The 67,602-nt window shown below is 42.1% G+C and overlaps 6 protein-coding genes across 6 annotated transcripts in view; 4 read left to right on the top strand and 2 right to left on the bottom strand.

The window, feature by feature from the left end:
* Positions 1 to 8,835: 8,835 nt before the first annotated feature.
* On the top strand, positions 8,836 to 12,372 carry LOC131880246 (protein OS-9-like). Its single transcript, XM_059226826.1, has 6 exons — positions 8,836 to 9,567; positions 9,809 to 10,067; positions 10,140 to 10,300; positions 10,377 to 10,581; positions 10,638 to 11,932; positions 12,003 to 12,372. Exons 1-6 carry the CDS (start codon positions 9,358 to 9,360, stop codon positions 12,192 to 12,194), a joined length of 2,322 nt encoding a protein of 773 aa, XP_059082809.1. The 5' UTR covers positions 8,836 to 9,357; the 3' UTR covers positions 12,195 to 12,372.
* Positions 12,373 to 12,401: 29 nt separating this feature from the next.
* LOC131880251 (acyl-CoA-binding domain-containing protein 5-like) lies at positions 12,402 to 14,038 on the bottom strand. Its single transcript, XM_059226839.1, has 5 exons — positions 13,784 to 14,038; positions 13,527 to 13,720; positions 13,156 to 13,408; positions 12,748 to 13,019; positions 12,402 to 12,676 (listed from the first exon to the last, which is right to left on the bottom strand). The coding sequence occupies exons 1-5, from the start codon at positions 13,842 to 13,844 to the stop codon at positions 12,428 to 12,430; spliced, it is 1,029 nt and encodes a 342-aa protein (XP_059082822.1). The 5' UTR covers positions 13,845 to 14,038; the 3' UTR covers positions 12,402 to 12,427.
* A 255-nt stretch (positions 14,039 to 14,293) lies between these two features.
* On the bottom strand, positions 14,294 to 15,344 carry LOC131880343 (transmembrane protein 17-like). The gene is made up of 2 exons (XM_059226952.1): positions 14,920 to 15,344; positions 14,294 to 14,831 (listed from the first exon to the last, which is right to left on the bottom strand). The coding sequence occupies exons 1-2, from the start codon at positions 15,235 to 15,237 to the stop codon at positions 14,586 to 14,588; spliced, it is 564 nt and encodes a 187-aa protein (XP_059082935.1). The 5' UTR covers positions 15,238 to 15,344; the 3' UTR covers positions 14,294 to 14,585.
* A 50-nt stretch (positions 15,345 to 15,394) lies between these two features.
* LOC131880314 (leucine-rich repeat-containing protein 45-like) lies at positions 15,395 to 18,724 on the top strand. The gene is made up of 8 exons (XM_059226918.1): positions 15,395 to 15,609; positions 15,756 to 16,031; positions 16,111 to 16,421; positions 16,490 to 16,875; positions 16,943 to 17,389; positions 17,452 to 17,625; positions 17,690 to 17,940; positions 18,019 to 18,724. The coding sequence occupies exons 1-8, from the start codon at positions 15,527 to 15,529 to the stop codon at positions 18,086 to 18,088; spliced, it is 1,998 nt and encodes a 665-aa protein (XP_059082901.1). The 5' UTR covers positions 15,395 to 15,526; the 3' UTR covers positions 18,089 to 18,724.
* A 1,067-nt stretch (positions 18,725 to 19,791) lies between these two features.
* Positions 19,792 to 31,833, top strand: LOC131880323 (glutamate-gated chloride channel-like). The gene is made up of 11 exons (XM_059226930.1): positions 19,792 to 20,201; positions 24,008 to 24,189; positions 24,274 to 24,497; positions 25,338 to 25,411; positions 25,484 to 25,553; positions 25,678 to 25,831; positions 26,126 to 26,208; positions 26,289 to 26,423; positions 30,303 to 30,550; positions 30,696 to 31,100; positions 31,233 to 31,833. Exons 2-11 carry the CDS (start codon positions 24,098 to 24,100, stop codon positions 31,632 to 31,634), a joined length of 1,887 nt encoding a protein of 628 aa, XP_059082913.1. The 5' UTR covers positions 19,792 to 20,201; positions 24,008 to 24,097; the 3' UTR covers positions 31,635 to 31,833.
* A 5,918-nt stretch (positions 31,834 to 37,751) lies between these two features.
* LOC131880334 (glutamate-gated chloride channel-like) overlaps positions 37,752 to 67,602 on the top strand; it is a 40,152-nt gene continuing 10,301 nt past the window's right edge. Inside the window, exons 1-6 of the mRNA XM_059226940.1 lie at positions 37,752 to 38,624; positions 60,496 to 60,798; positions 61,427 to 61,554; positions 62,634 to 62,701; positions 62,817 to 62,904; positions 64,671 to 64,824. Coding sequence (XP_059082923.1) covers positions 60,629 to 60,798; positions 61,427 to 61,554; positions 62,634 to 62,701; positions 62,817 to 62,904; positions 64,671 to 64,824 — 608 coding nt within the window. The 5' untranslated portion in view covers positions 37,752 to 38,624; positions 60,496 to 60,628. The remainder of the gene's footprint in view (positions 38,625 to 60,495; positions 60,799 to 61,426; positions 61,555 to 62,633; positions 62,702 to 62,816; positions 62,905 to 64,670; positions 64,825 to 67,602) is intronic.

The raw sequence follows: 67,602 nt of genomic DNA, 5'->3' as shown, positions 1-67,602 counted from the left end.
CTCCCCCACAGTGAACTCCCCCACAGTGAACTCCCCCTTAGGCAAACTGCCCCAAAGGGATTTCCCCCAAGGGCAAACCCCCTTTTTCAGAGTCTCTACTTAAGGCTCTCCACCTACTCTCCATGATCCGGTTTTGGGCAGAGGTAATTGGCTTTAAGATCCCAAAACTTTTGAAACCAGCTCAGGCATGTGTTGAGTAGTCTAAACAAATGCTCTTAAAGTTCAAGTACACTAACGGCCATAAAACCTAAATGATTTATTTCAAAACAAGCACCAAATGTAGCAAAAATGATATAATGTCCATTCAAAGTGTTAGGATACCAATTTGGATCTACCATTTTACAGTGTTGATGAATGACAAGGAACTTGTTCTGGTCAGTAGTACAAAAAACTTGTTCTCATAGAGGGGAGTTTTCATCCATGTTTTCCCAAGTTGTCAGAATTAAAGGTTTTGAGTTCACAGTTATTCTGCCACCCAACACAAACCAAATCAGCTAAACATTTCTTGAGCAGCAACTAAGTGATGTGACTTCAAAGGACTCTTTGTTCACTGGATTTTTTTGCAAAATGTGTTTTACTGCAATTTGAAAGACTTAGAAAAAATCATTAGTAACTTATCCGAATAATCTTTCTAGTTCATCAAATGTTCTGAAAGTTCAAAGTGGATTTTTTTCCACTTGAAAGCGAAGTTTTTTAAGCAATATTTATTGAATTCCAAGTCATTCACTGAGTAACATGTTCATTGCAAATTAAAGGAAAATCTTTTCATAGGGTATTTTCACATCTTTGGGATTGGTCTGGCGGTCTCTCTCAAACTTTCTTTTGATGCCTTGACCAAGGAGTGTATTTAACAAGGGCTTTTTTCGGTTATTTTTCTCGGCAGATATTATTCGGCCCCAAATTATCGCAAATTTAGAGGGGATGAGGCCCATCTAAAGTTCTTCGAATTTCCCTTGCAAAGATGTTACATTCTACAAAATTACAATTTGGAGGTTGTCACCCCTGTTAGCCAATTCCCAACCCCACCCGTTAATCATCCAATAAGATTGCAGTCTAACCTTAAATGATACTAAACTTCAAGGAATTGGCCATGATCATACTTATGCGTTAAGTTGCTCAAATCAAAGAAGAAGAGTAAGAAGATCTGAATGTTGGGACAAAATGAGAATTGAAAGAAAACTGGACAGAATTACGTTATCGCTCAAGGCTGAAAATAAGGCAATTAGATTGTCACAAAAGAGTGACAGAATGAATAGGAAAAGGTTAATGAATCCTCTTTTTCTCATTGATTCTTTTAAAGGCTACTTTGGTGAAGATGAGCTCGACCTTTTTCAGATCCAAATTCGGCACAAGATATACAAGAAGAAAAAATATTCAGATCAGTTTAAAGCTTTTGCTCTCTCCGTTTACAATAAATCGCCAACATGCTACAGATTTCTTCTAAGAATTACCCGCTGTTTCAACCATTAGTAAGTGGAGTTCAGATCTACAATTTTGGGAGGGCTTTTGTCCCAATTTTGTAGAGCTCTTGGCTCTTAGAACGAAGCAATGTGATGGCCAGGACAAGGTCTGCTGTCTTCTCTTTCATTATTTATCCTTAAAGAAAGAAGTGCAGTATAATGCCAAGCAAGACAGACTACCTGGGCTACGAGAAAACATTCGAGGACCACTTGAGTTATCTGGAAGAGCGATGGTTTTCATGGTAACTGGCCTAAGGAAGCACTGGTGACAGGACTTTGCACACTTCTTCGTGAAGACATCTATGCCCGCCAAAACTCTTCGAACTTTCGTGTATCAAGCCATAGATATTCTCAATGGTATGAATCTTCACTGGAGGTTGTCGTGAGCGACCAGGGACCAAACTTCACAGCCTTCACGGCGGAATAAAAGGGCTCAGAAAATCAAGCTTCCTTCAAGCATGGAGGAAAACGGATAATCACAATGAGTGACATGCCTCATCTATTGAAATTAACCCGAAACTGCTGACTAACAAACACAATTTCAAGAAGTACAGGTTAGGTGGCTTTGAGCGATATCACTGCGTTGTACGATCTCGACAAACAGAAACAAATTAGGTTATGCCCCACGTTGAAGGAGCGTTTGTCACTTTCAAATGAAAGCTTTTGGAAATGAATTGAAAATACCCTCCCGATTATTCATAAGTAACATTAGATATTGCATGTTATTTATTGGGCATTGATTTGATCACTTTTCAACAGAACATTTGATGCACCAGAAAGATTGTTGAGATAAGTTACTAATGATTTTTATAAGTCTTGCAAATTGCAGTAAAATACATTTTGCAAAAAAATCCAGTGAACAATAAGTCCTTTGAAGTCACATCACTTAGTTGCTGCTCAATATATGTTTACATATATTGGGTTGAAAAGGACATTATATCATTTTTGCTATGTTTGGTGCTTGTTTTAAAATGTATCATTTAGGTTTTGTGGCCGTTAGCGTACTTGAACTTTATGAGCATTTGTGCGGACTACTTAACACATGCCTGAGCTGGTTTCAATAGTTTTTGGATCTTAAGATACAGGACAACAAAGCCAAATAAGAATAAACTACTTCACATCAAACTAAAGATATAATTCTAAGATGGAGATAGCAAACATGAAGTAAGTGACAGAGAAAAGCAAGGAATCAAGAACATATGTAAACTAGGAAAACAACACAAAAACACAGAAATAAACTCAATAAGCTGATATGAAACATCTAAAAGCCACTAATGAACAATAAGTTCTAACCGTCAAGGACCAACACAATCAAACTAAAGAACTACACATAGCGATTTGGAACTAGAAATACTACACTACAAATCAGAGAGAAAGTGCTAAACATAAGCATAAATGAGCAATAAACTTATTAGGTTTTAAAGTAATAACGTCTTACCAAAGAGCCGTGAAAAACCAAATCTAATTGAGTGAGTGAATGAATGAGTTTGAGTTGTTTAAAATGAAAAAAAAATAGTTTCCCCTAACATAACTTGTCTAAAGAATTGGGCAAAAGCAAAATTAGTCACCCTTGGAATCATCTTCAAAGATACCGAGCCCCTAAAGATCGAACAAATTTCAAATTCAAGGTTGCCAAAAAAACGTGCAAAGTGAAGGCACCCATTGTAAGGCAAGAAGTAAAGGCTAAAATCGCTAATCATTAAATGGAGTTGTAAAGCAACCAAGGTTGGACGGAAGAAAAATCAGGGTTATGGTGCATCTACACGAGAAACATTCTGNGGCCGTTGCGAAAGTCAGAAAAGTTCTATTTTTCTCTCTCCTCGTCAGCTGTTATGGTTCGCTTGTGAAAGCGGGAAATATAAACTGTATAACGGGCGTCATGGGTTGCGTGATAACTCAAATCAATCAGTTTGACAAATATTTTGATTCAGATTGCTAATCAGATGAACTTGCAAGTGATCGTATAATTTACTAAAGGGTCTTCCATTCAATATTTATGTTATTCACGGTGAACAAGATGATTATTATAATGAACATAGGGAAACTGAGGAATTCCATTTGAAAAAAACACCGGTGGGCACTTTCATGATGAGAATGTTTTGCTTTCCAAAAAGTTCCCGTATTTTGCCAATTTCAATCCGTGCGGTCATATTTTGGCTGAAACCGATTACTACTTGAAGGCGTGTTTTGCCCCGTTCTATGAACTATACCATAAGCCGCCTGTAATTCACTTTTAATAACATTTTTGCTTTTCGAAAGGTTTTCGACATTCATTTTGAATATAAATCATAAACCAATTGTTTGGAAACGAAAACCCGACTAATTTTCCAACTCATTATAATTGTGAATAAATGGACAATAGTTCTCCAAGAGTATCATAAACTATTTAATAGCCGAGTACGGGTCAAAATATGACAACGATATATAGTCCAAAGGTCATGTCAGAAACGTACACACAAATATAATAAGAACATTAAACATGATAAAGACAATTTGGATATTTATGTACAGTTAACATTACAGATGGCACTGACTAAAAAGAGTTCAGTTTTATAGAACAAATAAGGACCCACCCACAAGAACAGACGTATAGAATACAGCAAGACCGGGGCTATTGGAAGATAGTAAGCAGGAATTGTTTCACTGTTCATTTTTGGGCTTAATTCATGTTTGAAAAGCTACTATTTTCCAATGGAAGACAGACTTTCTCAAGTTGTCCCTATTCAGCTTATTTTTCAGACGCGCCATTTGAAACATCCTCCAAGATGTACTTTTAAGTGGCAAATGAAATAAGTTGACATCAGTTATTTGATAGGCATATTGCCTGGAAATGTAACTTGAATCCATAATATTTTGATCACCATGGGTTGCAAGATGATTTATTATTTACATCATTTCTGGCTCAGTCACAATTGTGAAAGTTATTTTTGACCTCAATGTACACAAAGCGGCATAACTGGACGACCATGCTACTTTTTTAAACTTAACCTAACCTTACCTAACCCAACCTAACCTAACACGATATTAATAGCCTTTAAGGTCTCTCTCCAAACCTTTCTAACATTAACAGTTTGTCACAAATTTAAAAATGAGCACCGCCAACTAATCGGTGGAGAATAAGGTTTACCATGGAGATCGAATAACAACAATCTGAATTATCTCTCCCTAATGGCTAGTTTTACATAGGGCCCTATTTTTAGTCTTATTTGACCCAGGTGATATTCTGCAGCCAGTTCTCTACAACCTTTTTCTTGAGTTAGACACCGTTTACCGGTCTTCAGCACCTGATTACTCAAAAAAAGAGGTCCAATGGCGAAGAGTTTGGAATGTTTTCACAGACGCTAAAGTTCACTGAATATTCATGGTGTATTGGCCCAGAACAATCGTTGATGACCAATCCCTCAAGACCAAGAAGTTATCAAGTCAACTTTACTGAAGGAATGTGCTTGATGTTCAAATTTTGTGAATATATTGTTCTTTTCTGTGAATTTTAGCGAGCAAGCCATTATATGGAGTGATGAATGTTCATCTTACTGTTAGTTCTTGTTTTTCATTGTGTCAAGTCTTATCCCTGAAAGTGACGATTGGATAGCTCACCGTTTCCAGATTTTCAGTAAAGAAAGACATCTATTCGAGTTAGTTATCATTAATGTTGAACTCTGTTCTTGCCATCTACCAGTGTAAAAACGCTGTATGTAAAATCTGAGATAATGAAGAAATTGGTCCAACAGAAAGCCGTGACACGCAAAGAAATTAACATTTATTGAATCAGCAGCAGTAAAACTTAGGTATGCAAGAAAAGAGAAAGTTATATATTTTTTTAAATTTTCCAATACACGCCAAAGCAAACTACACTGAAACCTTGTTTGAGGTTGGGCACTTGAATAGTGAGCTAACTTTTACAATTCGCAGAGTTGTAGAGCTGAGGTTGTAACATATTACGTAGTATCTTCATCATTAAATGGAGATGGTAATTGGCTAAATGATGCGCAGATGTATGAAGCAGGCTGATAATTTTTCATGAGGGATATGTGTTCAACAACAATATCCAGTTGTAAGGTCCTTGACAACAAGAATTGACCTATAACAAAAGAATGGTCATTGTCCAAAAAAGGTTGAGTTCTTATTTGACTCTCTTGCTCTCAGAACCATCAATGTGAGAGCCTGAAAAGTAATGCTCAATAAATAAGTAATAAATAGTACAGATTCAATGATGGAGGATTCTCAGTTATATCACATAACTTTTGATCAAAGGCAAAAAAATTGATCCAAGTCTGAATGAAAAACATGATCATATATTGGCAATCCAACCATGAATTGGTTGTATCAGGGAGCACTGGATAAACTTCAGTCACATATGTGTGTAACTAAGTATCACATGGGAATGTATAATACTTTTAAACTGAAGGTCTTGGTCATAATAGACGGATGGGCTATGGTCGTTACATGTCTTCCATTTTTGGGTCAGCTGCCACTCTCGCGACATGTAGCTGCTTTAAGTAAAAACGTTGCCAAAATGCGTTTCAACCATTTTCAACTGTCCCAAACATATAGTGGGCATGACCCTGGGCAGATTTTGATTGGCGTGAGTTCGAATCTCGCTGCCCGGAATCTTTTTTTTTTTTTATTGCAGCTGCCACTCTCGCGACATGTAGCTGCTTTAAGTAAAAACGTTGCCAAAATGCGTTTCAACCATTTTCAACTGTCACAAACATATAGTGGGCATGACCCTGGGCAGATTTTGATTGGCGTGAGTTCGAATCTCGCTGCACGGAATCTTTTTTTTTTTTATTGCAGAATTAAGCTCTAATCTGCCGCTGTTTCCGAGGCCCTTGCAACCGAGCTGCCGCAGGCTTGCGCCGCGGCCTAGGCGCCCCCAGGCCCTTGCAACCGAAAGGTTAAGTTAGGTCAGGTTAGGTTAGGTTAGGTTAGGTTTTATTCTCTTCTCGAAGGACCAAAATATCAGCTGACCCAAAAACGGAAGATGTGTAACGGCCATAGTGGTTTTCTCTGTTGGTAAATGNGTTGATTGTTGTTCCTCGATCTCCAAGGTCTTCCAGTTATGCCTCTTCAGTTATACATTCACCGTGGTAGATAACTAGCCTTAGTGGCAACCTCCTGTGATATTTAATTTGATCCCAGTCAGTACTCTGTAGCCGTTCCCTTCCTCGTGTCACTTAGGTCAAAATATAAAAATGACCTTTGAAACTGACAAAAAGGTGTCCAGATTTGTCATCAGTAGTGTTCTCAAACTTACCCAGATAACATTTACTTGCATCCTGGGCCCTTCAATTAATTTTTTGCATCTTGAACCTTTATTTGCATCATTTGCAGCTTTGGTACGTTTTCACATTTTTAAGCATTTCAAGCTTTTTTTGTCTGATTTTGTTTAGGGCAAAAATTTGTATTTTCGTTATTTTGATGAGAAATTGGCACCCCTGACGTATGTTAGCACTTGCCAATTCAGGGGTCCCACATGCCATCTCTTACACAAACAATTGCACAACATACTCAGTGCTGCCAGATGAAATGGATCGATTATCATCAAACTTTTGCCAAAAATAACCAGTTTTATCACCAGATTTTTGGGGCTGCAAAGAAAAATAGCCAAGTTTTAAAATGTGCATGAGCTTGGTTGTTATTTATTGGGCCGGCCAAAATTTGCAGATACACATGGTGCTTATTGGCAGCAAAATTGCTTAAAAATTGACCAAATTTGCTCAAAAATTCGCAAGTAAACTTTCCAAAACATAGGCACAAACACGTTCTGGAGGTTGTAAGGGCTGCTTTTGCCTTCCCCATCAAGCAACATATAGATGAAAAGGAAAATTACATTGTGACATCTTTCAGCAAAAAATGACAGAGTGTAGTAAGTGCATTGCAGAACAATTTTGCTAAAAAAGTAAGTTTTTGAAGTTTCATAAAAGTAATTGTAAATCAATTTTTCCGAAATTAACTATCCACCTCATGACCATTTACCCAAAAATCATGAAAACACGCAAAGATGTGCCTGATTTTTATAGAAGAAGGTCATAACTCAATCAAAGCAAAGTTTGAAATACAGTTTCTTTAAAAATTGCAATGGTAAAAGAACTATGTCACATTGATGAAAAACATAAGCAGGTGGTTGGTAATATGTTTGCAATCTATTTCATACTGATGCGTGCTTTTCTTCAAAAGAAATGGAGAAAAATCAGGATTTCNTAAGTGCATTGCAGAACAATTTTGCTAAAAAAGTAAGTTTTTGAAGTTTCATAAAAGTAATTGTAAATCAATTTTTCCGAAATTAACTATCCACCAGATCGGAAGCAGGTGGTTGGTAATATGTTTGCAATCTATTTCATACTGATGCGTGCTTTTCTTCAAAAGAAATGGAGAAAAATCAGGATTTCACATGTTGCCTTAAAATTAACCAAAACCATGATTTTTCACAAATATTTGTATTTTTTGCTGAAATGGCTGAAATTGCATAATGAATTGCAGAAAAATTTGTTTAGTTCACTTTGTTTGTTCACTTTTAAAATCTTATGTTTGGTTCATCACATCTGGCAGTACTGTTACACATTGGAAAATGTTGAATGAGGATATTTTTTCAAACAAAACCCTATTAACAGCAACCCACTGAGGACTTTCCAAGAATGGCATTGGTTGAAGTCGATTTCTAATAACAACAGCAAGTAGGTTTCCTTTGGTATAAAACTGGTGCTCTCTGGAAGAGACTTGAATAACCTAGGGGGGGGGGCAAGTCAAAGCTGTTGTATATTGATAACACCTGTGATTGTTATGGAAGTTAAGTCTTAGATCATTGTTCAGATAATGATCCATTGGAATCAGAGCATAATGTTAGAAAATATGTGTTAAGCTTAACAAATTGCTTAAAATGTCTTGGTATGCCAAAACGATACAGAGCATCTTTGAAGTTTATTTGCATCCTTATTTGCATCCGCTTGTTTTTTCATCGTAATTTGCATTTTGAAGTCCCTTTTTATGCACAGTTTTGATAACCTTAGTCATCAGTCAGATAGCTGCCTCGAATGTTATGATAAGCAGCAGCACGATGATGTCAGGTCAAATTTTTGGAGGTCACAAGGGGTACTTCTCTGAACAGAAGAGGAACAAAAAAACAACATACAGGTCTCAATATTAGACCAAAAGCGTTTCGAAAAGATTACTGTAGCAACAGAAAATTCTAATGAACAAAAAATATGACCCAAAAAAAGCTTTTTTCTGATAAAAAGTAGTGTCTACGCATGTTAAAGAGTAAAACTGTGACAGTTTATTTAATGCCATGCTGCATGAACCATGGCTGTATCAATTAAAAGAACTGAAACTCTCGTTTAATTCTTAAACAATAAATTTCACCCCTCAAAGGTACGAGTGAGCTCTCAAAATTTGAAGATAACGTCATCTACCTTTCCCGCTTCAATGTCCCAATATCCAAATTGTTCTTTCAACTAGCTTGCTTTTGTGTTGCTTTGTGATACAATGATAATGATGATGGCTCTAAAGAATGCTATAGCACTCTTGATCCTCAAACATGCATTATCTTGACATTAAAAAAAACATCTATTTTTTATATGTGTGATCATATTTTGGCAACCCTGGTTTTACTCTATGGTCTCTCCAAAAAAAGTCAGCTTTTTTTTCTGCCGCAACTGTTTTGATCGATCGATCGATCGTTCCTTCGTTCCTTCGTCCTTTGGTCTTGCGTCTCTTATCTGTGTTTGGGTCGTTTGTGTCGTTTGTGCCTACGGTGTCTACCTCCAGATCCTTCAAATCTGGGCTGGTCCCTCCCTCCACCTACTGAGAAGGGAGACTAAAGCAGGGCACTCACGTATTCCGCACCGGTCAGCCTGTTTCCAGAGGCGTGGTACTTGGCCAGATAATCAGGACCAGGATGGCCACCGTCGGGAGCTTGTGGACTGGCTTGTGGGGCGTTCTAATAACCGCAGCCGTTAGCGGCGCTCACGAGGCCCCCACAGCCGGCGACTGGCCCAGTTTGGGTTGGCTGAATCGATACGAGTTGGAAAACATTCACTACCACATCGATATCCAAGGCACGCCCATATCCGAACAATCCAGTGGCTCCAACGTTCCGGAGAGTCAAGTATGTGAACCCTGTCTTGATCCATTCCCGATTTGGAAGAACGTTGACATGTGGGCTAAGCCGTCTGTCTGTCTGTCTGTCTGTCGGTCGGTCGGTCGGACTTGACTGATTAAACGATGAGTTCCCTGGACATTTGAACCGCAGTCAGGGCTGGACAGGAGGGGCACGGGGCACTAGGCTCGACCGTACATACGTTCATACACCCTCACTTGTCTTGATGGAAAGATACCATGTCTTTCAGGCTCAAGAAGATATCGTGCCCATTATCAATAAATTCGGCCAACGATACCATTGTCGGGTGCCGATGATGGAAACCCCCACCACCCATCAGAACACAGGCTTAGAGAGTGGGCCCAATGGACCCGTGGTCGAGATCCCGCCCCAGGATATCCATCAGCTCTTGACCCCCTTGGCCAAAGCTCCGTGTTTGTTGCGGACAAAAGACTGGTGGACCTATGAGTTCTGTTACGGCAAGAGTGTCCGACAGTTCCACATGGAAGGTAAGCATGCTCCGGTTCGCCAGGTTTGGTGGGTGGGTGAGTTTGGGATCCATGAGACGATCTTGATTGCAGACAATCGGCCATCGGGCAAAATCATGTCATTGGGGCAATACGATCACGATTATGAATGGAAAGAAGGCGAAGGGGTGGCTGGGCTGAAGCATCACAGTCAGTTCTATTTGAATGGCTCGGCTTGCGATTTGACAGGGTCATTGCGACAAACTGAAGTTCGGGTAAGGGGTCGTCATCATCATCATCATCCATCGAGCATGATTATTAAACCAGCGCCCTATCATTTATTCTGATTAGTTCATCTGCAATTCGGATGCTATCGTGGATGCGATTGTGCAAGTGGATGAGCCCGTGTCGTGTGAATACGTGCTGACTGTCGCCACCAGCAAGATCTGCTCGTTTCCCCAATTGAAACCTCCGCCCGTGATCGAGCCGCAACCCATTGTATGCTCGCCCGTTTTAACCGAGCGTGAATACGAAAAGTACTTGAAATTCGAAGAAGGTATGTCCAACAGGCTAATATGGGAACAACTGATAAAGATATTTTTCCATTATTAGCTCAACAGAAACTGCAGAAGAAGAAAGCCTTGGCCAATGCGGCCAAACAGAAAAAGAAGATGTTGGAAGTGCTGAAAGACGAAGATCTGTCCGGTTTCGATGTCGATAGTGAGGAGGGCTTCGCGATCATGGAGGAAATGGTACAAATGAGAATGGCCGACAAGTTGGCCTCTGAGCTGAAAAGCATGTTGACCTCTCCTTCATCCGGCTCGTCATTTGAGACCTTGGGCCAAAATGGATTCACCTTCAAGCGGATCTTTGCCGATGATCTGTTTGATACGAGTTCCAAAAGAGTCCTAGTGAATAAAGAAAACTATTTGGCTTTGATGAAATCTGTCTTGGCAGAGAAAAAATCCAAACGAATTTTCAAAGACCTGAACCCAGAAGATGCCAGTGACTCCCCGGCTAAAATGAAATTTCTTACTCAATCACAAGATGAGCACGACCAAGACCAGGAGTATCTGGATATGGAGAGGAAAATCCGCAGTGATTTCACTACTCCAGAAGAGATGCACCAGGAGTTGGATAAGGTCATCTCAACCTTGGATCCCGAAGAGCAAAATAAAATTCGCGCCTTTACCAACAGTGAGGAATTCAAAAAGGAGATCGAAGCTTCATTCAAGGATATAGTCGAAGAAACTGAGCAAGAGATTGGTCTGAAGTTGAATTCAGAGCCCAATCCCGTGATTGAAGAGTATTTGTCAACGGTCAAGGACCTGATGAGTAAATTAGACCAGACCTCGAACAAAATCAATGACATGACTGAAGAAATCACCTCTCTAGACGAGGAGGTTGATGAAAAAGAAGACGAGATTGATAGCTTGAAAGTTGAGGATCTGGATGACCTTGAGATGGAAACATTCATGCAAGAAAGCCTTAAGCGCGACAACAAGCGATCAGTTAAAAAGGATTTGAGTCGTCAATTCGGGGAAGAACCGGAAGACGATGCACTTGTTCCTCAAGAAGGTGAAGAAGAACGAGTGGACCTTGGAGATGAGGAACCAGAGCCCGTGAAAAACATTCAAATCAAAGTGACGGATATCAATCCAAAGCAAGTATCTGGATTGAAGGGATCGCCCAGTAGTGAGAAAGTCGCAAAACGTCTGGAATCTGCCATCAAAGACAAGTTGGTCAAAGCTGGATTCGACTCTGGAGGTCGACAAATTGAGGTCAAACTCGTGACTTCGGCACATATACTTGATGACTTTTCCGACGAGTCCGATTCTAGCCAGAATAATGTCCCGGAAGATCCAGAGAGTCAACAACAGTTTCAAAATATGCTTTACAACCTCATGGTAATTTTTTTTGATGGATTCTTCACCAAAAACAACCACCATTTTTCTAATAGTTCTTGCCATGTTCCAGATTGGTAACCATGCGGGCTATGACGACATTGATAGTCAGCGCAAGTCCGAGAAGAACTATAAATTCGCGTGGAATGACGCAGAGTTTATGAGCACTATAGAAGAGCCCGTGGATGACCTTATCTCGTCGGACACTTCTATGGCTTCCTCTTCCTCATCTTCAATCTCGTCCAGCGATTCGCCTTCAGATTAGTATCGACCAATTGTTTAACTTAAGAAATTCAATCCGTTTCTTAACTACCTGTGATATTTCACCTTGTTCCCCCGCCAACACCCACCATATCTGTTTATGCCAAGGGATTGTTGGTAAAGACCAGTGATCATTCCGGCTAGCATTTTTTCAATGTCTAATACACGCTATTACATGTTTATTCCTTCCGAAAGTTATTCTTCCGATGTATGTTTTTTTTTTCTCATTCAAACCATTTATTTTCTCCATGAATGGGCTAAAGATATCAGACCATGAGCCACAAATGGCCATGTGACAACAAACATCAGAGTAGGTTTTGACAAATCTTGGCAAGGCCAACAACACTCACTCGAGGAGCGACTTTTCTGCTCAATCTGAACCATTTCGTCTAGATGAATTAACCGGAGCTGAACGTTTTCCAAATCTTTCCGTAGCATTTCTACTGAGTGGTTCAATGAATTGGTCACTTCACACATGATGTAGGGCTATAATCGAAAATGAGATGGGTTATTTCAAATGGGTGAAGACTTCATCTCAAACGAATGACTATAGCTACCTCTGGAATGGATTTGTTCGTAACCATTTGACTCATATGCTTTGGATCGCTGATTGCCTCATGGAAGACATCTTCTTCGTCAGTGTTATCGCTGGCATTTGCATCATCACAATTGTTCCGATGAATGGCAATTTGCGTCGGCAAATTTGAGACGTCCGATAGATGAATTTCGCCTTTAGGATCTGTGCGTTGTGATCGAATGGTTTCTTGAAGTAATTCGAGATCGTCCGCTAGTTCTCCCATTCCTATCGCCAATGAATCCTCATCCGACCCTAATATACAGTTCGATTCAAATGTGAAGAAAACAAATATCCCCGAAAGAGTAATCGTAGAAATGAACCTGCATTTTGAAAGAGTTTGAACTGTGCCTTGGGTTTTTACATTAAATAAAACAAGGCTAATAATTACCATTGTCCGGACCCTCGTCAAATTTTCCCAGTGCTTGATTTATCATATGGTCGTAGCTCTGATCTGGTCCATGATTTAGTGGTTCATTTTGATATTTTAGCGAGGGGGATTGGATGCCCTTGGTTAATGCCTTGTCTTTGTTTCTATTGGTTTCTTCATCGTCGACTTCATCTTGGCTCATGTATTCGTAAAATGGTCCGAGAACCTCCGTAAAAGTCGCCACATCACAATCAAATGACATGACCTCGACAATCTGTAACAAAAACGAAATCGATTGCCTTTTGGGAGATCACGGTTTCTGACTAGTATAAAATACAATCGAGCCCGGTGATCAAGCATCCAAGGTATTTCTGGATCATTGGAGAGCCTACCTTTTTCAACTCCTCGACATAGAGCTTCATGGCTTCTTCTTTGGCCATATTTCCTAATTTATTCCAACCATCAAATTTGGCCCGCTTTACGACATCCCAGAATCCGGGTTTGGAAATGTGGCAAGGACCTTCGGTGGCTTGTTTGTAGTAGGAGTAGAATTTGAGCATCATTTCATTCGAAGGTTGAAAGGGCCCTGATTGGGAAAGCGATTTATCAAACCTGTATATCCAATCAAAACAGTTCAATTTTCTTTTACCATTTTTGGGTAGACCCTGAATAACCGCCACTGCGGCCTTAAATTGGTCCTCCACCGACATTTGGCCAAGACTTTGAAAGCTAAGGGCAAAATACCAGAACCTCCGCAAGGGCAATGTGTTTTAACGACGATGTTGCTTGAGATAAGATAACACTGATTGAAGTGGACAAGTCTTATTTTCTTGAACTTGTTATCATCTGCTGACAAATATGACTGTCAATAAGTACAGTCCAAATGATCTACCCGGACTGACTTTGGCATCAGCTGTTCGATGATGATCCACTTCGCTTTCATCGTGACGCACCAGTCCATCGCAGCGAAGGAGAAAGCCCTTCTTTTCCACGAGTTTCATCGTGAACAATACCAGTTGGAGGAAATATTTACACTGAGTGGTTTTTTTTTGATGGTCAATTCCTTTTTTATTTATGACTATTCGAATTCAAAAATAGCCTCTTGTCTCAATTGGAGGAGATGGAACTTCTTGGCTTGATGTNTTTAACGTCGATGTTGCTTGAGATAAGATAACACTGATTGAAGTGGACAAGTCTTATTTTCTTGAACTTGTTATCATCTGCTGACAAAAATGACTGTCAATAAGTACAGTCCAAATGATCTACCCGGACTGACTTTGGCATCAGCTGTTCCATGATGATCCACTTCGCTTTCATCGTGACGCACCAGTCCATCGCAGCGAAGGAGAAAGCCCTTCTTTTCCACGAGTTTCATCTTGAACAATACCAGTTGGAGGAAATATATACACTGAGTGGTTATTTTTGATGGTCAATTCCTTTTTTATTTATGACTATTCGAATTCAAAAATAGCCTCTTGTCTCAATTGGAGGAGATGGAACTTCTTGGCTTGATGTTTGGTGATCTTTCGAAGAGCAATGAACCCGGTAATGAGCTCGGCCAGGACTAATCCCACCATTACAAAATTAGCAGCCCTTTCGAGTGGCAAAATGACTAGATCTTCATTGAAGAAGAGGAAGGCTTGGAGTGGAAATTGGAGCAACACCGAGAGGAGCCAAAAGCCAGCCAATTCTGGGACCTAGGTAGTAGCCAGGGAAAGTGCAAGGGAAAAAAAGAAAAAGTGGTTACATTAGAATCCAAGGCACAAGCTGAGCATAAACAAATACCCTTTCCATGAGATTGCCCAAGTAGCCCAAGTAGAGTCTGACAATTTCGATGGCAATGGTGGCGGCTAACACCGTGACCAGGATGAATTTGTAGAGATAGTTGAGATGTTCGTATTTGAGAGATGTGATCAGAATAGAAATGATCAACCAGAACGGGAAATAGCACACATTGAAGAACAAGCACATCTGAAGCGAGAGGTTAGTAACGATCTCGTGGCCTAGGCGAATCTCCGGGGGTTTACTATGCAGGCTGTGCGTGATGCCCGGGAACATGGACTCGGAAACTTGTTTGAACGTTTCCTTGGCCATTTCACTCATGTCTAATCACTTCGAAATCGAACACAACGACGAACAGTGACGACTCTTCATACCTGGATAGAGAGAGCCATCGCAGATTCTTTTCAAAGCATTTATAACAGGTATGGTCTGGCGAACAGAGCGAACAAGAGAGTGAGTGTTCCTTGTTCCGACTAGTCAACAGAAAATGTTCCATTCAAACATACATTATGTTCTGACGAACCATCGGCACAAAGCCTTGTCGTTCCAGACGACTTCAATGTCACGAGAATGACATATTTTGGTAAAGAATTGTTGAGCTTCCCAGACCATGGAGGAAACCCTCAATAAAAATGGTACCATGACTACTTTTCCTTCCCAAGCGCCTTTGATGCCAGTCCTCGATGAAATGAGGTAAGATCGATGGGTTGGAGAGTTTCTATGAACTGAAGCATTCCAGATTAGGTCTGCCTTTGAATATATTTCAAATGTCAAAAGAAGACTTGTCATACAAAGCCTTGTCAATCCATACATTTCTTTTTGTTTTGTCCGACTTTTAGGATCAATCGAGACGGAGTCGTGGTTTTCCACTTAAGTTCGCGCAACCTCAATTCCAATGAATGTTCCGAATTGGCCAAGCGAATTGGAACCGATTCTGATCTTTTCGAGTTCGACTTAACCGATTCGTATTTGGATCAAAAGAATCTATCGATCCTTTTGAAAGGACTGGCATGCAATCAATCCATTCAAGTCGTAAATCTTAAGGGCAATAATCTGAGCGGGGACAATATCGCGTTACTTGGACTCGTTCTGAAGCAAACCACCGTTATCCAAAGGTAACTTGTGGGAGAACTAATTAAAATGGCACTGGGCATTTTCTGATACCGTGCACCCTTCTCTTTCAATAATCTCTAGACTCTGCTTGTCTTGGAACGACCTCGGATTAGAAGCCGATTACTTTGGAGCCTTTTGTTCAGGGCTTCGCGAAAATGACTCCTTAGTCGCATTGAACTTGAGTAATAATTGTCTGACTCATAAACATGCTCAACAACTGGCCAACTCTCTCCAGATGGGCGTTTCAACTCTAAAGAACTTGGATCTACGATGGAACAACATTGGATCGCTTGGAGGTCAAGCTTTTCTTGATGCTTTGAAGACGAATCGGAAGCTTTTGTCTATTCAATTGGAAGGAAATCAAATCCCCAGCGAAATACTTTCGGCCATATGTATGTTACAAATTAGCTCAATGTCGATTGTTTCCCCATGATTTGATCTGAATTTACCTCTCGCCTAGGTCACATGTTACACCAAAACTCAGAGACGGAAATCATTTTGCAAGCACAAAAACACCAGACCCTAACTCTGGAAGAGAAATTATCCAATTTTCAATCTCAATTGAAGCACCACGAAGAAGTCAAAACACACGAATTGCGTGACATGGAACACGATTTTAAGGATAGAAACGATTCGCTCCATTTTGAGATTGGAAAATTGAAGTCTGCTCTCGACCAAAAGATTTTGAATGAAGGCACCTTGCAAGAAAAGCTCAAGTTCACTCAACAAGCACTCAACTTGGCCGAAGATCAGGTGAAGGATCTTCTTCGGAGGGATCAGAGTCGAGAAAATCACCTGAGAAAGATCCATGACAATTGTAACTCGTTTGAGAAAGATATACGCCAGGTAAGCAGCCGCAATCAACTTCGTTCCCACAAGCACTTTCAACGTTTTCTGTACAACCGTTTCCCAGGAATGGATCGCGAAAGAGGAATCATACATGCGACAGATTGAAGATTTGGACGCCAAAGTGGCATCCATGAGATCTCGTGAGGCAGAACTGAAGAATGAATGTGTAGCATTGCAAGGGGCGAAAGATCAAGCCCTAAGGGAGCTGGAACATGAGTTGCAAGCCAAGAGCCGGGATAAAGACCATTGGGAACTTCAAATGGACAGCCTCAAAAATGCTCACCAGGACAATATTGGAAAACTGAATGATGTCTATGAGCGAGACAAGATCCGATTGATCGAGGCGAATGCTCAAGAACGAGAAAGGTGGGAACAACTCAAAGCTCGGCAAGAAAACGCTATCCAAAAAATGAAAACCCAAATTGAAGATCTGAAAGTTCAAATCGCAGCGGGAATGAGCCAACACAAAAGTCAAATCGAAGCCATGGAGCGAGAATATCAGGACAGAAAAGTAGAGCTGATCTTTAAGTTTTATTCCAAATTGAAATGAACTTCTACAGTATGCAATCATAGGGTGACTACATTCTCCATAGCGAATCCAAAACAGCCTTGATGAGAAAGGAAATCTCCGAAGTCCAATTGGAGCTGAAAGTGCTGCATCAAAAATTGGAATCTAAGCAAGAGCAAGTTTCAAATCTTGAGGGACAAATCCTAGACAAGACTGCGGAAATAGCTCAATTGGAAAAGGTGAGGAAGGCCCAGGTGAGTTATGGAGTATTGGTGCTTTAGTACACATTTCATCCATTTTAAGGTTATCGGAGGGTTTCAAAAATCCAAGGAAGCCTTGAGAGACACCATTAGCAAGGAGTTTCAGGCCAGACTGGAAGACGCGGAAGAAAAATCGAAACAAATCCCGGTATTGCTAACAAAGATGGAAGCTGCAGAAAAGGAAATCGCGATAGTTGTTGCCAAGAGGGGCCAAGAAGTTCAAAAGAGAGATGATGAGATTTTGGATCTTAAAGGAGAGCTGAAAAAGCAACATGACGTCATCACCCACCTACGGTAACAGTACTGTCAAAGAGAGACTAAAGATAGACAATACTTTATTGTCAATAAACCTCATTCTTTTGAATATTACAGGAACAATGAGGAAAAACGAAAAGCCCAATTGTCCTCTGCCTTACAAGGTTTGATGAAAGCCGAGATGTAAGCTCTTCTCTTTGGGAGAAGATAGTTATTCAAGGTGACTAAAGTTGGAGAGGAGTCTTCGCCGTAGGAGACATTTAAAGGAACAATGACGACAGAACAAATTGAATTTGAAAGGTTTTTGTCTTCGTGACAAGCAAGTGACTCAAATGACTATCCAAGGCTTTCAAAGACCTTGTCATCCCTGGAAGGGGGCCTTTCCGGTTTCTCCTCCAGGAAATCGGACTTAATTACCCAGGAGACATCGTGTGGGAACTTAAGCAGCTGGAACTTCGCTATTGGACATATTGCTTTCCAACCCTTGAAGTGGGGGGTCTTTATATTCGTGACATGACATGAGAGAGAAAACAAGATCCCTCCCAGACTTGCAAAATTGATATTTCTTAACCATCAATCTTGAAGCGATGAAGCAGATGTGATTCAACTAATAATAAACTACCCTGCCAACCATACGGGACTACGAGGTAACAAACAAGCCGGTTAACCAGTCAAAGTTCCCAACATGAACTGTTGTTGTACGAGGCGTTTATTCAAGCATGAAATTTGGAACAAACATCGTTCGTTGATCGTTTATCAAACATCGGATAAATTGAAGGCCGCCGCTACTTCCAATCTCCCCCTCAAGACCAAAAGTTATCTGGGGGTCCTGACAAATGAGTTTTCGCGAACCAATGAGGGAAAAGTAAACGAATTGTAGTAGATGAACTTGAAAGTTGGGGATTAACGTTTAGAATAGAGTCAGAGGGGGTTTCTATAAGAAAAGGGGATGACGTGCCATGGTCTCATTACCATATTGGTCGAACATTCACCCTCCATACCTACAATACTATTCCACATGAGAATGATCTATTTGAAGAGAACAACAAGTACCAGTCCCACCCGAGGAGATTAAAAAAGGTCGTTACATTGTTTCCTCAGGTTCTCAGGAATGTCAAGCACTTTTGGCTACCAAACCTAACCAAGGCCGTAGAAGGTGCCCAAATGGCAGCCCTCTTCTTGGGGAGCTCCAAGTAAGTAGTGTACTGTACACTGTTCGGATATGTAATTGCGTTTTGCTCTTTCTCTCCCGAGAGCCGTTCAGTTAATTGAATGCTTATCTTGATGGGCGAGGAGAGACAAACATGGGTCATATTCCTACGAATATGCGTGTGCGTATACATACAAGGATTCAGTGGTACCCGAAACTCAATAAACAAAATAACACAAATACAAACAAAATCCCACCATCGCTAAAAAGCCGTCCGTTGTGGAGAAAGATAAAGAGTTACCGAAGCGATATTTGTTCCATGCTGTGAAGAAATCATCCGCGTATTTATTTAGAAAGTCGTCATCAATGCGTATATGGCGGCGACCCGTGGTTAGGGGAAGTGCTCGTTCATTCAGACCGCCCTCCAATGTTGAACTGCCTTGACTCGTACGCGTGATTGCGATTTTGGCAACTCGCCTCAGGTCTTAGGCCGCTAATAGGATCTAATCTCAATTAGCCAACCATCCCGTTCCAGTCACTTTCACTTGGACAAGGTCCGTCACCACGACGAACGAGCTGACTGCAAGCCTCCTCAACCATTTGGAGACGGCCAGCTCAGTTTCAACTCAAGTCTGGCTTCGCGAGAAGTCTAGCAAGTTGGAACCCATATTCGGTGATAAAACTCATGAGCGGGAACAGGTCCGTCCGCGTTCCACTCGCGGCTCTTCAGAGAATGTCTTGTTCCCTCGTACTGTCCAAAGACTGAGCAGCATTTAGTATTAGTGGAGGAGTATTGAAGTAGTCCTTGTGGTGGTGGTGGTGGTGATGGTGGTGGTGGTGTTGTTCTAGTTAGTAGCGCTAGTGCATTATTCCTCGTTCTCCTCATCAGCAATGTGCGAACCGCGAAAGGAACACGGAACACTGACGGCTCTTCTTGGACTTCAAGCTCAAGCCAAGCAAAAAGTGAACTCAAAGCCACTGATACCTGAGAATTAGAAGATCTTATGAGGAGTGTGTTTAATCGGAAGGCTTGTCAGTAAATTGGCCCACTACTGTAGTTACCAATTGAAAGCCGTCAACCAAGACAAGATAGGCCTTATGGCCCAGTTGCCGCTAGATATCGGTGGTTTTTTTTTCGGCCGGCAAACCGGTAAGAGAATCTTAACACATGTAGACATGCGAGCCATGTCGTCAAATAAATGAAGGACGACATTTTTTCTCGACCTCGAAAACTGACCCACTTGTATTTGACAGTAGCGTCCGCATAAACTTCGGGAAAGGCTCTCTCTCTTCCGCACCCCAAATTTTACGATCACAGAAACATGCCATGAAGAGAGTTTTTGATTGAGCAAGTGATTTACAAGAGGTTAGAGATTGTCAATTGAAGTGTGCTCACCCACTCTCGAACCAAGACCAACGCACAACGACCAATAAAACTTTACGATATTTTTACTGTTTTTGCCCTGGCAAAAATTGAGCGAACCACCGCGCTTTGTCAAAAGGGGAATGGGAGACTTCTTCCTTATTTTTGGCTGTAAAAGTAATCTTTGGAAACAAATTCAGGTCTGACTTCGCCTTGAAAGGACTTAGTTGATGATAAGTTATAAAGTCGGGTTTTCATTGCTACAGTTTGCTTGACGAATGGTTTTAATGTTCCTCGTTTGTGCACATTCAAACCATACAGTATACTACCCACATATTTGCTGGGTTGAATGCAAACCGTACTACACAAGGTTAAACGGTTATCAGCTTTAGAATCCAGGTCAGTCCACATAAGGGGAGCCAAAAAAAGGCATTTTTTTTTCAAGCAAATCTGCTTCTTTTTTCTAACTTCTATACTTTGCACAAGACTCAGAGGCCATTCGAGTCAAGAGAAATCAACATTTCGAAATCAGAAACCCGAGTGAACTGAAGAAGTGAATCAATTAGCTATTGTAAGAAAAGTGACAAATCAGTAAACAAACCTGATCTAGAAGATTGCGAAACCAGATAGAAGTCATTTTGTAAAACATATAATGACTATATACACTTTTGACGGAGTGAGTCTCATGCGCGTGAATTTTTTTGCTCAATATGCTTATCGATTTCTCCCCAAAAGGATCGAGCTCTTTTACGGGGAAAATGATTCGGTTGACCGTATTCAAAGAAATACTCGATTCGCACATTATTCTCGGAAAGGTCAAAAATGGCCCAATGCAATTGGAACTTGAAAGCCCTCGAGGAACTCGTCTCTCTGCACCTGAAAAGGGGAAACAAATTGAACAGCGAAAAAAGTTACAAGAGTCGCGATCTTGCTTCCTGTTCTTCGCATTTAATTCTGGTCAATTTATATGACAAATGATGACGGACGAGCCCAAAGCTGTTTTTTTGGCCAGTGGGCCACCAGACCAATTCATGAAGTCCCACTCTAGTTTTCTACCACGAAAAAGTCTCGCTAGGAACATGAATAACGAAAACTCGACCTTCATACGAGCGCACCTACCTACTGTACCTAGGTACATTCGTCGTATCTGCATTCTTTTGAGCGATTCCCGTACTTTCATAAGATCCACGAAAATGGAGAAACTTTCGACTCTAATTTGTGCCCTTCGCTCTCAAATTATTCCCTTTGGAAAATCTGCGAGCGAGAAACGAGTGATTCTCGACGCATATGGCCAATTGTTTTTTGACGGAGTGGTGTTGCTGTCTAAGCAAGGGCAAAAAAACGTGTGGATAACTGATTCGGGGTCTCGTGCAAAAAAGGAGACAACAGCAAATCGGGACAATAAGTTATTTGCTTTTGGTTCCTAGTTTTCTGCCTTTCAACGTGCAAACTCCCGTTTTTTCAATTTTCAAAAAGGGTGAGATCACCAAAACACACATAATGCACGTTTGAGAGCAATGGCCTCACATCTTCGAAATTGCCAATCGGTTTGAGCCTTGAACTTCGTGTAAGATTCGCTATAATTGACTCGTTCCAATGACACTAGATTGTTCGAACTCCAACTAAGCAACTACGTACAGCACATGAGGTAGGTACAAGTGGATAGATTTATGGTTCAGCAGCCTTGATCAGCATTTGGGTTGGACATATTTCATCCAACCGTGAATGACTTTTATCGCTAAACTTGTTCCTCATCCTGATTCCCCCCTCAGTCCCATCAAAAGAGAGAGATGAGTGGACATTACCAAAAAGCCAAGCTGCAAGTTTGCTACTTTCCCTGTAGGCTGTAGTCGCCACCATTACTCTTGGTCAAATCTTCAATAATCAAGCAATATGGAGCGAGGGGAACAACTTCTGAACAAGTCCCAAGCACCTTTTGGTTGGGATCTCTGATTTATTGAAACGGCCAAACTTGTCGCGTAAATGGCAAATCAGGCGGTGCCTTTTCTGTCTGTTAGTTCTCGGTGGCTGGCTCACTGGGCGGGGTCATGAGCCTCAAACACCGCCTCATGTTCTTCTGTTAGGTTCATGAGGCTGTTAGTATAGGTTCGAGTCAACATCAGTGTTTGAGAGGCTGATTGAGCCTTGTTTGTATGAAAGACCAGGGTTGTTTGTATGAAAGACCACGGGGCAAGATTTCCTACCGTCGAGTGGTCAGTGGTCAATCCATAAAAAGCGTCCTTTTAAGGAACAAAGGGTTTCAAGGACATGGGAGGGAGGGGGGGGAGAGAGGAAGGAATCTCTTTTGGATACTGGAACTCAGTTCATTCATGAAAAATTGGACAAGGGTCTGAGGACAAGAAAGAGCTTGACGATGTGAAATGCTATCTGAATGGCATGAGAAAGTTCCCACCTGTTCTATTGGTTATTCCTTAATGAAGCAAGGCAGGGTTTGTTCAAATGTCTTTTTGCCTTGCTAATACGCACTGCGAGACCCACAATTGGTCGTGGCAAAAGATAGAATAAAGACAGTTGTACGACACATTGACAAATCTTAGTTTATTAACGAGTCGGCCAATCTTCTTCTTTGAATCCAAAAGACTTCCCTCCTCCCTACTCGACCTCTTATTTGTAGTTAGTCCCTTTTCCTCCTACTGCATTCTGCCTTTGAACCTTCTTCCGTCCTTTGACTACAAAAAGGCCGTTCTCTTTTTTCGACAAAGAGACAGGAAGTAACCGTTCAAAAACATGCGAAATTGTACCAGGATCCCCACTGGGCCAATTAGCTGGATGAAAATATCTCGCCTTTGATAATTTAGATTCTCGAACAACACATATTGTACAAGCGGTTTGCTTTTGGCTTTATGCTGATTCTAAAGAGTGTCGAGTGTCAAAAGAGTCCCAGGTAATCTAGTCTGGGAATCCTTTTTGGGCGTATCATCGACGAATATAACTTTGGAAATAGTGACGTTTGACATGCATCGAAAAACACTTCAAGATATGATGGATCTTCAGACGACGAACAATAAATCGGCCTTTTTACTGTGATTGAATGCATTAGTTGTCCAGGCTCATTTGAAGCCTTATTTGGAGCCTTAAAGTACGGTGTTAAGAATGAATCGAAAAGGAACTAAAAATAAATACGAAATCCGAACATGTCTGCACCAATAACACAACAAGCTGAAGTGGCAGCCTACAGTCGTCTGAAGGGCCTCACAAAAAGCTATGCCACTCCTCAAATTGACTTGTCTTTTATTAAATGCAAAAAATGATTGTCAGTGAAAATCTGAAAATCAGATCTCTTTTGCTTGCTCGGTGTTCCTCTAAATCAAATATGATCCAACAAAAATCGCACATACAAATTGCATCAGGAACTCGGGCCTTGAACAGGTAAATAAGAGCCTCTTCTCTTGAGGGCTGGTTTCCTGATTCTTTTTCACAATACCAATTTTGTTTTTTATTAAATCCCAGTCAGCTTATTTGATATCATAACAAGCCGTGTCATTACTATCAGTACCATGCTGCAAACAGCCAACACTGTTAGCATGATGGCAGGCTATACATTGTAGTTGTATCTATGCATTTTTTTCCAGCAGTAAGGCGTGCTTCACAATGTTTCGCAAACGCGTAATCATTCCATCCTTGTGACCAATTCCTGCTTACGGCTCTCCCAGAAAGATCAGATGATTGAATCTTTCCTTCCGTCTTGGAGCATGGTGCCATTGCTCTTGTATCGGAAAGTTCTCTTAATTCTACTTCTTCTCCATCAGAATGGGTAATAATCCTCTTAACTCAGCTGCCTCACTTATGTATGTACGAGAGGGCCCTTGAAGTAGTGTACCAACTAGACTTGTTTCAGATTCGCAGAGTTGGGTCATCATTCATCATCGATAACCATGGCCAACTTCACATCCAGATACGCGCCCGATCGTCGTTTAAAGGACGTCTTTCCCAAATTACTCGCCAAGGAGAGAAATCGAAGGTCCGTCAATTTCAGACAAAAGGAGAAGCAGATCTTGGACTCTGTTCTTGGCGTGGGCATTTACGATCGGCGGATCCGACCTGGAGGGGTGAATAGCACGGGTAATTATGGACCTTTCAGTACGTACAAACGTGGATACGAAATCGATCCCAATGAAACGCCTCTGTCGAACCTCAATTGATCTATGAGTATGCACGGTAAAAGGAGCTTTCAAATGTGTGATTTGGGGCTCGAAATCATTTGAGCCAATAGTCTAACGGGGGAGGGAGGGCAGAGAAAGAGAAAGGAGACTCAATACAAGAGAGATCCCCTCGAGTGGAAAAGGCAACATGACAAATGGCCAACGTTATTGGGTTACGCTTGCAGATATATTGTAGCATAATGCTTCATCATAGTATCAATCTTCTTGATTTGTTACCCTATATCAGCTTGTCAGCAATAAATACATGCTTTGACGAGGAGGATTTCAGTTACCTTCGTTATCTAGTTTACACACTGCTACACATCATCTATTGCTAGGTATTTGGTATTAATGTACGTAGTATGTGAAATGTGCTTTCTCCCCAAGGGTGGGCCGTCCTTTCGACCATGATTGCCAACAGTCAATGGCAACTTCGAAATGTCGAATGAAAACAGAGCAGTCCCAATTATTGGCTCAAATCCCATTTTTTGGTAACTAATCACCGTAATAGGTGGTGGGTGCACATCCCATTATTATTATTACCGCTTGTCATGACAGCCTTCAATGAAGACCATTAACGGGACCCCCCTCAAGTTCGGATTGGCAATGGCTTTTCGTGAAGAACAGGAAGGATTCAATTGAGATTTCGATCGTTATATTCATGACAGCATAATTAGATCTACAGGAATGGCCTTTGACAAGCGCCGAAGAAGACGAAGAAGACGAAGAAGCTCTTGACCTTGTTCCACTCTTTTTCTAGATGGGAAATCTTCCACTCTGGTTATGGTCAATATTTACCTGAGGTCCATCAATGACATTGATGATTACAAAATGGTAAGTCAGATAGAGAAACTTTACGAAAGAAAATGGTGTAACCGCAAACTCTCGGTCTCTCTTGTTTTCCAGGAATTTTCCGTTCAAATCACATTTAGGGAGCAATGGAACGACGAAAGGCTCAAATTTGACGATCTGGGAGGTAACGAACCAAAAACAAACTTGTTTTTTGCCTTCCAATTAAAGTTGGCTATGATATTGGGGTTCTTTTGTACGAATTGAGATTCGACCTCATTCGTATTCTTGATTTGTTTTCCCCATTTCAGGGCGATTCCGGTACTTGACCCTGACCGATCCCAAAAAGGTTTGGATGCCGGACACCTTTTTCCGCAATGAAAAGACCGGCCATTTCCATGCCATCCTGGTCAATAATGTATACGTCAGAGTGTTTCCCAATGGAGACGTACTCTTCAGTATCAGGTCAGCACTTGGAAGTATCAAAGAGCATATTATTTGGGTTGGAACTCAAGTCCACATTTAAGAAACATGCGCCGTTAGGCCGGCTTCAATTTTTTCTTGATTCGTAGGATATAGCATGGATATAGTTAGTGATGACTCAATTGTTAGACTAGGGTGGATAGATTACTTCTAGCTAAATCAACCCGTTCCTTTGTTGCGAAAGCTGCTGTGGATCGATCTAGCTGACCATACATATCATTACAAATTCACCATAGCTTAAAATTTACCCTAATCCGATTCATCCTTCTCTTGCAGGATTTCAATGACCCTGGCATGTCCCATGAATTTGAAACTCTATCCCATGGATCGTCAAACGTGTTCCATGAAAATAGCTAGTTGTAAGTGACATAATTGACATGTTAGCTCACTTGCAGAGTTCAGTATGTATTCAATCGAGTATGAATGTCACTCTTTTTAGACGGATATACAACTGATGACATCACGTATCTTTGGAAAGAAACCGACCCAGTTCAGATTGCCAAAGGCCTAAGTCTTCCCCGATTCAGTATTGAGAAATACTCCAGCAGCTATTGTAATGTCAAAACCAACACAGGTGGGTGGGGTCATTAGATCGGAAGAGCACACGTCAGGTTTGGCACATCCGTATTGAAGCCTTTGTGTGCACGAAACAACTCATTTTGTATGTAAAATTTACTCGGGGAAAATTCGGAGAAGAGAAAGTCCAATCATACAGTTCATATTGAAGGCCAGAAGAGATACTTCAGTTGTTATTCTCGGAATAGGTGATATTTTAAACACGCAACCTTGATAAATTAAGCGGCAAAAATCAAGCTTTGATGATTTATTTTGATTTGATAAGAGAAATATTTTTTGAGCGTTTAGGTGTGCTCTGCTTTCGATGGCTTTGGATAATTTTGGTCTCTAGGAAGAGGAACATCATGTTACGTCCAACCTATAGTAGTTTTTGGAACGTTTTGAACTAGAACAAATTTTGGAACAAGTCATGCTATGCCTCAAAAGGTTGAAGTTTTACTAAAGTATAGATCATAACAACATTGGCTTTTGAAGCGCTTAGCCTCGATTTACTCTTTGTCTCATTCGCTGACATTGTCCACAATGCGACCTTTATCAACGGCCTTCTTAAGATGAAGACGAACACCAAGGACTTGCTGATGTTGAATCTAATTCGTACAATATCAATCTGTTGAATAGCGGCTGGTCTTTTGTCGCAACTTAAAACATCCATTAACATAATTGACAGTTCTATCCTATGCAATGAACCTGGTGCAATTTGACGAGTACATCCCCTATCTTAATTCAAATCTTCAGCAAAGCGACCCTGAAAAGTGTCTTGTCTTTTAATAGTTTTGCCTGCTTGCAATTAAAAACTAATCTATTTTCGATATCAATTTTGCAATGAACGAGTGTTTGTTTTCTAGCAGGAGAAACATATTGAAATTATTTCGCTACTCGTTTTTGTTCAAGACTCAGCATGGTAAATGTCATTCAGTTTTTTGTTAAACTGTACATACAAGAAGTATTTCTAAAGACTTTTCAAAGACGAATCATTTTGTTCTTTACAATAATCGGGAAAGAATTGATGTAAAATCACTGTAGGCAAGAGAAGTGACTAGAAGTAATCCCTGTATGTACTACATAGAAAAGAAGTGCATGGCTCTTCAAGTGAGAAACCCACCTCCTCGGGAATGAAGTCGTGGAAAGAAAAATCATGGTAGCAAGTGAGCAAAGGATGGAGTTCACTCGTGTGTACCTCGTGTCATCCCAGACCAAAAGGTTGAACGTTTTCATACAAAATCACTAGAAACGATTTCTTGGAGTTCTGTTAACGTATGTGAGAGACTAGGGAGTTAATCACGGATTGTGAATTTAGCATTTCATTTAGTGTATGCTGGAAAATAGTAACGAAATCACAAGTAACGAAGTTACAATGAGCCACTCGTTTTCATCAAAAAGGGAATTGTCTCAACGTCTCAAAATGAGGATATGTACGTATATTGATCTAAAAAAATCCAATGCTGTTACTACAGTAGTGTAGTTACTCGTTCCTTTTTTCGACGTCCAAAGAGACTTTTTTCGGTTTTCTATCACCAGATGAAGGAATCTCGAAGCTTTTGAAGGAATCTTCCCAGAATTTGGCGAATGCCGAAACATTGGAATGACTGACAATGGGAATGGACATTTTATCTTAACGTATTCTGAATGGGAAAAGGTCAGGTGCCATTTGGGTTTAGCTCTTTTCAACATTGAACGCAAACGTGCCTTGAATGCAGTTTTTGCCACGCTTCATAGTTTGCCCGTCTCTATGGATAAAGTCTCCGCAATTGAATACAATTGGGCTCAAAGACCTGAAATGGAGCTAAGTTGTCAACAAGTGTGTGTTGACAGGGAATCATTTTTTGGCTTGTGTATGTTGCCAAATCTCAACATTTCCATAATTCACACCATATGCACAAGTGAATGGGCGGGAAGGTTTAAAAGTTTGACAATTCATAATATAAATGTTCAATCATAACTTTTTATGTTGTTGATATATACCATCAGCAGTCAGTAATTATCATGCTTCTGCAAAGTGCTGGACCTTCTTAGATTCTATTTTAGAGCGCAACTTCTTTCGCTAATTTGAGAGCGTTTGACTTTTTGCAAATATTTGCCCCATGGGTTACATTCCACTATGGTGCTATATTTTTTGACATATGTTGCAAAAATATTTATCGTAATATCCAGACATGCAGTAGCAAGGCCATGATGAGGCAATTGTCCCGAAATATTGGCCATTTAGATATTTGGTAATGTTTCTGTAGTGAATAACAACATTATATTTTGTACAAAGAATCGTTTTGTGATCAATTACTCACTTTGCACAAAGTAAAGACGGTGGTTATATTTTCTGGTTAAGTGTTTGATCAAATGCCAAGACATCTAGATATGTTTTTCTTTGTCAAAGAAGCAAAAGTAACAACTTTTGTGAAATACACATGTTTAAAAGTAACTCAGATAAGTGTGTTAAATCACTTAAAGCCCATTAAAATGCATCATTGTCAAAAACGTAGTCAATCAATATCAAACGTACTCTTATTTATGTATTGACCTAAAATTTCATAAACTTCTATTAAGCACATGCTTACTTATTATAACTCAAAAGGTTGCGTTTTACGCCTTAAAAGATCGAAAAATGGCCTAATTATCTTTCCAGTTGTTCCTAAGGAATATGATTGTCTTTTTCAATGACACGGCAAGAAATAATATTTCTGTATTTTGTTTCAGGCTTTTTTGAAAGCAAAAAGTAGCAAAAAATATCGCTTAAAACTTACAAAACATGCAAAACTGCCTTTCAATTTACTTAAGTGCTAAAAGATGCACTATCCTATCATGTTCCTAAAATGTTTCAACGATACCTGTGACAGTTTTATTTTCCAAATTGTCACTTTTTACAATAATTAATTTCTACGTACGAGCGATGTTTTTATTCATCGTTAGTAGAATTTTGTCAAAATTCAAGATTAAGCTTAATTAAAGTTGCGATTGACAAGTATGGCATCACAATTGTGAAATATTAACATTAAGTAAGTTTTAACCTATATTGCAAACTATATTCGGGTTTTTCTACCTTCTTCAGAAAAGTGAAATATTTCCATCTACATTTTAGGCATAGAAAAAGCTTATTATATTTCTTGGCAATTGCTTGAAGATATAACCGGAGCAATTTGTAGTCAAATTTGATGAAAATGCAATTTTTGAATACGAGATAGCTTATCGTTTGCTCCATGGATTTGAATAAAATTCTAGTTGGAAATGCAACTGCGGTTACTTCCAACATCTATTGATTACGTTCTTAAAATTGTTATCTCTTTTTAGGTTTTAAGTGGATTAATATTCTAATCTGAGCTAGAATCCAAGATGATTTTTTTTTCAAAGTTGTTCCTTATGTTTCAATAGCAACAAAAATTATCATTAGAAGTCTTGGCATTTCCAAAAAAACTTTTATCGGTATTGTGAGTAACATAAAGGGAACTGTAATCCGTTCCTGCGTACGTCACAACATGTCAAAACCACAAAGAAAAAACAGAAAGTGCCACATTACTGTAGAAAGAAACATGAGACTAAAATTTGTTCGCCATGACCAATTCAAGTGACTGGCCGCATAATGAGTGACCTAACAATCATTTTGAGAAGACAGGCAGCAAAGACTTTGACAAGGAAAAAGGCCAAGTTTTTGCGAGCAGTAAATCTACAAATGTCAAGCTCACGACTGAGAGAAAATTGGTTGGTACTCTTTGGAACTTCTAGTATGTTATTCCCAACGTGGCAATTAACCACTTGTTACAAAAAGAGATTAGACATCTGATCCAGGTCAGACCAAACCTGACGATGCCAAACCCAACGAATTTTACAACTTATGGGGACATTCAACATTGCTGAAAACTTACAAAACAATTTCCGTGTTTCATAGGCGAGTACAGCTGTCTGTCGGTGGATCTCGTGTTCAAACGCCAATTCAGTTATTATCTTATCACGATCTATGTGCCGGGCTGCATGCTGGTCATCGTGTCCTGGGTCAGCTTCTGGTTGGATCCACACGCCGTGCCTGCTCGAGTAGCTTTAGGCGTGACCACCCTTATGACCATGTCTACTCAAACCGCCTCGATCAACTCCGCTCTTCCTCCAGTGGCTTATACCAAAGCGATAGATGTGTGGCAAGTACGTATGCTCTTGTGTTATCCTATTCCGTATTTCATTAGACTCAGTTAGTATAAGAGCAAATTCATATTTAATGGATTATATGAGCTACCACTCTTTTGGCTTGAAACTACTCGTATGTTCCTCCGTCCTTTGCTTCCCTTAGGGTGTTTGTGTAACCTTCGTGTTTAGTGCCTTACTCGAGTATGCCCTTGTCAATTATGCCTTGAGAGCCTCTCGCAACTTTCGGCATCATCAAAGGATGCGACGCCATGGTTACCACTACTCGGACGATGACGACGGTGGCGGAGGAGGTGGTGGAAGAGGAGGAGGAGGATGTGATGGATATGACAATGACGAATATTACGGCCACGAGGATTCCAATCATGATCAAGATGGGAACGGGTACATGTTTGACCCACTTCAGGGGAATCGGTACGCCGGTCCAATTCAGCGCCAACGAAGGAACCAATCTCAATACGGCGGCAGAGGAGGAGGAGGAGGAGGAGGAGGTGTATTCAGTCCACACTCGTCAAGCTGTGCCTTACACAAAGAAACCAATCTGCTATTGGTAAGTTTGAGGAGCCACGAGACGAGCTTCGCAGGAACGCCGAAATTTGAGTGGTAGCCTTCGACCAGTTCTCAGATGCGCTTTGATTGATTGATTGATTGATTGGTTGAATGATTAATTAATTATTTTCAGGCCAATGCGGGGAGTTTCTCGTTTGGCAGTTCTGGCGGAAGCTTTTTTCCCAACTCGCTCAACCATGTGGCCAATAGCAGCAGCAACAATCCATCATCCTCACCTTCAACCAGTCAGAGTGGAAGTGCGCCAGTTGGACCCACGGGCAATGGGACCACGGGTAATGGAGCAACGGTTCCAAAAACTGTAGACGAAACCGCTCTTTGGGGGAGTCTCTCGAGGATTGTGACCTTGCCATTTGCCAAACCAAGGCAAATGGAGAAGGCCAAACGAATTGACGTGATCTCGAGATTTCTATTCCCAATGGTGTTTGCCATTTTCAATCTTGCTTATTGGATCAATTATTTGATCCAAGCTCGAGCCGAATACGATCTCACACAAGTGATCAAAGGTGGAGGATAATGAAGAAGCAAATATTGCAAAAGTTGTCCCCAGCTTGTGTGCTTTACTTTCATTTTATCCCAGAAACTGCAATCCCACCCTGAATGTACAATCCTTGTTCTTTACTCACTCCCAAGACCAAACCGAGTACCCATATCATTCACGTTTTCAATATCTCTAAATCAAAGGTCTCAATAAACTTTCGTTAGTTGCACGCAAACTTCAGGTTTTTTGCCCAAACAAATGTTTTCCATTTCCAAATGACAGTGTACGCATTCAAGTAAAGGTACTCGTAATAATCAAATCATGTGACGTATCAAATGGTGGTGAATTAAATGAGGGTACTTGAAGTGTTCACAGTCTTTCATTAATGCAATGAATGGTCCTTTGGAATCATCACAACTATATCGATACTTGTAAAACAAATCAAGTTTGGATATTTGTTAGATCGAAAAGTAACATCCTTCTGTTGATACTAGGAAGTAACTTCATTACTTTGCCCAATCGAATAGGGTAATCCAAGGATACCTTTAACAAATAATCAAAAGTCTCACTGGATAATCTCATGTTGATGTTGCACTGAATTGCTCATTCCTAATTCAAAGTTCTCATATGGGGAAATTCTAGACGGGCCATTCCAAGTTTGAAACTGAACATATTCATTTGGTTTTTGATGATTTAATATTCCTTCTGTTCTGACTTACGTCGCCCACATTTGATTTAAAGAATAGCTATCTTATGGGGGACATAAGTCGCTCCTCAGTTACTTTCGGTCGATTTCTCTCATAGCAAACATTGCGAAGATGTTTGCAAACATCATGAAGTCCAAACTTGTAGAATTTCTTAAAGTCCAGGAAGTCATTCCATTCCCTTTTGTCAGCGCGAGTTTCGAGTGCACTTTAGTACTGTTACCCAATTGATTAGGCACACAGAGTAGGTCTTTAAGGGACTAGAGAGTGATGAGTTAATCGATGTAGTCTATCTTGACTTTGCCATGGCCTTTTAGTTTACAGGCTCCACGAGATGGGATCCAAGGCAAGGTCCTCAATTGGTTAAAAAGTTTCATTTGTGGTAGGAAGCAATTCGTCAAGGTCGAGGGATTTTTAGTGTCATACATGGTGTCAAGTTGGCTGTTCCACAGGGATCCATTTTAGGGCTTTTTACAAAAAATGAGGCAGTGCTAGGCAACGTCAGTAATTACAAATGATATATGCGCAAACCAATAGGTCGCTTAGAATTGACCCAGAGATTGCTGTCAATTTCTTAACCTCAAATTGTGAGGTCAATCCTTGGGAAATGAATGTAGCGACATCTAACTCTCTTAAAGTCTGGTGATTTTTAGGATCACGATAGACAAAGATGCACAAGCACTGATATCAAACTTCGAAATTATCAGAATTCAAGAACAACTCCAACATTCAACTTACACTTGAAGTTGCTTTACAAGCAACGTTAGCTTTTTTGTACAAGCCCGGAAACAAACGGACACTAAAGAGTTCCTTTAATTTCATAAAGAACCAGGACAGGCTCTTAAGACGAAAAATTTGCTTTTGGCTTTTTTTCGCCGAAGTTTGCAGAATTCGAAAGGATGTTTTTTTTCGATTCTCAAGTTTATTCCCCTCTTATTGTTATGCCAGAGCCTTCTAGGGAGTCATGGCTCTTTTATTTTGTACGTTTTTTGTATGTTGCTTAAAAAAGAGTGATATAAAGGCAATGAAAAGTTCAATTCAAAGTTTGCGACCTTAATGGCTAGCAAGCTCCAAAATCTTTATTAAAATATATATCATTTTGAAATGGAAGCTTAACAAGCACACCCCTAGATACCTTGGTTATTACATGAATAATGCTAAACATGCAATTATGGTATCCCATAAGATTTTCAGCTGAAACAGCTCATGCCTGTGTGGCTGTTTCAGATCATTTCAACTCTAAGATCCGCTCTTATCAGTCCGTAGAAGAGGGGAAAAATGACGATCAAGAGGGGTCTCAATACTTTGGCAGTCCTCCATATGGTTGTCCAGCCCATTAAAGCTTGACTGAAGGTTTCTTCGCTTGAATGTTCTGGAATTAACGATGAGATTCGAGCGGAATGGGTCATTGATATGTTCACATAAAATTGCTTCCGCACAACGGGTTGCCAAAAGATGGGTGGGAGATCTAGACGTTGACTCGTCGATCTTCCATAAATTCACTTACAAATCGAAAGCCATGCCCAGCAGTCAAGACCCACAACTGTGCAATCTTTCAAGAAACCAACCTAAAAGAGAGAATCATGAACTAGTTTCATCGAAATATGGGCAGAGGGAGGAAGCGAGCTAAGACGCAGAGACTGAAGGATCACGTACACGTGCGTAGCATATAGAAATGAATATTGGTCGGACGTAGTTCAGACCAAAATGATCCCTGGTAACTGCTACTCCTTTTTTTGGCATTGTGTGCAATCCATCGACAAATGTATGTGGGGTTTTATGGATTATTGGAAAAGAGAATGGCCTGATCTGCAGATGGAAGAAAGATGTCGAAAACGAAGACGAAGAAGAAGACGAAGGAGGACTTGGGGACTTCCCAGGTGGTGAGGTGGGTTCCTTTTCGAACCACCGTCGCTCCCCAACGCCTTGAAACCAAACTGATAACCAATAAATCGAGAACATTCTAACAATGGCAAGTTTGTAAGGATGAACCACCACGTTGAGGCTCTACATCAGAATTGCTAACATAAGACCCAACAGACAAATATCATTGACAACTAAAATTGAAACCTAAGCCATGGGAGACAATCTATTTTTTCTACTCATTTGAAACATCCTTTTATGCGATTCATACAATATAAAATTATAGAACTGTCTTTCAGATCAATAGTAAAAGAACGGAAAGTTGACGGGTAGAAGTGACTGGATGTGGGCATGTGGTGAAACAAATCCCATCGATATTCAAGATCCTTCTTCCCTTTTTCTTCCACTCTTAGAACAAATATCTGAGTTGTTCTCGTTCGTTCTTCTTCCATTACCCACTGGTCGGCCAAATAGAGCCTTAGTATTCCAATCAAGCGAGAACTTAGTCCACTGCCCACCGGTCACATCATTGAAGTCCCAAAGCCCGATAGATTGCTCCTGGGTCGTTATTGTAATACCGGGAACTTTTTTGGAAGGTGACCAGGTACTTAAGACCTTATCTGGTAGTTATCCACATCTGGTCCGTCCTTCCCCGAGTGTGGGCTCATGCCTGGTCGATGACTTTCTCTGTTCCACTGACCATCCAAGAGATCTTCGTCTTCTTTCCCTTCGTGACTGGCCGTGCATGGTGACCCGAGAAATACCAAGAGAAAGAGCCACCACCCCAAATCGTGCCAGACTCCGGGTAATTTTTTCTCACACGCAAAAACTCCGTGAAAACTCGGATGACACGATAACCGTTTTTCCCCAATAACGCTAAGGTTCACATCTAAACTTTGAAACTGGAAGGCATCAACGTTGATTCGACCCAGTTCGATAACTTAGGAGCAAAGGACTAGGATTTCATTTCAGTAGAAGAGAGTGACGGCTAGTAATTATGGACTACCATCCTAAGGATTTCTGAGGTTTTCACATTACTCATTCTGCACTGAACTCATCAGGGGCATCATATCTCATCAATCCTCAAAGCTAATAGGCAGTGATCAATTCAGCTCATCTCCGATACGCAAGTTCACATCCTCACGGGCAAGTAGATCAATAGACAGATCGACCACGTGTTTTGAGGAGGGATCAAGCTGGTCCCCCTCCTCCTTTTACATTTGCGGTTGAGAGATCTCGGCGGAATGACGGGTGGTACTTAGCTTTTGTTGGGTGCCTACTTACATACGTGCACTTGCTAGAGGATGTCCATTTTCGCCTTGGGACCATCAAAGATCCTATGAAGGTTCCTTCACTTATTACCTCGAATATGATCGAACATCAGATACATCTCGTATTCATCATCCACATCATCAAAAAAGTACATTTTTGACGGCGATGTGAATGTCAAAGAAAGTGAGTAGTAGTAACCTTTGAGAACTCAGCAATCTGACCAGCTAATGGCCAACAATGTTGATCATGGGTAGACTCTGACTGGTTGATGTTGAACAGTTTTATTCGACAAACTTTTTCCTGTCCCCTTCTCGCACTTTCAAATGACACGAAATGTCCCTCCAAAATGAATTACCATACTTTCACTATCACTTGGAGCTTACAGGAAACGGCTGACGAGAGAGCAAAGCATAAAAAGAAACCGGAGCACCGACCGACAACTGACCCTTAATTTCATTGGCACGCTGCGTGTAGGCGTACATGCTTGCTTGCTGGCGTCTCTTTAAATGTATGAAGCTTTCGAGGTGGAATGGTTCAAAGACATGCAAATTTAAAGGGAATAATTACTTGAGGGATTTCTAACACAACAGCAGATACTCGTGGGTCTGGCTGGCTCTCAGTCTCGACTTGGCCAATGAATCTCTTTTTACACAGAGAATATGCAAATTTCTCACTGAATAATCCATTCAATGTCAGCCTTGAAGCCGCATTCTTCGTAGACATCTTTTGTCTTGTATTTCATTCGGCTAAAGGCTTCTGAGAAATAGTAAAGGTTTGATTTGGAATGCCATTTGGGAGAAGGTCTTATCTGGTGGAATAAAACGCAGCATGGAAGTAGTCTTGGGGGGATTCGACTTTGAGTGCGTCTACCCATCTTAATCTTGGCACAATGTGGCAGGAGTCTCGAAGTTGACCTGATATCAAAATCTGAATTCCTCGGCATGTTCCATGCCCGGCTTATGTATAGGAGGAATGAAGTTTCTCTTTGCTCGTCTTCTCGTAACATCTTGCCCGGACACCCATCCAGAACTGGAACAGAGAACCCCAAATAAAAGAGGCATTCTTGGGAGCCCAGCTTGAGAAGGTGAAAGAAGGCGCCAATCCCTCCAAAACTTGTACTCACTCGTCGGGTCCTTTTGGTGTGATGGCCTCGTCTTCGTCTTCGTCTCCCTCGTTCTCGTTCGCCTCCTCCTTTTTACTCCTTGTGCGGCGGCTTTGGTAGCTGTCGTGACACATGGCAGGAGCCTTGGCCTTTATTTTGCGCGCACTTATTTCCACAAGAGAAGCCCATCGCCCTTCAAAATCGAGTGGAGTAAATTTACCGGTCTTCTAAGAAGATCTGAGAAGAGCGAGAAGGAGAGGCTGCTACTGAGACTTCGTCTCAAGAATCTATATTTTTCTCCGAGTCTAACTTTGCTCATAAGGGCCATCTGACTGACTGGTGCGGGCTGTGATGATAGTACGAGTAGGACCAGAAGTGGCGTCGGACCAAACCCGCTATGCTTAGAAAGGGGTCGCCAACGGATCAGCTGGTTAGATGTCCCTTTCTGCTTACTCCTCCTTTTCCTCCTCTTCCTCCTCCTCGTCCTCCTCTTCCACTCTGGTTTGTCAGCCAAGGCCTCTTTCTCTACCCCCTCCCCTCTCCTTGTTCCTTCATCTTTCTCCTCATTTCAACTGCTCGTCTCCCAACCATTTTAGTGGCCTTTGCTCACTCTTGTTCTTTGGGTCCAAGCCCTTGGCAGAAGTTGTACCAACAACAAATACCAAAGGCCGAAGTCTTCCGGCGAGGAGGAAACAGTGGTAGGTCCATCTTAGGGCCCTCGGCCTTCAAGAGGCGACCCACTCTTTGGGGTGCCCACCACCGTGCCCGCTTTTTCTCCTTCCACCCGCACGTGCATTAGACGTACGTAGCACGCACCAGCAGCCTATGTCCGTGTATTCCCGCCTGACTTCGGTGTCCTTCTTTCATATTGGCCCTCGGGACTTGGATTGTGCCCGCTCTCTCTCTCGCGTTCCGCGCTTGCTCTCCCACTCACTTTCAGCTTTTCCTGCCCAAGATGAGGAGAATTTTCTGCTGAGATCTGTTAAGAAAACAGAACCTGCTTAGCTCAAGTCCCTCTCCAGTTCTGTCTCCTCTATCCCAAGTTCCACCCGAGGAGTCGTTCGTAGTCGACGACGCCGGCTTCTTCTACTACAGGAACTAAACTACTACTACTTCTTCTTCTTCTTCTTCTTCTTCTTCTTCTACTACTACTACTACTACTACTACTACTACTACTCGTTTCCACAGTCCCCAAGTCTCACTGTTGGTCTTCACCAGTTGTAACCGTACGTTGGCACGCGGCGTTCGCAGAAGGTTCCTTCTCACTGGTATGTCTTGTTTACTTGCGTTGGAACTTGAAACAATTCTGTGACAGTAGGGAAACGAGTTCTGGTTTCTTGCGGGACTTGTGCCACGGGTTTTCTGGCCCTTTTCAAGCTCGCTTCAAAGATCGTGTGTTTGAATGATTTCCCACCACAGTGAGGACAACACGTGGACCCAGTTTTGAAGGAGGTAGTGAAAGTGCACAACCAACCGTACTAGGATCCCTTGCTGATTGAAGGGAGTGCTGATTCGTCATTATACCGCTCACTCAAGGAGGATGAAGAAAAGATATGAAGAACAAGCTATGATCAACAAAAGGACCTTGAGTGACTAGCCCTTATTCTGCCAACCAAGAGAGGCTCTTTTTTCTCTCACTCACTCCCTCACTCACTCGCTCGCTTGGGCCTTTGCTCTGTATGATTCATAATCAAGACAGAACCAGAGAAGTGCAGAGGCGATGCAACAGAGAGGCGCCCTACAACCTCATCATGCCTTTCAACAGGAATGTATTTGTGGGTCTGTGTTGACCTCAACAACAGCTGACCTCTCCTGACTGACTACCCTACATCAATATTCTCTTCCATCCTCAACCAACCAACCAACCAACCAACCAACGCAACGTGCACCATCGAGACTTCTTAGAATCCTTCTTAGAAGTCAAGATTCTACGCTCTCTATTGGTCTGATGTAGTAAGTTGGTGCTGGAGCTTTTCCCTACGACAAGGATATTAGTTTGAAGCTTCTACTATAACTGCTCTTCAACCAAGACCATGACCAACTAAAGTCCTCACCTCGTCGTCACCACAGAGATCTTCTTTTAAGGTAAGAAAACTGGCCTCGAATCCAAGAGCCTTTCAAAACAGCCAATGTGTAGATCCAAGCCATATACTGTTTCCTTCCTAACTAACAAGTGTCAGAAGCATCTTGAAAGGTGAGCTGAGCCAAGGAAATCGGATATCTGTTACTGTGAAGTAGAATTGTCCTTTTGGGGGTTGGTAAATGGGTAGAGTGATTCTATTGGAAAAACCAAATCCAACCGTTATGGATAAGGAGTAATAGATTACCCACAATTTGATGTTGACTTTTTTCAATTCGATATTGCTTCTGGTTTAGAAGCGCTCAGGGCAAAAAAAATCCAATTGGACGAAATTCTTGAAAGCCCATAAAACATATCCAAGTCCTAAAATGGACAGAGTAATCTAGGAAAAAGTTGCACTCTTTTTGCTCCGATTTCATCTTGATTTCCTTTGTTCAAGATTTTAGGGCAACCTTGAGAAGCCTTTTTGTGTTGAGATTTTTACTGCTCACAAATCTTGGATGCTGAACTTTATTCGGAGATTACGCTCGCTTCCAACGATTGGATCCCAACATTTGCTAACCTCAAGAGATCTTTTGTTTCATTCCCAACTGTTGGTTTGATTTTCTTTTGAACTGAAAGAGAAGGAGATAGACTTTCGTCAATCGAGGATGTCTGTTTGTTCAGTCCCCGGAAAAAGGCTACAATTTGCGCGGAATGGGGTCACAAAATTCTCCTCATTTTGGGCACTTTATTTCCCGCTATTAACCCTCGACTTGCCAAGCGAATTTGACTTGTTTTTACAGGGCTCTTCAAAAAAGGCAAAGAGCTCTTAATTCGGCGGCTAGCAAGCGACTTTTCCTTATGGTCGGAGGCCTGAAATGACTTGGAAATAATTGGAAGTAAACCGACTTCATAATGTTAGGCCACGTTTTGAAAATACATGTTCCTGAAACCGATACTTCTCTTGAGCCATTCTGTTGAGAATGTATTTGGGGAAAAATAAGGGGTCCTCTAGAACCTTGAGATGAATTGAGTGCTGCTGGTTCCATTTGAGGCGCATTCCACTTTGAAGAGAGAAAAATTCCAGATTTTATCTTGGCAGGAATGGATTGTCGCGCCTCTTCCTAGAGCCAAGGAAGGACCGCTCGAGGCTTTCTTAGTGGATCTTTTGTGAAGGCCTCCGAAAAAGAGTCTAGGGAATTTCGAATGGCAATATAGCCCAATTGAGGACGAAAAGACTTCTCTTTCTTCTTCTTTTTTTCCTCTTCTTCTTTTTTGGAATCGACAGTAGGTGGGTGCCATCAGTGGTTGGTTGGCTCTCTTTCCATCGGCCGTTCTCACGGGCGTCGTTGTTACGCGTGTAACTCGATCCATTTAGACCTCCAAAACTGCAGCTATCAGCAGAAGGGCCAAACCAAGGCCACAATGCTTTCCCGCTCTCACTCACTCACTCACTCTCCCACCCTCCCTTCGTCTTCCCTCGGGATTAAGGGGAACTAGTTAGAGCATCTCCAGTTTGCCACGAAAAGGGTTTGGCGCCAAAATCGAGTTCGAAGTCACGGCCATTTCATTTTGACAAAGAGATCTTGGATAATTTATGGTTATTGAGAGACTCATTTAGATCCCTGGAAAGACCCCCCCCCTCCCCCCCGAGTGTGGATGAAACCAAAGATTAGTGAGAAGTCGGAGTGTGTGACCTTTATTGGCCTTTCAGTGTCTTTTTGGATGGAAGAACGAAAATCCCCGAAGATTTTCAAGTTCAGGGATATTCTGCTCTTGGAACCACTTCCCTCCCGTTTGAGTGTGTTTACCCAAATTAAGTGCCTCTTTCCAATAGAAAAACCCATTCCAAAGCATTTTGGAATCTACGAGTACATGAAACTCATCTGTTTCTGTTCCATGTTTGCACTTGAAAACAAGCCTGAAACACTCAAACTGATTTTGAAAGCCAGTAAAATATCCCATTGGTTTTACATGGTCTTCTTCTTCTTAGGCCAATACCTATGATTTACCAAGTTTAAATCCAACATCCAAAAAACTGCAAGGCAAAAATACAGTCCACAACCTACATTCATCGTTCCAATTTGTTCATTTAGTAATACGGGATGTGGACCAATGTGAATTGGTTGGAAATGTGTCAATTGCTTTGAATTATGCTCCATCGTTACTATTCCATAAAGATCCACCCTTTCGTAGCCAGAAGAAGCTCCAACTGATTTACAACCATCTAATTTTCGCTTGATTACTCTTGTCATGCTATTTGTACCTTGGGGAAAGTGCTGCACCGGTACTAGGCTGAATGGAGGCCACGAGGATATGAAGGAGTCGTCTCAGACGGTAATTTTGGTGCTCGTCTTGTTTTGTCCGAGTAGGTTGAGGTTGACCCCTAATGAAAGAGACCCCCATTGGAAAGCGCATTTTCTCGATTCCATTGACGAGAGTGTTTTGTGGGGTGGTCCTTGTGTGTTTAAAAACAATGCAAAGACAACCAGCCGCCTGTTTTTTAAACTGAAAAGAACGATTATTTTGTTCAGAGTTTGAAGTTTTATTTCATTCTATTTTCTGTGATGATGGAATCAATTAATTATTATTTTTAACATTCATGGTTTAACCCAATTACACTTCATTGTAAAAGAATCCTCATTAGACCACTCTGCTGCCATAGAAATATCAAGTATCTGATCCTGAATCTTGTAGAAAAGTTGCTCGTGATGGAGAAGGCCAAAATAGTGAAGTCTGTTTTAGCAATGAAATGTTAAACTGCTAAGGCTCATATGGTTAATGGGTTAACCAGAACCCTTTCAAGACTTCGTGTATCTCTAGCACTTTCCGAAAAAGCGATGCAGTTTTAGAGTCATTTCTCATTACTTTAAAATCGAGCCGGGCTTTAAGTAATCGTTGGATGCAGAGTCGGTTTTGGAACAATCGAATAAGAGCTATAAATGTGGGAACATGGAGGAGAAAGAGGCAAGAGTGAGACGGTGAGCATGAGCCAAATGCTGACTGCATGCAAGAAGCTTGCAAGAACGTCTTCGGTGAACAAACGGTGCTGCTCGAAATGGGAAGGAAAAACTTTCACTAGCTCCATTCAAACGTCAGAAAATTTGAACAAAGAAGAAAAAGAGAAACTTTTTGGCAGTCCTGACCTCGGAGCTTAGAGGGCGTCTCAATGGAAAGGTTTTATCTTCATTTCTTTGTCTTCAAATGCCACCTGGAACCATTGGGTTCGTTATTAGCTTGAATGCTATACTTTGGAATGGTGCTCAAACATCCTTCCATCCAATGGACGATCCAGAATGAATGTTGGTCTAATGAGCGCATCCACAAACGGATAGAAAACTCGCTCTGGAGAGGAAGAGAAGGAAAAGAAGAAAGAGAAGCCGAATGGAGGATGGAGGATGGAGGACAGAGGAGGACGTTACCTATATGTATTGGTTGGCTTCGGCTGCCGCATTTGCCTCATTCAGTCTACCACATGTCATGTCGATCTCTAGTGAGTGACATGAAGCAGATTTTTCCCAAGACAAAAAGCTTTTACCTTAATTAACGAATCGAAAATGGATTTTCACAATTCATCTGTCACTTTCCGGCTAACCAGGAAAGGAGCCTTTGTCAGAGGGATTCGACGGCAGTGTGGGAACTGCAGTTTAGAGCCACCCTCCAACGAACGACCTCCACCTCCACCTCCAAAGAGGCGTGCTCTTCCATCCAATGGCGGATGAAAGTCATGACTGAGATGGGAAAGGAGGCCAATTGGCTTATTTTGGGGGTTCCTCATGGGATTTAAGGCCAAGCAACGAGGGCTTTTCCAAATCCACCCCAGTTCGTTAGTCACATACCAAATGAAGAGAGGATCAGAGCAGGTTGGATCGGATTGGAGCTAAGTTCGAGGAAGTCAGAGGAGTAGCGAGGAATACAAATCAAACGAGGCCAACCAAACTTGACACCACACAGGTCGGTGTCTTCGTTGTCGAATGAAATTAAGTTTGCCTTCTTCCGTACGTACAAAGCTTGCATTGTGTCGGTCGCCTTGACCCGCCCGATGAAATATAATCAGCAAAAACTGAAGAGCCTCTTCCGCCTCCTCGGTTTCCGAGGAAACTAATTACGAATATGAGACTTCAGGCCACAGCCTTTGTTTGTTGAGTAACGACGTTTGATTTCAAGCCAGACTAATGATTTCCGTCGAAGCCGCCACACTCAAAGGCTTCGACTCAGACTGGGAGGAGTTCGGTCTTGACTCGAAGACGAGTTTTTCTGTTGTTAGCAAAAAGCAGGCCAAAATTCCCATGCTCTAATGGGAAAACCATTGTGGGTCTCAAACCTAGCAAACCTCTTCGACGTTCTCGTGGGAATCGACCCTTCAAAAGTATAACATGACATGATGGTTCAGGGTTGGGTTTCTTCGAAGAGGGACCCCAACTATGAGCTGTATGGAGGAAAGTGGAAGGTATTAACTCTTGTTCGAACATTTGGAGCGCCTTTTTGAGCCTTGCACCCGAGACCGGATCTAGCGTAGAACATGTCTTCTGGTTGAAAGGAGTAACGTTCAAGTTACGAGACAAACGACTTGCTGGAGTGCATGTACTAGTTGGTAGTATATTTTTGGAATACTACCGGACCATGGCTACAGTCGAGGAGATGAAATCTGACGATAGGACTAGTTGCAATGCGTATTGTTCATAACTTCGAGTTCCCCAAAGGAGCCGAGGGGTCTTTTCGAGGCCTCCCTGTCTCGGTGGTTGAGCCATAAAGTGTAACGACGTATCCCTGGTACCCGCATTAAATTGTGAGTCTTGATGGCATTTAGAGCCTTATTGCGACAAAAGTAACATACAATAAACTGGGAGTGCTCGGGATGGGGAACTGAACAAAGAGAAAAGCCCGCAAAGCCAGGAAGACGACAAGACCCAGAAATCAAGATCACCTTAGAATTCAAAGCCAGTGTACGTACGAGTATAATCGAATGCAGGACTGGAATATATTTGCTTGGTCAGCATTCCATTATCCTGATTGAAAGTGGCGTCAGAGTCAGGCTCGGGTAGGGTTTGATATTGTACCTCCGTCGTCCACGTTGGTCGAAGAATACCCAAGTCGCTGGCGTTTCTTTCGTTTCTCTCGTTTCTCGTCGCTCGTCCGTGCTTCCTCGGCCCCCGCCGCTATCCTTGTTTGTCTTCACTCTAAAAATCAGGGCAGCCTTGTCCAAAATCTGAGAAGAAGTCATTTGTTTCCCTGTGGTCGTACGTGGACTCGTGGAGGAGTCGAGTAGCCCTCTGGAGTTCTTTCGCGATGACCCTTCCCCTTCGGCCAAGAGGAATGGGACGACAACAACAGCAGCAGGAACAGCACCACCACTACTACCACCACCACCACCACCACCAGCAACAACATGAGTCGGGAGCGATCTGGGATAGAGTGAGGCCCAATTCGGGTTAGATAGCGGCTGACTAACTGGCTGACTCGGCCTGAAGGGTCGACTCCATGGCCCCAGTGACCAACAACTCGCTTACGTAGTAGTCCTTCGCTCGAGGTCAAATTCATCTGCTGATGGATCGTATGCTCAAGTCCTGACATATTTCGACTCACAACATCTTGGAGCGTTTTCTCCTTTGGGGAGGGGGGCGTGTTTTTGTCTACGCACGCTTCCTGCTTCGTAATGACTGCACCTGGATTGATTGTGGTTTATGGTTGCCAATCTAGCTCAACGATGATCCACCGTGTAGCATGACAAGTTTGAGCCTTTAGAGATCCTGCCAGACAGCCAAAGAACGACATTGGGAAAGACTTACATCCTGGTTCACTTCCGACTCAAAAGGGTGAGATGAAAGCTTTGCCAACAATAACAATTGGATTTTAGGGGCTTGCAGAGGTAATCCAATTTGATATGGCAACACAGACCACGATCTTTCTCTCTCTCTCTCTCTCTCTTTCTCTATCCATCTCCCTCTGTGTTTCGCCCTGTCTTTCTTTCCTTCTTACTCTTTCTCTCTCTCTCTCTNCTCTCTCTCTCTCTTTCTCTATCCATCTCCCTCTGTGTTTCGCCCTGTCTTTCTTTCCTTCTTCCTCTTTCTCTCTCTCTCTCTCTCTCTTTCTCTCTCGCCTCTTCTCGGATAGGGTTCTGGTTAGCGTGGAGGGCTTAAGTGAGCTCTACTAACCGGGTCCAAAATTATGGCTTAGAGGCAAAAATAACAACCAGTCTCGTTTGGAATGGTGCAGAGTCCTGGTACTCATACGGCACAATGAACAGTATCCAGGACGATAGCTCCATACACACAACAATGGCTGAGCCATGACTTATCATCGCACAACAATAAGAGACGACGACCAGGAACACTGCTATTTTGCTAGTCTCCCTATGTTGTCCCAGTTTCGCCATCCGCCCGTTGATGATTTTTATGATAGGAATAGTTGGCAAAATCGCCTTGGACAACCTCAAATGGATGGTTAAAAAAGAAGGCCGTAAACGTAAATAGTGAAAAGACCATGATTATTCAGATTGATTGGAACCACGGAATCTTTTAGTTTCCCGTGCGAGATTTACTGACTGATAATGTTCCAATATCTAGTTAACGAGTGACTATATGACCTGATTCATCTCTCAGAATGGAGAAATGCCGACCCAGCAAATGAATATATTCATCATTTATTACATACTGACATCCCATTTTATACGAGCAGGTCGCTGGCTTGTACTTAACCTTGGGTCTTGGAACATATTGGTGCCATACTTCATTCCTCCCCCAAACCTATTGACGAAGCAGTTCTGGTTCTCCTGCGGTGACGATGGTTCGTTCCTTCTTCTTGGCCATTGCATGTTCCCAATCCACGTGACAATCTCCGACCCTACTACATCTAACTTGAGCTCTCCAGTAGCTACACTGCACCTTTAGTCAGTACTGTAACTATTACCAGGTCCCCTCTTACTACTGCTACCAAGTATGAAGGGGAGGGAAACGAAGACGTCGATGACGACGACAACCAACGTAGAAGCTCTGTATCGAGTACTACTGTACTACTAGTACTACTACTACTACTACTACTACTACTACTACTGCAAGGTGGAACTGGGCACAGTTCAGACGACAAATGTCCCTTTACCAGTCCGAGCTCGAGACACAAAGTCTCCACAGATTGGTGGATCTCGTGTCACAATGGCAGTTTCTTGTGGACATCAGCACAAAATTTGAGGCTCAGAGGCCATGGTCCCTGAAATCCATCATCTGGGAGGGAGAGCGTGTCATTGGAATTCCACATGGGGCTCACCATCGATGCTGGGCTCTTTTTACTTCCCTTACGTGTTTTAGACCATCCGTTTTATCTATGGGTGCGTGCGAATGTTTCAGAGCCTTGAGAGGAAGAGAATGTATTTTCTATAAAGTCTAAATATATAGAGAGAAGGCCAAGGCTCGACCATTCTAACCAAAGTTGGCCAACATCCGCCAACCTCGAGTCTGTCCATTTTGTAAGTCGGGGTGGAGGTTCCAATTGTTGGTTCCTCGGGCAAATTTGCACCTTTGAAAGTTCGACAGCAAAAAGTTTACCAAATTCAGTGGCTTGTCCCTCAATCTATTTCTTGCGCCTGGAATAGAAGTGCTAATTTGCGTGGCAGTCACTAACATGTGAAAAAACAAAAGAAACGCTACCAAAAATGAACTCTCCACAGATCTGTACCTGCAACATTCCTCGACTCTGGAACAGATCTTTGTATCACCTTTGACTGGTCGACTACTCGTTTCTATTGGTTCCACGGCCAAACATACACTTGTTTGGATAGACTCATCGCATGAGCCACTACCTCTTTTCATCCATATCCTGCCTCTTGTGTGCGTGAATCACTAGTACTACCCCTGCTCTTCGTTGCTTATGTGGAGCTTGAAATGACATTTTCTCGCCAGACCGGTAATTCCTCATGTGTCACTTGCTCACTGATTTTCCGATGGATATGCTGCCACTTTCTCTCTGGTTTAGCAGACTCCCGAGTTCGCCCCAGCTCACTTTGCTGACTCGGTTGGAGCCTCGCTTTCACTTCTATCGTGCCTACCAATGAGAGGGAGAGAGAAAGAAAGAGAGAGAGGAAGAGAGGGAAAGGAAGCGAAATTTGAAGGCAACCATGTGCATAATGAGGGAAAATGGGTCTCTTTTCAAAGAGTCGGCCCTCCGTATGTACAATAGTATACCTAGGTAGAGTGGTCCGCATCCAGTTTCCGTGCGTACGTATACTCGAGGCCAAAAGGGCTTGCTTAACTGGGTTGATGCGATTTACACTGTCATATTTGTTCGATGGAAAATCAGGTCGTGGAGGAAGTGGGCTTTGTATGTACGAGGTATATGTGCATGCTTTTCTTGCCTTGCTTCCCGGTTCATTCCTACTCATCTTTGGTTCTCATGCCCGTTGGCCCATGTGCATGAACTGGGCAATTAAGAGCCTAGTCAGACTCTAATGAGGTGGCACGTTCTAACTTGGAACAGACTGCTAGCAAATTGGACACGTAATTCATCTTAGCGGAGGAGAATGAGCCCTTGAAGATAGAAATGGTTTGGGTTTCGTTGGAGGCATGCGACTAGGCGGGAGTCTTGCTTTGCTCTATAATAGTGTTCCATCATGCTCTACTAAGTGAAATAGCAATAGAATTCGTTAAGGAGATTATTCAGAGTGCCGCTCTTTACACATAAAAGAAGGTTCATTCTCAACAGTTAGTATGAAGCTCGCTCTCACCAACATACACGTACGTACATGTATGAGTACTAGTATGCATAGAGTGCCACTGTTCGAGCTCGTCTCAGCCCGACACAATAAGAATTACAGGAGTAGATCAATCAAATTTTCCTTCAGAGCTAGCCCATCCAATCTCTGAAATTGAGGGAAAGTACACAAGTTCCAGTGAAAAAGTGGCGGAGGTTCAAGAGAATAGCGTGATCCTCGGACCAACTTTGGAACTTAATCGTCGTACCAGATCTCGGCAAAGTTGTACTAGTGGTAAAAATTGCAAATGAATAAGTTCTTGTTCCTAGAACAAGTTCCACTTCCATTCATATTGTCTTGAAACTGGGATTCCCAGCAATAGAGTGTAGAACAACCATCAACCATCACGGATAAGCCCATTTTGAGCTGTTGGAGCTTGTCCTTGTGCAGGCGGTGTTGCATTTCGGTGCAAAAACGAGAGAAAAAAAACCTTTATTTGAATGACAAATGACAGACAAAAACGCCGATTGCAGTTGAGTTGGAACAACGTACTTACTATGTTGAACATATTTATCGCGTGAGTGGCTGCAAAGATGGCTCTACGTTTCCATCCATCTCTAATTCTAATTAGTCTGGCATGGCAGGGACTGAAGATGGGCCAATACTTTGACTTTTGCAAGGTCAATAATAAAGAACATTTCTTATGACAACGTTATGACTCGATTCTTTTGGGAGTTGGCTTTTGAAGCACACTCCCAATAATATTGGCAAGTAAAACGGTTTCGGCTACCTTTTTAGCTTACCCTCAACCTAATTGTGGGTAGCAAAAACGTTAGAGACATGTTATTACACCACATGAACAATATTTTGTAATCTGAACTTATCGCAGCTTCGTTTTACTCAAGTGGGTATGTTCGTGTTTCAAATTGTTTTTGTCGTTCATAAATCGTGGTCTCTTGCTCTCGCTCTCTCTCTCTGGTTTTCTCCCGGATGACTGAAGTCTTCAAGTCAGTTGTTCCACTTCAATGAGCTGGCAACAACCACTCATTGTGCACCTAATTGGTGTGCATACCCTAAATGGGTTCTCAATTAACCCAGATTAAGTGGAACTTACATGTTCATTCAGCGATAGTACCACCACCTGAATGCAATCTCCAACATTTCCTTCCAGCATTCATTGCACAACACGTTTGCAGAGGCTGACTTTGACAGAACGCAATTACTTAGTCCCCAAGAAGACAAAATGACCGGAGATCTCACTTCAAAGAATCATGGGATTTGGATGGAGTAACGTGTACGAGAAGTGCACTCAATGGGCTCAAAGGCACGGGAATAGTCGGAATCCTAATGATGGCTTTCAGCTTACATACCATTCACTGTGCCATTACTTACGAGCATATCCTCGCCCAAGAAGTAACAAAGAAGGCAAATAAGTCAACTCATGGAGTTGACTTGGGCTAAGAGTATCCAATTATGGGCCTCGCCATGTATATTGCTTCTGTGATCTATCCTAAGCTATGTAAGGCTTAGCGACACATTTTTCCGAAATGTTCTAAATCAGAGCATATTTATGGACGCATGATCTTCTTTCTCTTGAGTGTGACCGGACTTGAATGCGATGTGCCATGTCTAATGTTCCCCAAATCCGTAGACCATGAAAATCTCGTGCTTATGCACATCGAAAGTATACAAATATACATGTATGAGTGTCTCTATCAAACGATTGATCATTCACTCTAAACAGAGTGGTCGTCGACTATGCGACTCTTTATTGGCCTGGTTTCCACTCGGCCATCGTGAGCGAGCCCACGAGGCTACTACATTGCGGCTGGTGGGAAGGAAGATGGCGTGGTTTCGGGGGTTTCGGTGAGAAAGGAGAAGTCGTCGAAAAAAAAGACGAACTCCATGGAGTCGTACGACTGCTACATGTGTACTAATCCGCTGGCAAAGGACGACTTGGTGGTCTCCTGATCTTTTGTGCCGTATGGAACCCATACTTGGTTGAGTGTTATTTACTTGCCTTCAGGAAATTAAGTTGGCACGAGACACGATTGGCCGTGCCAAAAAAGACATATTAGTCACGAAGAGCATGTAGGATTAATTGTTCAGTATCAAAGAAGAGCTTATGTGGGCAGGCGATTGCGTGGGATATACGGTGTGTCCCGCAAGTGAGGGAAACACTTATTCCAGTCGAAGCTCACGATCAGATCACCTTAAACCACATCTGTGTTCCTTGTCTTTTGTTCCCAATTGAGACATCAATATGTGCCAAACTCGCACGAAACAGGAACATGAGGGTGAGAATTTGAGTGGTATAAGTGGTTATAGAATGTGCGATATATATCAAAATTTTCAAGAATTGTTACAACAACAGCGTTATAAAAAAGATGAACTATCTTTTTTTTTAAACTCTAGAGAACTCTGAGTAACATTGGTACTATTGGCTATAGTTTTATTGTATGAAACTTTTTACTTTATTGAATAAATTTATACCCAAAATATCTAAAATAGAAAAATGCTTTCAAATTTTTGATAAATTATGCGCTAAATGTTACGAATCATAATTTATGAAAAATGAGATGGAAAATGGAAAATTTTAAAATGCTCTGGAACGCCCATTTTGTAACCATTGGTATAATAATATTCTCTGCCAAGCATGTACAAGAAACCAGGGATTGTATCTATCAAGGAATGCTGGCTTTTGCTTTTGTCGTTACTATCATGGTTGTTGTTTTCCTTGATGTTAAGATATAGGTCTCAAGATATGAGTGAGCCTGGCTTTGGTCTGATTCGTAATATGCATCCCATGTACTACTCTTCGACAGCCTTGTTGGATATCTACGTACAAACAGTGAGTGAGCCTGTTTCTAGCCGACAAAGTGCTACACTTCCATCATTATCTGTCCCAGACACCTAGAGGACATTTGGGCTCCAAAGTTGTTGGCGTGGGTTCGTTCTTGTTGTAGTAATGTAGGTATATGCATATGAACCAGCAGGATGTAGTCGTATGTTCCATCGCTCCCCAGGATGGATGTCCCAATGCTCATTGGCCTTGAGCGAGGACTCTTCTGAGAGTCTCAAGAGTGCATGCAGGTCGCGTTCGAGTCGGGTCGGTTCTCGAGGCTCGTCTCATGCATAACTGAAATCAATCACAGATGAGACCCTGAAAGCCCACGGTTGACACAAGAATGTGTTTTGAGTGGGAACAAGAAGAAAGGACGTTACTCGATATCAGAAAGAAAAAAAAACCTTTTGGAGAGGATTACCTTGCATTTGGTATGCATTTTGTGTTTAGATCAAATTACTCGCTAAATATAGCAATAAGATTAACTTGTTGTGAAAGGACTTGAAATCCTTTTTTGCTCAGTCCTCGGAGACCTGAAATCGCGGTGCCTCTCCTTACTTGCTTCTTGTTCTCACTTTTCTGAATAGGATCCTCTCGTGGTTATTAACGCCTTACAAATAGGACGTGGTTCGTAGTGTTCATGGTTGAAGATACATAGATGGATCGGTGGGAGCTAGTGCTGAAAAGAATTGGAGTGAGGGTGACTCGTACGTACATCTTGTAATTATTCATGGCTTAGGTGGAGGTTCCTCGCAGTGCGAGCAAATTGCTTACCCAAGGTACAAATTGGATAAGACATTCGTTGTAACGTAGGAACGACATTCACTTTCACTCTATCTAATCGCTCATCAGGTAGTGAAAGATTAGTGCGAGAATAATATCAGGTTAGGACCTGACACGTTGGCTACTCTCATCGACCATAAAAAAAGGCAGTCTCAAATTGAGAAAGACTGGCCAACGACGGCTGGCCTTTCCATCGATTGGCCTTGACCCTTGGGAGGATATTGGCAATTTTTTAAATGCCCAATTTCAGTGGGCAGAGAAAACAATTTATGAGATTGCTACTGGCCTTTTTGGTGCTGAGTTCTCGGGCTTGATGCAAGCAAATGAAAACTTGGAAGAAGAAATTGCATCTCCCATTTGGGATAATGTGGAGTTTGGGTGTGGAGTTTGGGTTGCGGGGATATATGTAGTGTTCGTGTTGTGCATCCCCATCACAATCACTCGTGGTTATACAACTATAGAATTCATTCGTCGAGCATATTTGACAGATTAATCTTGGCAAGTGCTATTATGCGATGATCTGAGGCGAGATTTGCCACCCGAATGCCTTGCTTTTAACGTTGACAGAAACCGTTCAATTCTCCAGGGATCGTGAGAAACGGACCCAAAATGAGGGCCTCCCTTCTTCTCAGCAATGAAAAGGGCCACTCATGATGGTGCCTTGAGACAATTTCATTTTTCATGACACTCCCACGGTTTTGAGACTAGACGACTGATCTGATGCCATTCGTTATCGGAAGGACATTCAAGACCGAGCCAAATAGAACAAGTTGGGCAGTCTATGTTGAAGCGTGAAGCTCAAAAGGTGGATGGGATGGCGTGCATGTTGAGTGACGCCATGTTGAGCGACCTCGTTTTGAATGGCGCCAAGGGCCCTTGAGACAGTCTCTCGTCGAGTCTTTAGGCTTCTACTTTACTTTTATCGACCCATTAACATGCAAAGAGGTTTCTTTTCATCATGGCGAGCCTGCTCAGAGATTGGCCTTTGGTGGATAGGCTTATCAGTCAGGTGCAAAAATGGCAAATTAATTCAATTTCCCCAGATTAACGCTACTTCGTCTGCCACCCGCCCCCTCTCCTCGTTCAACGGGGTGGGTGCCTTTCCAAATTCCGAGTTGGCCCAATTTACGGAATACACCATCGACAATTCGCTTGGCAGACATCCTGAACGGTAACGGTGTGAGACGCCAAAGAAAGAAAGACTCACGGACAGACTGACTGGAAGCACCTTAAAAGTGGAACTTTTCCATTCCTGAGAGTTGGTGCCAACCACAATGAACCGGATTTTTGCATTTGCCGACTGATACGCCTCGCCTCAGTAGACACTAAGAAGTCACCAACTCCCCTCCAGCTCCCCTCCGTACCCTCAAACCTCCGTATTCGTTAGGGGAGTGTGTGCGTCTATGGGTGCGTGCATGTGTTCTTGTGGACCCATTCGCACTTGGATTGGAATGTAAAAATTCTCTCACATTCTCTCACGAGCCAAGTTGGGACGTGTTTGCCAGAGATATCTTCGTTCCTCCATTCTTCGGTCGTCGTCATCGTCGTGGACGAGGTCTTTTTCTCGCTTTGCTTTGGTTGATACTTGGGCACATTCTCGCTCCATTTCTTACCGTGATACCTACTTCTTCGACGCCTTCTTCTATGAAAAGCTCCTGCTGCAAACTTTGTTTATTTGCAATTTCCCAAGGATTTTGGATAGTTTTCTACACCAAATGTTTCAAACTAGATGCTCGTTATTCGCCAGTTTCTTTTTGCCGGATTTGGTCTGCTCGTTTTTGCACAAATTGATTTATTTTTCGAGGTCGCTTCCAAACCACCACCTTGGCTCTGGTTGGTCCATTGGTAGTGCACCACGTGCGTGGTGGGTCCTGTGGGAGGAGGGGTTTTCTTGGATGATTCCAACCCTGGGTTCAGCTGTCTCCCACAAGGGCCAAAGCTCTTGGTAGTTTTTGTCCTGGACTTGGACGGAGAGGAGCATCTCCCGATGGCGCCTGAGATCACCTACTCCATTTGGAACTATCATTTTCGAAAGAGACTTAGAGCCAAAATAGTGCGGCACAAAAAGGAGAACTTGGTCCTTCAGTGAAATCTAGTACAGGGTCGTTCATCTGGCTCATCCAGACACAACTTGATTTATGGTAAAATAACTGGAAATGCTCTACTTGGAAAGAATTTGGTGTTGGTTCCAATAGGTCTGAACACTTGCGACTCTGACAAATCGTCATTAACATTGAAATGGACGTCGTAGGGAATGCAGATTTGTTTCCTCTCCAATTCGGGACTGCATATCCGTTTCAGATTGGGCAGAGCTCCACCATTGACTAGTTAGCCAGAACTTTGCAGTGATGAGAATAAAGGAATGTAAAAAGAGTGCAGTACACTAAAAAAAGAGCAGAAAAAAATCGTCACTCTAAATATGCATAAATTTGCCCTTTCCGTGTCAAAATGGCCCTTTTAGAAAAGACCAAATTTCGCATTCCAACTTCGGTTGACACGACTTCTTAACTGCATGGACCAAAAATGGACGTGGACCTCCGAAAGCTTGGACATGTCTAAGTCAGTAGCACCGAAGCTAACGAATGGCCTGTCTTCGAGTAGAATAAGGGACCTCGGACTGGAATCCATTTCCTCACGTCACCCTCGGCCCAACATGAGCTACTCTCATTGAGGGTCAGTGATTGATATGAAAATGTGGCGGGTGACCTTTCTTCCACATTTTTCTAACGAAAATTGATTTTAGCTTCGATTCCAGATCGAGCCGGAAGTGAAAAAGGACACCATTGCTGGAGATTGCCTTCTCCAGGCACTTTTAGTGTGCCCGAGCGATCATGCCAACTGGCGAAGCTTAGTCGTCTTTCTTTACAAGTACATCACTTGCCCAACGATCGAGTGATCTCGGCAGAAATGCCAAGTTATTCCATATCCAGACAAGGGCCACTTCATTGTGGAAGAGCAAGAGCGACCATTTCGTTCTATTGTTATCTAAAGTTCTATGGGGAGAGAAGCAACACTGCGACATTTTCTCGACTGATATGCTTGGTTGATTTCCAACAGAAAAAGGCCATGGTTTGGAATAAGAAGAAAACGATAGTCGATCCAAGACTGGACAGTAGCTACATTGTTGTTGCCCTCTATTGGGAGCATCACTTGTGTTTTGGATGCTAGATGGAGAACAAGAAGTCGTCAAATTTTGCTTTGCATTGAGCCAAGGGGGAGTTAAGGCAAAAGAAAAAGAAAGAGAGAGAGACGTGAAATTTCATGACAAATGACATTTTTCTCCGGGAAGTTGGCCTTCACTCCCTCTTGACATTCATCGAATTCTCCACAAGCGAGCCGAAAAGAAAAAGCAGGAAAGAGAGAGCCCTTCTGGAAACAAAAAAACCCCTCTGAAACAGAGTTCCTATTCTGGCAGCGGGAAATGAATCTGCTGCCATGTTTGGAACCATTGTAAACTTAGGGTGATAAGTTTGCGTGTTAGCTACCAATGTTGAACCCGGGATTACTCAAACCTAGACCGGGGATTGATCACCTCTTTTTCACCAAGCAAACAAGCAAACAAGCACATAAGCCAAGAACAATGACGATTGTGATGACAGTATCAACGACATCTTTCTTGGAGGCTTACATAATGGCCATACTGCATTTCCAAGCCCACTCATGCTTTCCAACGTCGCAATCTTTAGGACGTGGAATATGGTGTGAGAAATTTGATTATCGTGGACTGCATTCGTTAAACTAGCTCCGCTGCCTTGTGAGATGAAAGTCACTTATTTATACAATTACATGTCTTTCTTCGCACTCTGCTCAATCCGACCAAGAGCAAGCCGCCCAAAAGATCCCTTGGGGAAGGACTGCGATGGAGACCTATTGTTGGGAGAAGGCTCAACGCCTTGAAATGGACTTTTTCGCTCATTCAAGATGGATGGAGTGCCCACTTGTGAGCTCCCTTGAATAGCAAAATCCTTTTGAGCATGGCCTACGTAACTACGTACTCCTAGGTACTGGCAGTGGTATATACTCTTGTGTATTTCCATGCACTCGTGCACACTAATGGACAGAAGTACCGGGCTTCTCCATCCAGTCGGACTACGTACAACACTCCGAAGAGAGCCTCCTGACCCAGAACTAGCAAATCGTACTGAGGAAACACACGCGATCCAGTTTGCATAATGTGAATGTCTAAGAACTCGCTCACCACTCGGTGAGTCGATCCCGCTTCATTCTGGGATGGTTCCTACTCGCACATTCAGTGAACAAATGTGATGGAACTTAGTTTTTTTTCCTGTGACTGGGCACAATAACCAAGCAAATGCGTCCAGAAACCACAACCTCATTTATGAGGAGGGGAACGGATGTATGTATGTATGAGGGTTAGGGAGAGCCATTGGAAGAGCCACAAAGCAAGGTGGTTGGAGTGGTGGTTGGCTAGCTCAAAGTTAGTCATGCCTCAACACATTTTCAGCACCTGGCTTTGGCTTGGATGCCTTGTACTAGGTTGTAGACAGCCTTCATGGTCTCCCTTGGCACATTTCGAGCTTCGAGCATGTATTTGTCCTCAAAGTAGTAAAAGCTATTCAGAACGGATTGTGGCGCTCACTGTTATCTTTGGGGGCAGACGATAAATCAGAAAAACGACCGTTCGAGGACTGAATAGAGTTCGTAGAGCGTAGTATTTACAGTGTATCAGCTAGAAATCTGGTTCGTTTTTAATGACCCTTACGTTCGTTCCATGGAGAGGTTTCATTTTAACTTCCATTACTCGACATCGAGCTTTGAGTGCTTATGGATTGAGAATGTAGAAAAGGGGAGGAGAATCCTTGTTCTTTGGTCTCGTTTCGCCGATTGAATTCATGCTTGAGGACAACTCGTTGTCGAGGAAAGTGTTTAACCCTGTAGTAATCTATGTAATGGAAGGTAAACATGCTAGTCAAATGGAGGAGAGCCATCATGTTCAGGTCCAGCTTCATCTGTATGGTCCTAATCCATCCATCCATCCATCCATTCTTCCTTCTTCCATCCTTCCAACCGACCAAACAAGCACACCCACATACTACGAACTCACCAAGGAACGAGCAAACGTCCAAGCATTCACCAATTCGCCTTCGAACAGTCTACCGGCTATGTGTATGTGTGTTCTTCGGATTCACAGTGGGATATGGAGCTCAATCGTCCGTCCGTTCGTCTACCGTGCGTCTTCTCCTTGCTCTTCTTCGTCTGTCTTTGCTCCGATTTGAGGCCGAATTGGAACTATGGTGGAACACTCTTCTCCTTCGTCTTCTTACGAGAGGACATGGAACACTTAATTTTTCTGGTGCGATTTAGCCTGGGTCCCTCTTCCCTTCTTTTCTCGTTCTCTCGCTCTCTCTTTCTTTCTTTTAGGATTCGATTGGGAACATAGACTAACGACGTATGGTCAGTTTTCTCAAAAGCAGCTTCTTGGGAATCTACATCCCAAAAATGTATGGGCAAAACAGAACTTGGATAGCCTTGGTTGTCCTGGTCCATTTTGATGGATGAAGTGTTCATAGCCACCATGACTCACTCAAACTCTGCTTTTGGAAATGACAATCTATTGCTCTTGAATGTTGAGTCAAACTCAAGATTTGTCCAAATCTTATATCACACAAGCATTGAGGCTTTGAACTTGTTTGCGGGTTGAGGGAAAGGCCAGAAATTTGAAACGAGAGACAACCATCAAGGCGGTATTGGATGATCGTGAGCGATGTGATCATAATTTGGTAACCTGGTGGCACCTGAAGGAGGCTGGTAGTCAATATTTGCCTTGACAGGAAATCGTTTCTTTGGCAGTTGAACGTGTAATTTACTACCATGGCTCTGATGCTTATCTCAGAGCGGCTACAAATTGTCGACAGAAAGTCTCCTAAAAGCTTCTATAAATCTAGTACAGGAACGTCTCAGTGTCATAAAGGCACTTTGTTCCCGAATAACTTCTCATTTTCGTAAAGAAGCTTTGAGACGCACTCACATAGGAAACGGTTCGTTTTGGGCAAACTTGAAAAGTGCCTGGGCGACGTCGGAAACGACATGGAAGCCCACTGTTCCACAGACTTCCTTCCCCCTGTTCTTGCGCGTCCTTGTCAGTGGGTCCATTCTTCGATTAAACCTCCCTCCAAGTTTTTCCCTTTGTCCCACCTTCATTTGATTTTTGTCGTGGAGAAAACTTCTATCAATCAAGACAACTTGTGCCCATTGTGAGTGTGGGTGTGGGTGTCGGAGAAGCCCACGTGTGCATGAGTGTATGTGTGCCCACGGGTGGCACGCAGGGTCCTTTTCAGACTGCAGCTGACTCAATGAAGGATTGAAAGTCTGGTCTAGTCTGTCTTGTCAGCTGACGCTGGGCTACTGGCTAGCTACTTGCTCGGTTCCCTTACATACAGCTTCTTCGGGAACAACAGCTTGCTCGGGAAGCTGATAAATTTTCTGTTTAGTTCTTTACAAGTTCCACGGTTGTTCTTCCTCCTATACAGCAGCACTTTTCTGCTAAACCATCTTCACGGGAGTTTGTAGCCATTGCTTCTCGCACTTATTGCTACCAAAGTTCGTCGGAAAAGAGAGATGTCAAGAGAGGAATAAGTAGCAGATGGAGCAAGATTTATGGCTTGAGAAAACTCCGTGTCAGTACGACGAACAAGCGATGAATCTCCGTCAAGTTGAAGGAATTGAAAATTTGAAATCCCTTCTTCAATCAAGAAGATGACGTTTTGTTCACTCTAAACTCTGAGCAAATCTAAGCATCTAGAGGATTAGTTGTGTCTTAAATTCAATGGTCAGAGTAGAGTTCAAAACTGGAATCTTGGGTGAAGAGTAAGTAAAAAAACGTATACGTATGTATGTAACAACGTATACACAACGTGGCTCTCGTGAAGTAACTTTTGGGAGAGGCTGCCTACTGCATTAGGCTCTCTCATGCCGTCAAAGATTGATGTCCTCTGCAATGTTTGGAAGCTCCAAGTAGTTCACTCTATACTTAGAATGATATTAGAAGACTGTGACCTGAATTATGCCCCAAAGGATGAAAGTACATTGGGGCTGGATGAGTTTTGAAATTATCCTCCACTATATTGGACCATTTTCTCTCTGACCTTTCATCTCATGAGAACGCTTCGAGTTGAATTATTTGTACATCACTAGAATGCATTCCTAGGTAAAGAAGAAGAAGGAATAATTGGGTATTCCACTCTATGATTTTTATGGGTGCTTTTTAATGGACGCTCAATGTCAAACGCAAATCGATCGATGCTTTTAGAAAAGTGGCAAGTCCAGAAATGGATTTTATGGATATTTTGAGCCTCAACTTTTCAAGGAAAGGAAAGGAGAGAAAGAGAGAGATAGAGAGAGCAGAAAAAGTGTGTGTGTGAAGGGATGTGTGCAGTGCTCGAGCACAGATTGTGAGGGCACCAACATCATCATCATCTTCATCATCAACGTGGTCGTCATCTTTCAGGAACCTTTTTTGCTTTTGATAAATGTTTGCTCTTTCTGAATAGCGAGAATTGAGGGAGCGAACGAACGAAAGAACGAACGAAAGAAAGAACGAAGAAACGAACCAACCAACGAATGATGAGTGAGCGAATAAGAAGGCGAGTGGCACCTACACACGACTGACTACTTACTAGTTCGTCCCAAGAGCCCTTGGACCATGGAAGTGTTCGTAGGTAATGCGAGCAATTCAAGTGAGACTCGATTCAAATATTGCTCAAGGAGAAGGAATAGGAGAAGAAGGAGGAGGAAGAGATGTCCCCCACCTTGGACTTTTCAAGAAGACGATGAAAGGGCATTTGATCTCGATAAGTGGTTTGGATACCGATTGTACAATCCAATATAATGGCCTTTTCAGTACTCGAGGGTATATGAAGAAGTACCCCTCATCAATTGACGTAGCCGTCAAATATCATTGTATTTTTGTGTCAAATTGCTCACACAAAGCTACCGCACTCGTACAAGCTCCTCACTGAAGAAAGTTGTTTTGAGGAGGAAATGTATCTCGAGTGGTTGGAGCGTTTAGGGAGTCTCGTAACTCAAGGGCCCTTAAAGCGCGGGATTCGTTTTCCGTTTATTTTGCTAGACAAGTTTTTTCCCAGTGAGTTTCGACAGAATGGAAGCGGGAAAGCTCGCTAACCTCGAAAGTTATCGTTTAAGTGAGAATAATAGGCTTCGCTTTGAAACGATGGACCTGAAGATGTCAGAAGTCGGCAGGATGAAACATCGTGCTTTTAATCTATTCGCAAGACATTAATTCTTTATGAACCGTTCTTGAAAGCCTCCCTCCATTTTCTCGTCTTTTCGCCCCTCTCGTCCTCTCAAGAGACTCGGCCAGGTGACTCAAATAGAAAACCCACTTTTAGGGTGTCATAGAACCGTCACCCTGAGGTATTCTTGGTTCCTGACGTTCACTTTCAATCATTAATAGGGCCCGGGAAGGGTTATTTAATTTGAAAGGCAAGTCACTTCGATTAAGAATTGGTTGATCGTCAATTCTACCAAAAACTGAACCGCAAAAAGGAAGCTTTGTTGCAACTTCAAGGCGATTTATTTTAGGAATAAAAAAACATTCCAAAACTAAATGCTTGCCACTTTATTTGTCGGCCAACGATTACGTGGAGGGGAAAAATAAAGCATAGAGAAGCTTAGAGCTTGCCTTGAGAAACTGATGTTTTCACATGACAAGAACAACACACCATCAACTTGGCGTGAAAGTCTAGTGTACTCTTTGAGATTGTTCCATGTTCATGACTCTGAAAAAAACCTTTGAAACGTCCCTGAATCCCTTGACAGTGCCTCGGCACCACGGAAATGTTGCGAAATGTTGTTGCTCTGCCAAAGTTTTTGAACCAAGGGATTCCATTTTCTCTCGTTTCTGCTCGCTTTCTCGGCTCTGGACGTAAAATCACGAAACTTGTGGAATTATAAGATAACAAGAAAGATATGGCCGAGCAGAAGTGGAAAAATGGCGGGGAAACTTTTTGAAATTAGATTGCCAGAGGCTCTGCCGCTCTATTCTCGTCTTGTGCTTGGGAAAGAGATACGTTATGGGCAACAAGTTTGGTTGTTAGCGAGCGCAGATCGCCGAAGTACCGCTCTTTGGAGTGATATTTGACGGGTTGAGTTGGACCGACATCGATATTTTCAAGAGCCAAAGATTGTTTTACTTGATTCGAGTTCCACGAACCAAGTTTTACTTTTTGCCCACTTCCCCCTCTAATTCCACGCTCAAGGAACGAGAGAGACCAACTTCAAACGAATGCTTGCCAAAGAGAAATATTCAAGGAGTCGACCGACGACCACTAAAAGCACGAATTGCTCTGATGAGAAAGAGAGAGGGCCACAGAAGGAGAAACGGAAAGTAAAACTTGGACTATTAAAGGAATCGTCTCTAAATTGGCCGTGGAGAATTAACCGCAAAGTTGGACTACTCCCCGAACGTCGAGGCAGCAAATGAGTCGGTCTTCTGGACTTCAAAACGCGCGGAAGAGGGTCTTTGGCCTCGTTGAAAAACGGAAGTATTTGCCAAATGAAATCATATGACTGTTAAGATATTTTTTTTGTCTCTGTGTTACAGGTCTGTTTGGATATATGTTGGATGGAATATCCCGATTGGTTTGTGATATTGACGCATTGATGGTGGGGATTGGACCGACGTATGTAGGTGTCAATTGATTTGGCCTCCGTGGACAAATCCTGATCTACCTGCGATGCTTTCTCTTCGTGCTGTGATTGGATCTAGTGGTGGTTTGGGTGGTCGAGCCCTTGTGCCCAACAATGACTGTGGAGGACGGAGGAGGCTCGGCCTGAAGATGCCCTGGTTGGCTGTGGATAAACTCTTTACATTCTTCATCCTGCTCTCAGCTCTGCATTTGTCAAGGTACATATCCGTCACATCAGCATGTGTAGGTACCGTATACAAGGGCAGGGTTCTGTTCAACCTCTGCCCTCCGCTCGAACAATGGTTTACTAAGCCTATCCATGTTCTTGCAACCCTCAGTCGCCGTGTGCATTCAGGCACGAGTGATTGGCTTTTCAGCGTCTTAGCAGTACCCACGAGAAAGATAGAGCCCAGGCTGATGCTCCTCTGCCCACGAGACTATCAGCTCAAAACCCCAAATCCACTTAGTTGCTCTCCCAGGATCTTTTGTTTATGTTGAACAGCTCCTTGGGATCTTACTTGGAGTAGTTCACTTGGAGTTTGCCTTTTCCACCATCAATCCGTTCGGTTCCACTCGAGCGGGGAAAAGGAGCCAAACTCCTTTTGGCGGCGTCTGAGCTAAATACTACCCCATGAGCACTAGAGGAGAGTACAGTACAGTACAATCAGAAGGAGTGGGAATATTGGACCTAAACCGACGAACCAACAACTACCTTTGACAATCCAGGATTGGAACAGTCAACGAGTTCGAGAGCATTTTCAAATACTAGACCCATTGATCCCCATAACAAATTCGCTCAACGCACGTTGCAGTGCTATTACTAAACAGTGTAATGCTATGTTCCAGGTCATTGCGTTCCATTCCCCGCAGCGGTCCAATCAATTACCGAGAGGAGGAGAAGAAAATTCTAGACAGTATATTGGGTCCAGAAGTCTATGACAAAAGGATCAGACCCTCTGGCCTCAATGGCACAGGTATGTTCGGTTCAAGACTAGTCTCTGGTCGATACTACTGCTACTGATGCTACTACTACTCGTCGTCCTCGCTCTCGTCCTCATCCTTCCGCCTTCTTCTTCATAGCTTCCCAACCTCCTTAACCTCCTTTCTTTGACCTCGAGCACGACGAAAATCTGCTTCAAATCACTAGAGACTTGTAGTTAGGCCAGATTTTGGAGAGTCCCTCGTTTTTTGATGGATCCTAAGAACTTTCTCTTAGGGGACATAGGCCGTTCCTCGGAGCGGAAATGGGGGTCCAATCAGATCTCATGTTAACTAAATTCAATTTAGGCAATTTTTCCCTCCTGAAGAACCCAATAAGAAATGGGCTAAGCTCTGATATTGCCCTGAATTCCAAAAGTTGCCCAGTTTCTCAGCACAGCTTTTGGGTAATTTCGGTGGGTGGATGAGCAGCGAGGAAAAAGATGTCACTTGTGTCCTCTAAAACGAACGTTGAGAGGGCATTTTCTGTCCAATATGGTTGCTGAACCTGGAGAAGTTCGAAGGCTCGTTTTAAATTCAAATTTTCCAACTTACTTCGTTCAGTTAGCTATTCTCTTTCTTGAAGTGGTCTCTAGCCACTCCTTTAACCGGCTTTTGTGGCCAAAAGGTTAAAAGATCGGGTGACAAAAAATGAGTCCTGATAAAGAACAAAAATCTAGGCAGCTCTTGGCCCTATGTATTAACCACATACGTAGAAGAGTCGTATCTTAGGCGCAGGTTACGATGAACATGGATAACAAAGTGCTGAGATTTGAGCTGAAAGGCCACCTAACTTTGGAGGCAAGAATGGTCGTCAAATATGAACCAGTCAGTCCACGAGCGAGCACAAAAACTTTTAGAATGATACGTTAAATCGAGAATTTGGGAGCACATCAAAGTTTTGATTACGAGCCTTGCCAGTCACATATCTCGAATCCCAACTCAAACACCAAAAGAGTGGCCTTGAATCAATCCATATCGCTTGACGGATTCCCAAACTGATTTACTCCGAAAGGATTGGTTACTTTTGATTGATTGATTGATTAAATGAATGAGCGATTGTTTTTCATTCCAGATGCTGCCACCATCATTGTGGTCAATCTCTACATCCGTAGTTTTGCCAAAATCGACGACGTCAAAATGGTAAGGTTTCTACCAGTATCTCTCTATTCATCTCACCTCCTGAAGCCATGTTGCTGCCATGTTTGTACTGTTGATGAAGATTAATGAAACAATTTGCTTTCTTGCTCATTTACAGGAATATAGTGTGCAGATCACATTCAGACAGAAATGGAACGATGAAAGATTGAGTTACGACCACAGGCTTTCCCATGGTGATATGAGATGTGAGTAATTTATTGAATCCATGCCACTTTGCGAGAAGTAGACTAGACGTGCCCGCTATTGCATCATCAAAGCTCAAGCGAACGAGCGGCTCATTTTTCCCCTCTGTGTGGTAAACGAACATGTTTTGAAAAGATCAAAGAGATCGAATCTAATTTGGCTGTGGACTCACAAAGAGAAGTAGGGGCTTACGCCCACAACCACCACATACCAAACTTCCAATGCAATGATGAAGATACGCTCGGAGTAGATGATACAATAGGGAGAGAGAAAGAAGAAGGGAGAAAAGGCGAAAAGGCGAAAAGGCTCATTTTTTCCTCTCCTTGCCAACCGGAATCGTCGTTGGCCTTGTATTTGCACTGAGGCACAAACACGAGGTGAAATACTGTAGACACCATGGAAGCTAGGTAGTTGAAACATTGATGCATTACGAAAAGCTTTCAGAAAAACAAGTTTTGTTTGTATTCTCGCCCAACTTTCGACAAGGAATCACCACCGGACCCATTGTTTCTAGGTTCCTTGTGAAACAGAAAACAAAACCTTCAATGTAAATCAATATCTCGACAATCAAGGAGATTTAACTTCCCTCATGTACTTACGAGTTGGGGTGTTTGTTTGTGAGAGCTCGATCCTCTTGAGTTCCCGGAGTGTCTTTCAAGTAATATATTGGTAGGTGGGTGGGTGTTTGGGTTGTGATCACTCCAAACAAAGAGAAAAGAAACAACTTGGTGATCCCATTCCAAACTTTGTTTCGCTCTCCTCGGATCAAGTCTCAAAACAAAAACAAGTTTGCATCCTTGCTTTCTCTCGCGGCATCAACTCACTTTCTGCTACCTTCCTTGATAAACTGCATTGAATAGATACGTTCAAGTAATCGACTCTTTTAAGATGTTCTTGAATCGTTAGCGAACTCTTTTTCATTTCTATTTTCGTTTCCACGACCTCATGTTGTCATAACGTAGCGAAACTTTTTTGTAACACCAGGAACCTCTCCTCAAGGGTCTTCAGATTTAATCTCCGAGTGGTAAGATAACCCGGGTTTGCTAGTTTTTTGTCAGAGGTGTGGGTCCAAGAGAAAGAGAGAGATAAAGATGATCTGGCCAGTGGTCCAAATCGAGTAAACTTGGAGATTCTGTCGAAAACAAATATATTACTGTCAGGCAACTTCACGAGCAGTCCTAATATATTCTCTATCCAAATCCCTTAACCCTGAGCTAAAAGAGCTGCAAAGCTTATTTATCCCTTTCTATTTGTTTCAAGGTTTAAGGGCACACATGCATGGAAAATACCTTTAGTTTAAGAAACCCTTCCGGGGTATTGTTCCCCGATTTAATCATTTCTCTACGCTTAATTAAACCACGACTATATTTCACGCCTGCTGAGGTCTCCGTTGTGAGCAACTGAACCCTGGGAATTTTCGCTGTGCGAAGCTTTTGAACCTGTAATTTGTCCACTTCATGAGAGGCGCATTTCACCTTGCGAAACGAGCGTTTTACACGCCATTGGAGCACAATGAGCCTTCTGCCGTTTTCTCCGCTTTCTCTCTTGTGTCACGTGGAGTTGCATATAGGGAATAATTTGCCATCATAATGGTTTCACTCGGTTGCCTCTCAACCCCGATCACCGAGTGAGCCTAGTACTGCTATACATGGTACAATGAGGCCAAAACAAAGGGCCAAACCTTGGCCATTCTTACTTTAGGATGTCCAAAGTAACCTGACGCCTCGAATCGAGATCCTTATTCTTGAAAGGAATCCTTCTTTTGCAGCCAAGATCAAATACCTCACCATGACGGATGCTCGTAAAGTGTGGATGCCAGATACTTTCTTCAGGAACGAGAAGGAAGGACGGTTTCACAATATTCTCGTGCCCAATGTATACATTAGAATCTTTCCCAATGGAGACGTCCTCTACAGTATTCGGTAAGTCCACTCTGAGTTCATTTATAAGAAAAGTAGTCTCGTCGTGATATTGGAGCCTTCAGACACACACACATACACACACACATATATATATATATATATATGAAGTTGTCATGGGTACAGTTTGACGAGCACGTTGTGGAACCGTACCAAACAACCCCAACGGAAAAGTGTACTAATCTTCTGTGCTGTATACCAACACATCCAATCGCTCGCACTTGAGCGTGATCCATAGAGGGCGGATTTCAAAGGTTTTCACTAAGAAAATATGTTTTCCCATAAGTTGATGCTTTTGTTCAAAACATATCTTATGGTAGGCTTTGCTTCAATCTCACATCTATGTTGAGCTTGAAATACATTTTTTGTCCTCAAAATGTTTCAATAATGAAAAGGTTTAAGAAAATTTTCAGGACCATTGCAAATTTTAAGAAATGAGGTGGTCTTGCAATTGAAGCTGAAACTAATAAAGAAAAATGCCACTTTGAGCCGCATCACGTGCCCAAAGAGCCTTTTTACATCAGCTTCTTCAACCCAATAGTACTCTCCATTGCTGACCTTTAGCTTATGGAACCAAATTGTCTAAAAAGTAAATTGTAAGATCACTTAGAGCTTTGGACACTACGTACACGTTACACCACACAATACACGTTTGACACTTGGTCATAATTTTTTTTGATGTCATTAGCATCACTTTTATGGCTATTTTGATCACGTAAGACTGACATTTGTCGGGTCAAAAATCACATTCAAATCCGCCCTCTAGTGACCTGTTCCATGTTGTGGACAGGTCCATCATCTTCTTCATGTCTTTCCAAATTCCTGGATGGATGCCTCACAACCTGAGAAACGTATGATGATCGGGTTTGAGTTGTGAAGGAAAATGGACCACGTTACATCATTACGATGTTATCTATTTCTCTCAAAGAAACCGTATTGGACCACATTAAGAGCTGAGAAAGCAAGGTTGCATTTTGGGAGATTGAACAGGCTTATAATCAAGTTATTTCAATCGTCCAAAGGAAAATGCCCAAGTTTGGACAAGTGTGTGTACGTAGAACTTGGATCCTGCTCTCTTTTCCTATGAGCTCTTTGTCTTTCTATTTCTTGGTCGAGCTTGACATGCTTTCGTGTTTCAAGTTTGAAACTGGCTTTTGTGACGGAGTGACTCGTGTCAGTGGCTAAAAGAGCAAACTGTCATAGATTCTCAGCTCTGATGTTACGTACCAGAAACGACGAAATTGAGCTTCAACTCTACCAAAGTAGTTTCAAATATGTTATGTTCAATTCCTCCGGAGTCACGCTAGTTCTAGTTCGATTCCAATTTTCATTAGTTTCAAGTGGAAAGAAGAAAGATGAGACATATATGCCTCCTTCCATTGTCCTGTGTGAGACGAGAGCAATGAACAAAAACCTGACAAAAATGATTCTCCTTTAGGCTTCATCCAAATAAAAACATGAAGACAAATTAAAAAAGTACAACATGCGAGTACAAATGTATTTGTCTTAAAAAATAACTAAGGACTACACAAAAACAGTAAAAAACAACATTAAAAAAGTGTGATTTTTTATTTCTCTTTCTGGATTCAATTAGTCTATACGTTGCTACCATTTGCCGCAAAGCTTCTTATTCAACTGAATGATTGAAGGTTTCTTAATATTTGACATACAAGCACAAAAGCAGTCTTTGGAAGAACACGAATATTCCACCCTATGTGCCAGTGATTACTTATCTCATGTGTTGTAAGCGTACTGCACGTTGCCTCAAATAGGATGCTACTATTTCTACGCTTGGTAGAGTATTAGTATATTTCTGACTAGGCCTATTTGAACGACAAATTAAATCCAAGCGAGCTCCCGCCTTTCGTTCTTCGTTCCACTTTCTACTTCATGTGCATACGTGGAAGGTAGTACTGTGGCACCCACTTTGGGAGACTGAACGTGCCCCACCACTAGATGCTTGTTATTCCACATGTCTGATTTTCAATTCCACTGAATTAAATTACTTTGTTCCAAAAGGGTAGCCGTAATCTCATCCTAGAGGGTATCCTTTGAAACGCGAGCCGAGTCAGAAGAGAAGTGCAAGGTCGCAAAAAAATGGCGAAAAAGGAACCTTGATTTTCGATAGCGAAACTGTGTATGAATTGCTATCCAAACTTACTTTATTTTTCGTAAGAAAAAAATGAATGAACCTCGAAAGATTTTTACCTTATTTAGTCTGACAACCTGATCCTCTCCATGTTACTTGAAGTTGATTTTAGGATACCGTTTGTACCGTTTGTTAAAAAATGTTCTTACTTTTTTTTTTTGGGGGGGGGGGAGAAAGTATGTTTACAGACAGCTCAGATAATGTGTATGGATTTATTGTTTTTTGACAAGCTTTTAAGATTATTGCTTTCTACCCGCTAGTGGTAGGTAACCAATGCTCCAACTTGAATTCACGCTTATAAGACATATTTGATCCTGCCGTGTTCTTGGAGGCTATTACAAAATGAAATAGCAATCCACATCCCCAAACAAGCCAAGGTTGATTCAAAGCTATTCGATATATTCGAATATAATTCGAATATATATAATATATTCGAAGCTATATTGGCCATGTTGTCTATGGACAAAGATGGGGTAAAAGCGGATGCAGTGAATGGTTGTCTCCCCGCTCCTTTGTTAGAGGCGGATTGGATAGAGATACTTTGTAAAATTGCGTTCAGTTTTCTTTGTTAAAATGAGCAGATTTTTTTTCACTTTTCGTGCGGATGTTATGCATTGCTTTCATTCAATGCA

The sequence above is a fragment of the Tigriopus californicus genome, chromosome 1, assembly GCF_007210705.1.
Source record: "Tigriopus californicus strain San Diego chromosome 1, Tcal_SD_v2.1, whole genome shotgun sequence".
Classification (NCBI taxonomy): domain Eukaryota; kingdom Metazoa; phylum Arthropoda; class Copepoda; order Harpacticoida; family Harpacticidae; genus Tigriopus; species Tigriopus californicus.
Note: the sequence above shows the minus strand (reverse complement) of the source record. Positions and strands in the feature narration are given on the sequence as shown.

Coding starts and splice junctions, on each gene's coding strand:
- LOC131880246 (XM_059226826.1), top strand. CDS start 9,358: ATGGCCACCGTCGGGAGCTTGTGGACTGGCTTGTGGGGCGTTCTAATA. Junction 10,301..10,376: donor TGCGACAAACTGAAGTTCGG/GTAAGGGGTCGT, acceptor TATTCTGATTAG/TTCATCTGCAATTCGGATGC. Junction 11,933..12,002: donor ATATGCTTTACAACCTCATG/GTAATTTTTTTT, acceptor GCCATGTTCCAG/ATTGGTAACCATGCGGGCTA.
- LOC131880251 (XM_059226839.1), bottom strand. CDS start 13,844: ATGTCGGTGGAGGACCAATTTAAGGCCGCAGTGGCGGTTATTCAGGGT. Junction 13,409..13,526: donor ATGTCGAGGAGTTGAAAAAG/GTAGGCTCTCCA, acceptor TTTTTGTTACAG/ATTGTCGAGGTCATGTCATT. Junction 13,020..13,155: donor TGACGAGGGTCCGGACAATG/GTAATTATTAGC, acceptor ACTGTATATTAG/GGTCGGATGAGGATTCATTG.
- LOC131880343 (XM_059226952.1), bottom strand. CDS start 15,237: ATGAGTGAAATGGCCAAGGAAACGTTCAAACAAGTTTCCGAGTCCATG. Junction 14,832..14,919: donor TGGGCAATCTCATGGAAAGG/GTATTTGTTTAT, acceptor GCTACTACCTAG/GTCCCAGAATTGGCTGGCTT.
- LOC131880314 (XM_059226918.1), top strand. CDS start 15,527: ATGGAGGAAACCCTCAATAAAAATGGTACCATGACTACTTTTCCTTCC. Junction 15,610..15,755: donor CCAGTCCTCGATGAAATGAG/GTAAGATCGATG, acceptor TCCGACTTTTAG/GATCAATCGAGACGGAGTCG. Junction 16,032..16,110: donor CAAACCACCGTTATCCAAAG/GTAACTTGTGGG, acceptor AATAATCTCTAG/ACTCTGCTTGTCTTGGAACG.
- LOC131880323 (XM_059226930.1), top strand. CDS start 24,098: ATGATTGAATCTTTCCTTCCGTCTTGGAGCATGGTGCCATTGCTCTTG. Junction 24,498..25,337: donor TGGAGGGGTGAATAGCACGG/GTAATTATGGAC, acceptor CTCTTTTTCTAG/ATGGGAAATCTTCCACTCTG. Junction 26,209..26,288: donor TTCCATGAAAATAGCTAGTT/GTAAGTGACATA, acceptor CACTCTTTTTAG/ACGGATATACAACTGATGAC.